Source organism: Ischnura elegans, chromosome 7 (assembly GCF_921293095.1).
Source record: "Ischnura elegans chromosome 7, ioIscEleg1.1, whole genome shotgun sequence".
Taxonomy (NCBI): domain Eukaryota; kingdom Metazoa; phylum Arthropoda; class Insecta; order Odonata; family Coenagrionidae; genus Ischnura; species Ischnura elegans.
The window spans coordinates 78,857,751-78,928,209 of NC_060252.1; the positions used below are offsets into that span (position 1 = coordinate 78,857,751).

Sequence of the window (70,459 nt, forward strand, 5' to 3'; positions counted from 1 at the left end):
CACTAGCCTCCGACATCCCGCAATGGTGGGATCGCTACAAAAGACCATCTCATCAACGGGATTGGCAAAGCACCAATGAAAGCACAAAAAATGCAAGCACCGGAATAGTGCGTACATAGCAACCGCAGCTTAGAGCCCGAAAGGGCGGAAAGCAGCAGAAATGCCCTCAGAGGCAAAACCAGCCAACCTTTGCGTCTAGGCGTTGTTAGCCGGTCAGCTCTGTCAAGTGGACTACCACCAGCCTCCTGAACCTGCCTACTCAGCCCAGCGTCGACATCGGAGCCGCCTGCGAGCGACACCGGCGACATCCCCCGGGCCGTCGAGGACGCCACGTCGCGTTCTCCGGCCACCGGTCCTTAAGAGGACCATTTGCGACCACATTCTTGAAAACGTCAAGATCACCGCCAGGGCACCCTGACCGCGTAAGACGTCGAGCGCCCTCAAGGAAATCGGCCTCTTAGGCCCTTAAGAGGACCATTTCCGAAATCGGCAGCATCAGCGGGTGAAAACCCGCCCCGTCAACGCCCTTCCCGTCGCCAATAGGGCACCCGGGGGGCCACGGCTGGCTAGGCTTGTTCCTAAATTCAAGCCTGGTCACCGTGGTTATCACCTTCGGGTCGGCGCCTTGCACACGGTGACAATTCCCAGGTCTTCTCGGTCGCTACCCCAGGCACGAGGTAAAACTCATTGCACGCCTGGGGGACACGACCGGGTCCCCTCGTTAGGGTGTTAGGCCCCAACCAGCCCTCCCTGCCCTCCACAACGAGCAGACTGGCCGCCATGGAATCCATGGCGGCCCATGCCTCCAACGACGACTTGTCCATTGCAAATGATGGACATCCAACGCTCTACAACAGCCGGATGGCAGCCAAGGAACCGCAGCAAGAATTGGTCACCAATGCGCCATCAGCAAACGAAGAAAACGCCAATGCCTTAACCGCTGAATCGGAAGAATCGGCAATGGCCTCATTAAGATCTTCCTTACCGGCCCTCTTTAGGCCCGTATCTACTGCAACTTCGTCTCCGGATGGCCAAATAGCACCTACTGCCTCCCGGCCTTCACTTGAAAGCCTGCAATCGCAGCCAAGTACCTCCAACGGCCCTCTTAAGGACCGTATGTACATGAACTGCGACCAAAATGGCCCTCTTTCGGACCTTATGGATACAAATGATGAATATGTTCCTACTGGAGCTTTCATTCCAGTAAAGAACAACCGGAAGAGAGGCCGCAAGTCTCCTACCATGCTGCAGCCCGCTAAACAAGTCGCCACAAGCAACAGATATGTTGCATTATCCCCAGAAGGAGAACCAACAGCTTCAAACGCTTCAAATGCATTAGCACCAGAAGCACCTATTCTCCAAGAAGAAATTGCTGCTCCAAAACGTCCACCAAGACGTCAGCGCCCGCCACCGTACCTTATCTTTGGAATTTCGGATTATAGAAAATCCATTGAGCTCATAAAAACGGTTGTCAAAGGAGAATTCCGATTAGATATCCGCCGAGACTTTACCAGAGTACACCTAGAAACTCTTGAGGACCATGTTGCACTGAAACAACTACTAGCTAAAGAGCAAGCACAAGCAGTATCATACGCCTTACCAGACGACCGCACAATGTCGTATCTAGTCCGCGGACTAGAAGCAGATTTCGACGTTGACTACTTGAAAGAATTATTTGAAGCTGAAGGAGTTCCGGTTGTTTCCGTCAGAACTCTACTCAACAGCAACAAAGAAAAACGTGATCTTCATCAAATCACGGTCCGCCCCACTGCTGAATGGACGCGAAAAGATGTTGCAGCGATCAAGAGAATCGGCCCAGTCCATCTTCGCTTGACTCCCTATAAACACGATAGGCCACAAATGTGCTATCGCTGTAATCGCTTTGGACATTCCAGCGTACACTGCACCTTAACACCACGCTGTTGGTCCTGTGCAGGCCCTCATCTCGGTTCCGACTGTACCGTGCCTAAATCAACACCCGCCACCTGCTGCAACTGTGAAGGCGACCATCCGGCTATGTCCCGGAAATGCCCTGTGTACAAAAAACAACTGGAAAAATTGAGAGCATCGCAGCAAAAAGCGCAACCAGTCATAACCAAGCCAACTCCTGCACCGATCCCGACCCTTGGGCGACAAAACCCCTGGGGAAGAAACGTAAACGCTCCAACCTGCGGGCCATCTGCCACTCCCCACCAACGCTCCGATGCGGAATTCCCGGGCATCAATGAGGGAAGATCAAAGACTGCACCTGCACCAGATACAAATCCAGGTGTACCGGATCTGACTGCGGCTATCCAGGCTCTCGTTGCAGAAACGCAGAGTATACAACAACAACTATTGCAGCAACAGGCTCTGATGTCTCAGGTTCTCGCGGCACTAAACCAGCGCGTTCCATAGACAAAAGAAGATGCAACCACGCCTCATCATCGCGACATGGAACGCGAATGGAGGGATCAAGAGGAAATCCCCGGAATTGCTGACATTTCTTCAAGAATTCAAAATAGACGCTGCACTAATCTGCGAGACCATGCTAACACCAACTCAAAAATGGACCATTCCTGGAGATAAGACTTTTCGCGAAGACCGAATTGGTCTAGACCCAGCAAGGAGATCAAGCGGTGGAACCGCGATCTTATTAAAAAACGGATTAAATGGACACCAACTTCCTGCCCAAACCAACTCCTCCGTTGAATCTACAATGGTGCAGGTACAGACTGATGCTGGATACTTCAACATAGTTGCGGCGTATCATAGACCTGGGAATGATTTCCGCGAAGCAGACTACGCTTAACTCATGAACAAAGGACCTACAACGGTACTCGGCGGAGACCTCAACGCTAAACACTCCTACTGGAACTCTACCTCTCAAAACGCGAGAGGCAACAGCCTAAGAAAGTGGCTAACCACAAATGCTGTTCGTGCACTAGGCCCTGACCAACCAACGCATTATGCATCCAACGGATCCTGCAGCGTTCTGGACATCTTTCTACTGGCCAACATCTATGTGTCTGTCTCATGTCGTACAATACCATCTCTGGAGAGCGATCACTATCCAGTGATATGCCACATTGGAATTAAGCCCACAAAACTACCACTACCGTCACAACGAAACCTTTCAAAAGCTGACTGGAATTTATTCAGGCAACACATAACCACAGCCCTGCCGGAAGTATACTCCGCAGACACGCCAGAACAAGTGGACAATCTGGTTGCAGAACTGACAATCAGCATACAGCAGGCAACAAATCATGCAATACCGCTGACGACACGCAGTCCGCCAGACTATTTAAATCTCCCCGACGGAATAAAGGAACTAATCCAAAGAAAAAACCTGGCCAGAAAGAAATTTCAGCGAACACATCAAGCTGGTGACAAAAGAAAATTTCAAGACCTCAAAAGGAAGGTGCACGCTGCAGTACTTGACTTTCGGCAGTACAACTGGGAGAAAAAACTGTCTTCCCTTAACACAGATGACGGCAGCCTTTGGCAGATGGCGTGGCACCTACGAGCACCCTTCATTACGGTCCCGCCCATTCGAACGGAGACTGGAACAGCCTGCAGCAAGTCCGAGAAGGCGACGTGTTTCGCAGACTACCTCGAAGACTGCTTCAGACCAAATGAAGCAACGGAAATTGCTGCAAACATAAAGCAGCTGGCAATCAGCGAAACACCTCTACCACCCGTTGTTGCTGATCCGCCGGTAGTATCTCTATCAGAAATCGCCGAAGAGCTCAAAAATTTAAAAAAGAAGAAAGCACCGGGGACCGGACAGCATAAAAAACGAAATCCTGCGACAACTACCGAGAGCTGCTGGCATTTTGCTAGCCTACATATTAACCAGCTGCATAAAAATTGGTTATTTTCCAAGCACTTGGAAGAAAGCCAAAATTATTGGTCGGCAGAAACCTGGCAAAACACCATCCGCAATATCCAGTTACCGCCCAATATCGCTGCTTGATGGCATGGGGAAAATGCTGGAAAGGCTAATCCAAAAATCTATGCTGTATCACACTGAAACATTCAATATTCTTCCAGCTTTTCAATATGGATTTCGAAGTCGGCACTCTACACTGCACGCGCTCCTCAGAGTAACCAATTACATCACGAACTCATTCAACATTAATGGCTGCTGTGCCGCTGCATTCCTTGATGTTAGCAAGGCGTTCGACAGAGTCTGGCATGAAGGCCTTATATGGAAAATGGAAAAATACCGATACCCTCAGTGGATAATCAAGATAATCCGGAACTACCTCCAACATAGAACATTCCGCGTCAGCTGGGATGGAGCAGAATCCACCGATCGCCCAATACTAGCTGGAGTTCCGCAGGGATCGGTACTCGGTCCTCAACTCTATTCCATATTTACTGCTGATTTCCCAAACGACTTTGGTTGGAATACTACAGTGAGCCTCTTCGCCGACGACGCTGCGATACTTTGCCGATCTACAAGACCAAGAAACGCTGCAAAGTACCTTCAAGCAGCCCTGGATAAGGTGGCAAACTGGTATGCACAATGGAGAATAAACCTAAATCCATCAAAAACCAAAACGGTTTTATTTCAGCGGAGAAAGAGAGAAAACCCTCGACCGGCAGCTCCAACAAACCTACGAGGAGTAACAATCCCATGGAGTGAACATGCAACATATCTGGGAATAGAACTAGACAAGAAGCTGCAATTCCGTCAACACGTATGTAAAACGCAACGACAGTTTGCCAAGAATAACTGGCTACTCAAGCCACTTCTCAGCACAGATCACATACCTCAGCATCTCCGACTGAGAATTTTCAAAGCAACACTTATTCCGGCAATTACATACGCATCACCTATCTGGTCTGGGCTTGCTCTCAAAGGTCCACTAAGAAAACTGGACAAGGCCATCAGGAAGGCGCTGAGATCGATAACCAAAATCTGCGCCCGGCCCTGATGAGATTAATAACCGTCTACTCAGAAATCTTCCCAATCAAATGATTACGATTTTAAGCCGATTTTTCAATTCACTCTTTCATATTTCCTATTTTCCGATTGCGTGGAAGCTAGCTAAAGTAATTATGCTCCCAAAACCGAACAAACCGCCGTCCGATCCCAAATCTTACCGCCCGATTAGTCTACTCAATACATTATCAAAGCTCTTGGAATCCGTCATTCACTTCCGGCTACGTACGTTCCTCGAGGAAAATGAAATCATCCGGCCCGAGCAGACTGGCTTTCGACAACACACCGCTACAACTCATCAGATCCTCCGATTGGTTGAGAATATTACATCTGGATTCAACAGCAAGCTGATCTCGCATGCCGTCTTCCTGGACTTAGAAGCCGCTTTCGACCGGGTCTGGACCTTGGGCCTAATCCATAAGCTTTCCTCCCTTGAAATTCCCTTATACCTCATCAAACCGATCCAATCCTTTTCCTCTGATAGAACCTTTTTCGTCCAAATTAACTCCTCAGCCTCCCGATTCCATCCCATTTCCTCCGGCGTTCCGCAAGGAGCAATCCTTTCCCCTACCTTATTTAACCTTTTTGTCAACGATACCCCAACCCATCCACAAACCCACCTTTATCAATACGCAGACGATACAACCATCCTGGCTCAAGGTTCAGATCCGCACCGGACTGCTGACACCATCCAAGATCATCTAGACGCGTATGAAGATTGGGCTAAAGACTGGAAGCTGAGCGTGAATGCTGGAAAATGTACACATGTCGTTTTTTCAAGAAGACCAAAAGCCGGCGAAGGCCATCAGCTATTCTACGGAAACGTACGAATCCCAAAGAGCCAAACAACAAAATACTTAGGCGTTCTTCTAGATAAAAGACTGACGTGGGCTAGCCACATTAAATCCCAAACGGATAAATCAACAGGAATTCATGCAGCTTTATTCCCGCTACTGAAGGCAAATTCCCCTCTGGCATTAAAAACAAAATTACTTCTTTACAATTCCACCATAAAACCTCTGCTTTCCTACGCGTCACCAGTGTGGCTTCACGCAAGTGCTACGCACTTGAAGAAAATCCAAACGTGCGAAAATAAAATAATTCGTAAAATTATAGGCGCTCCATGGTTTATTAGCAATAGGCAAATTCGCAATGATCTTAATTTAACTCCAATTTTAATATTCTTAAAATCTGCTCTTATGAAATTTCAACATTCTTTTGAAAAAACAAATAACAAATTATTATGCAACTTATGGGACTATGCAATTCCTAATACCTTTACCCACAGAACCCCTAAATGTGCCCTAATCCCTTCCCATATTCCTTTTCCCAATTAACCCCCGCAATGCCCGGATTGAAACTTCAACAAAAATGCAAGTTTAGTATATAAACCACCGCAACTCCAGAAAGCCGAAGAAGATAGCTGATTGGCTGGGAGCTTCGATCACCAGTATTAAAGAAATCTCCGCTCAGGACACCGCGCTGGACCGGAAACAACGTCCTTCACCAACTAATAGACGAGCCACTCCTCGAAGATCGCCTGAAACACGCAGCGAGGAACTTTTTCAATTCAACGGCGACGTGCTCGCTAGAGCACATCGCAACCTTAGCAGCAGACGTTCCTCGATGGTGGGATAGGTACAGACGTCCTATCTCCGCCACAGGACTGACAAAGCATCTCCCAAAGCAGTAAACCTGCCAGCACCGGAACGGTGCATATGATAAGAGCTGCAACGACTTAAAGCCCGCAAGGGCGAAAAGCCGACAAAATGTCCAAAGAGGCATTTAAAACGCCACCCCATGCGTATCTCGGCGTTTTCATAGACGCGTCAGAGGCGCACGCGCGCGACGATACGCGTCACGTATTCGCGTGAACCGTTCACATGCAAGCGAAAGCGAACCTGCGCGTAGGATGTGCTTGCGCGACATCTACGGCAAAGAAGAAATTATAAAAAAAGAAACGACACGACCGTGTGTGCTTGTTGCAAACTAACTATCAGATATAAGAGTTGAAGTGTATTTCTGCGAACATATTTGAAGGGAAGAAATGGATGCAGTACTGCCATTGAATCCTGTACAAATGGAATGGAGGTTCAATGCCTTATTGGGCCTTGTTTTACTAAGAAGACGGCGATATGCAAGAAATAGGTGGTGGGTTCGACCAATATTTGAGGAACGCAGAAGGCAGGGAGACTACCATCATCTCCTCCAAGAGATGAGACTTAACGACCGCGAGTCATTTTTTAATTACTTAAGAATGTCCCCAGAAATGTTCGATGCGTTTCTGGCAATAGTGGGACCTTCGATAACGAAAGCTTCTTTGGCTCGAGATGTGATCTCACCCGGAGAACGGCTAAGCATCACTTTAAGGTGAGTTTAAATGGAATTGAATACCGCTGAGGTCTTTTACTGCTGATGTTAGTTTTTAAATTTGCTACAGCAGTAGTAAATTAATTCTCTAAGCAGTTGTAACATTTGATTTCTGCGTTCTCTGTACCAACTTAGGTTCTTAGCAGCTGGGGATAGCTTGGGTAGCTTATCTTACCAATACCGTGTGGGAAAAACCACCATCTCTAATGTGGTAAGCGAAACCTGCGAAGCTCTTTGGACTTGTTTGAGAGGTAGAGTATTTTTAGTGCCTTCCGTTGCTAATTGGAGATGTGTAAGCCAATCTTTCTGGCAGAAGTGGAATTTCCCAAACTGCATTGGGGCGATTGATGGGAAGCACATCGTAATTCAGGTAGGTTAAAAAATTTCTTTCCTTCTCAATTTTCAATGCATCCATGTACATAAGTGATTCATAATTTCTCTCTTTGTGTATTTCAGGCTCCATCTAACTCTGGATCAGAGCTTTTCAATTACAAGGGCACGCAGTTTGGTCCTACTGGCTGTGTTCGATGCCAACTACACATTCACAGTAGTTGACATTGGTGCTGCTGGAAGTCAGAGTGATGGAGGCGTTTTTAAGAATTCTTTATTGGGCCAGTACCTAAATGAAGACAACTTAAGTGTTCCACCTCCTGCCGTCTTGCCTGGATCACAGGCATTGTTACCTCACGTATTGGTCGGAGATGAGACGTTTCCATTAAAAACATATTTAATGAGACCCTACCCTGGGAAAAATCTGACGCAGAGGAGGAGAATTTTTAATTACCGCCTGAGTCGAGCCAGGAGAGTAGTTGAAAATGCCTTTGGCATTATGGTGGCCCGATTTAGGCTACTTCGGAAGCCAGTTATTACAAAGTTAGAGAATACTCAGAAGTACATAGGAGCAATTGTTTGTCTGCATAATTGGATAATGAAGAATGAGGTTAGTATTACCATTACTGTTTAAGAAATCAATTATTTATTTCGGGATTCCCTTGGGCTTATGGTACCCAGTGTAGTCGATGGAGTTGCCTTCGAAGGATACCAAAGAAGACATTATTGCAGTCTCTTTAGAATTATAGCTACTAATGTTTACCTTATATTCTTCCAGGGACCTCGGAATCAGTGTTACTGCCCAGTGGGATATGTGGATGGCGAAAATGTTGAAGGGGAATTGGTGCCAGGTCGTTGGAGGGGAGATGCAGGGGAAGATGGTTGCCTTAGGGCCTTAGGTCGGGTGGGAGCGAATAACTCTAACAGAGATGTATAGAAGAATCGAGAAGATTTTGCTACATACTTTATGGTAGCTGGGCAGGTTCCTTGGCAATGGACTCTTTAAGATCCAAACATCATGGCTCATGATTGAAATAAAGAAATAATTTAACCATTCAACTTTTATTTCTTATTTTTAGAATAATTAAACAAAATTTCTTCCATTTTTAACCTCACTTCATACATGTCTCTGCGTGGCATATCTCGGAGTCGGGCTACCAGGGATGCACAATACAAATGAAATTCATCCATCTCCCTTGGCTGATTTTTCACTAGCGCAGCAAGAAGATCATCTTCTTTCCGTCTATTTTCACTCCCTGAAAAGAATAATTTTAGTTTCAATAGAATTATTTCGTCTAGTTTCAGCCACTAATCGGCGAGAAATCCTAGCCCGGTCGACGGGGTGAGAACGAGAGTGGTGACGTGCCTGATGGTCGTCATTTCTGGGGGTGACCAGAGAGTGCTGTTGGAGTACGAGATTTTTCTACGGAGATAGCCAATGGCGGAGCGAGATTGCAGACGAGCGACACACGGGACCAACGCCCAGAGGTCGGGAGGAAGACAGCCCTCGATCCCGCGGACACTTGGGTCCAACTCGTCGCATCATTGACGGCTCCTACTGCTCAGGCTCCGACGAAACCGTAAGAACGTCGCAGTTAGCGACCCGTCCTCGTGCTTGTTCGCCCAGACCCGAATTACTTCCCAAATTGTGTAGCCAGAATATTGGTTCTTTCTCTCTGTCCCGGTGCGCCGTATCTATCAACAAACTAAAGAGTTCTCGGGATCGCCACCGGGTCAGGAACTCCATATCTGCCAACGTTTCGATGTCCGACTCGGTCATCGTCCTCAGGGCTGTGAATGTCGAGTGAGAATTTGACTTGCTTATATACAGTCACTCTGGTGGTCAGGTGACTGCTGATTGGCTGTCGTCAGCGGCATGCTCTGATTGGTGGTTTTGCCTAGCCTTTTGTATAGTCTTGAGCACAGGTTTCCAGGTGCTGCTCAGAGCATATCCGGAGTCTCTATTGATGGTATTCTTAGACAGTCTAATTTCAATAGACTCTTTAATGAGTCGATCCCAAAAGCCATTGGATCGGCAGAGCATCTTGGTGTCGTCAAACTTAACAGTATTTTTGCATTCCATCCAATGCTCTTCGATGGCTGACTTTTCGGGCTGTCCTAGGCGGAGGTGGCGCTTATGTTCTTTGAGCCGCGTGTCTATAGTGCGGCCCGTCTCACCGATGTATATTTTCCCGCACCCACATGGCACTTGGTAAACGCCAGGTGTCTTCAATCCTACCGGATCTTTTGCTTTGACGAGCATGTCCCGGATCTTTTTTGGTGGTTTGTGGATGGCCTGGATGTTGAATCTCTTCAGAATCCTCGCTACTTTCCCCGACACTGAAGAGATGTATGGTAAACACGCCTTTGCAGTTCGATCGTCTCTTTCTCCATCTTCTCTCCTTGAGTTGGTCTTGGATATGGTCCTTTTTAGGGCCTTGGAAATCTGTCTCTCATCATATCCATTCTGCTGGAAGGTTTTCCGAAGGCGCTTTAGTTCAGGTGCTAGGCTATCTTTGTCCGAGATACATACGGCTCGATGAAACAGGCTTTTCATCACTGCCATTCTCTGCGAAGGATGGTGGTGACTACGTCCATGTAAGTACAGGTCCGTGTGGGTGGGTTTTCGGTAAACGCTGTGACCGAGAGTTCCGTCCGTTCTTCTGGAAACCAAAACGTCGAGAAACGGAAGTCTATTATTTTCTTCTATTTCCATGGTGAACTTGATGCTGCTGTGTTGACAGTTCATGTGATCGAAGAATTCATCCAGGCTGCGTCTCCCGTGGGGCCATACCACAAAAGTATCGTCCACGTATCGAAGAAAGAGCAAAGGTTTCAAAGGAGCCGAACTGAGGGCCTTTTCCTCGAAGTCCTCCATAAAAAAGTTAGCAATGGTAGGGGAAAGGGGGGAGCCCATGGCCACCCCATCAGATTGCTCGTAGAACTCTCCATGGTATTGGAAGTAAGTGGAATTGAGCACATGGCGGAACAGCTGCACCGTATCTCCATCAAACTTCTCAGCTAGAAGTCGCAGGGTGTCGTCTAGAGGTACGCGTGTAAAAAGAGACACCACGTCTAGGCTCACCAGCAGATCCGTCTCTTTAAGACGGATGCCAGCGAGTATTTTCACAAACTCAGTCGAGTTTTTGATGTGGTGCTCACAGTGGCCAACGTATGGTGATAAAACTCCGGTGAGGTATTTTGCCAGGTTGTAAGTTGGTGAGCCGATGGCGTTCACGATTGGTCGTAGAGGAATTCCGTCCTTGTGAATTTTTGGTAGGCCATAGAGTCTTGGTGGAGCTGGCGCTGGTTGTCGAAGATTCCTGATCGTCTCCTCCGGTAAGCCCATCTTTCTGATGATGGCGTTGGTCTTCCTTGTCACGGCATCTGTGGGATCTCGTTTCAGCTTGACGTAGGCCTGGTCATGTAGAATGTCCTGTATTTTAGTGTTGTAATCCTCGGTTCGTAAGAGGACAGTGGAATGAAATTCTACGCGTCCCACGCGTCGAAAGTTGAACATATTTCATCTCGGGTGACGCGAAGCTAGGCGAACGTACGCGATATCACACGAAGAAATCCGGGCTTCTGATTGGCTGAAAATCTCGCTTTCGCGTCGGTTCGCCTGAAACGCGTTCATGAAAACGTACCTTTAAGGGTCATACGTACGTCAAACGTACCTTTAATAAAAAAGGGCCACCGGAGTCCCCTCTGGAAGGTAGACACATATGGTCACCGACTGGGGACCGTGCAACGTTACCGCTACCGTCTGAAAAGGCGTGTTAAGTGCCACCCGGGAGGTATGTAGGGTCTCCCTTGTGGCGATCATAACACCACAGTGTGCCCGTTGCACAGTGGTTCCCAGACGATGCATTGTTGGACAAAAGTCTAGAAATGGTTGACATTTCATATTTGATTGTTTTCAGAGGGTTTTCTATGCTGGGTAATCCAATTTTATCAGTTTCAAATCCTTCAGAAGACGATTTTAAGAATTTTGTTAAAAATTATGAATGTTATGATTTTGAATAAATTTTAGAAAAGTCTTATACATGAGCGAGATTCCTTCCATCATATTCTGGTAAAATTGTGAAACGTGTTTTGTGACATTAATATTTTTGAAAAAAAAAATAACCATTGGATTTTATCATTTTTATATTTGAAATGCTCTATTTTTAATAAAGACATAATGATCACAGCTCGCTTTATATCATTATCATAAATTGATTTCACAACTTACACCGGGAAAATATTTCATTTTGAATTCAGTAAAATCTTTAGGTAGTTGCTAAAAGTATGAATTTACAAGTAGGTAAAACTATATAAAAACAATTTTTTTATTTTTGATATAATAAGTGTTATCTAAATTATTCCTTCGTCATCATCAATATTTAATTCATTTGGCGTTTCAAATACCTCCGAGTTAACTACAGGAGGCTGTAGTAGCATTAATACCTCCTGAGGTATGCTCCCAGTTTTCCTTCCAGGCGTTTCGTGTAAGCTGGATATTAAAGGATCGGATGATAACAGAAGCATATGCAGTAAATCTTCATTGCATGCTTTTCGAGATATTTTGCGTGTATTCAATTCTCTGTATCGTCTACAGTCCTTGTGTCGAGCCTCTATTGGTTCTTCTGAAAATTGTCCGACCGGGAGGGGTGCGGCTTTAATAATGTCCGATCCGTGAATGAGAATTTTGTGAAGGGACGCAGGCATGTTATACCATTTGTACAAGGAACAAAACATATTGGCCACTTCTAAAGAATACTCTCCGAATGATTTTATATTTACTTCATAAGGACTTGAGAGAGCCCTCAAAATGACGGACAGACGAAAAATCAGATCCGCATCAATTCCAGTAATGTTTGGGATTTTCAAAAAAACGACGGGCACAGTTCCCATCATTCGATGTACCGCTGCCTTGTTTTGGTTGGTCTACAACCAATCCCATCCTTTCCCTAAATGCTTTTTGAGTTTGAAGCTTCTTTAGAGCGACATTTTCCTTTTCTTTTTCTGATGTTACACGCCACTTTTTTACGTCTATCTTGTAAGCTACGTGTAAGATGCACTCAAATGCCCTTATCCAGCAATGCAATGGGGACAAACCGTATTTCAATGCTTCTTGATTTATTTTCCTTTGTCTAATTGATGACAGGTTGTTCATTTGAGACGGTCTTGCACTACAAATGTTACAACTTTGGCTGGAAGCTGTATTGGTCAGAATGTTACATATTTTACCATCGAGCATTGTCAAACACAGTTGATGTGACACACGCACAGGTACTTCAAGGCTGAGATGAAGTGGCACAAATGTTGTCGGCTCTAGGTTATCAATTTGTTCCTGCATGTGCTTTATGTGTTCTGTTACAAGTACATTAGATTCCCTGGCAAAACAAAATTGCAGGGGTCTACGAAACCTTGTTGATGACGGCCGAGGATTTTGCCAGATTATCAATTTCTTTTTTGACTCAGATTTTGTGAATAACTGCAGCGGCACTAATGAAGAACTGAACATCACACTCTCGTCAAATTCTTGGAACGGAACTTTTTGTTTGTATGAAGAAAATCCAGAGGCACCGTCACATCCCCACTTTGAAATCAAAGTCACGTTGGACATTTGGTTGGGTGATAATTTCGTTAAAACTGACTCTTGTACAGTCAACAAACGATTCGCTGTGTGATCCAAGAGTCCATGTAATTTAATAGCTGATCCTGTTTCGGTGATTGTAATATGATCTGGTGAAGGATAACATTTAGTTTTTGCTTGAAGCAATTGTTTATAACTGGGGAGTACATTTAAACTTTTAGCATTGAGTGCTTCTCGAAGCAGTTGGTACTGGGCTTTGCTAAGTTTCGCTCTAACATACAAGGAAAGTGCTTCATCTGGAGTGAATGTTTCTACTTTCCTCTCTTTTTTTGCGATGTCCATGCAGTCTTCATTTTGGAAGCTCTTGTTGGGGTGCGAAGGGCTTCTTCCAAAATTTCGGCGGCGTCTTCTTTCCCTTCATCATTAAGACTCCGTGAAGCAGCGTAAGAAAGCTCCATTGAACATATCGTTTCAGCTAACTCTTCCGTTCTTCTTTTTTTAGATCTTTCGCATAAATCACGAAACTCCTTCTTCGGACGCCCAAGCCCTGTTTATACGTAAAAATGCCATATTCTTTAGGTTAGCATACAAGTTAAAACTCATTTTACAAATGCAAGAAAAGTTGCGTGTACACTGTAAGTTCAACCTACCTGAAGGCGAGGGCGTGTTGCGTTCAGCTATTCCACCGAAGACGCTGATCTCATGGTCAAGCCAATCGTCATTTTTGAGTAAAAATCTCTTAAATTTTCTTTGACTCGATTGCCATCTCCTGTTTAGATCCGCTAAATAGAGACTTATTCGATTACAAACAGTTTTAATCTCCTCATTCGAGCAGTCCGTCAGATTATAATTCCTGCGAAAATATTGAAGTGGGAAATCATTACAAACATTTATAAAACGAACATTAATAAAGAAATAAAATTACTCTAAAAATATCTTTCTTACGATAAAACTTACCGGTTGATGTAATCAAATACTTGCTTTTTCTTCTTTTCATTACTGCTTGACCAGTTCTCGTACAACTGCAGAAATAGCTCCCTGCGTTTCAAGCTCATTCTTATCACAGTTCCTCGAGGACTTACAAAGGCCTTAGGGAGATCAGCCTGTCGATGTAGTCTTAGACCAATACAGAGTTACTACTCTGTGGCATTTGCCAGTGTACTTTTAGTTTTCCAATCAGTAATAATGAAAGACTAAGGGTGCGCGCGGCACACTAGCCTATTCGAAATGTGATGACTCTTTTTTCAAAGTATATGGTACCGAATGATGATTCTCTTGTTTGAACACGTAGTATTGTTGTCCGAACTTGTGGAGAGGTGCGATTGTCGTTTTAACTTCCCCTACAATGCACATGAATCAGTTGAACTTGGACGAGGGGCGTTGTCATAAAGTCTGGTCGCTAATAAACAGTTTTAAACAACAATGGTAGTGACTTAAAAGTGTCTTTCTCTTCTTCGTTTAATTTTTTAGGTATAATGTACAATTTTATAAGTCCACCATCATTTTCCTCTCCGTAAATTAGAATGGTAATTGAAATGAGAGTTAGCTATTTAGCCCAGTTTGGAGAACAGCCGTTATATTTTATCCCTGAACACCAAGGGGCGCAGGTAGGCGCAGCTAAACTTTTTACCATTTGCAAAAGGAAGTCATGAGAAGGATTTTCCATATAATCAGAGCAACATGTTCTGCACAGGATTTTTTATAGCTCTACTTTAAAAAATATTTTTCATTTTTAATGACAATGTAATTAAATGACGTATCTAGGGTAACAATTATTACAGAAAGATTACAAAAACCACTCCTAAAACGGATTAGGCTTCTTCCGACACAAAGACTTAGATGATTGTCTATGTAAAATCATCAAGAAATCATCCTGTTATAAGTCTCACAAAATTTAAAATTTCGTCCATTTCAATTTTTCGCACTTTCAGCTGTCATAGCATTGTTATAAACAAATATTTAAAAATAAATCTGTCAGTAAATAGTGCTTTGATATAATTACTACGAATTGGTATTAGGGTCACAGCTTAAATTTGTAAACGAAAAATTCCACTTTTGTCCATGAAAAGAGGGTCTAGGAACCACTGTGCGTTGGCCACTCGTGTCGTCAAATCTAAAAACGTTAAAACCACTTAAAACACCCTTGCCTGTTGTTTTAAAATGCGTTTCTTGCAGACAAATGCACGTTGGATTAAAATCACGCAGTAAAATGGCCATCTCCTCCTTGAGCCGATAAAAACCACTGCCTTTCCACTGCAGAATGTAAGCCATAAATATTTTTTAAATAAAATATAAATATAAACCTATAAATAAATAAATTATCGCCGCAGGCGATTGTTTTCCCCTTTTTTCTGGCCAGTAAAACTTCAGCCTCCGTGGGACAGCCGTCATATTCCATCTCCTCCAACTAACACTGGGCGTTACTGTTGGCTTGATGCCCGGGGAAAGAAGTATTGTCGCCTCTTTTGGGCGAGACACACTTTAATTTCTTTTGTCCTCCATTCGGAGGATTTTCAGGTACTTTGGTCTTCGAGAGGGAAGGATTTTCCTTCTGGTCGCTTTGTGATGTTTTCGATTCAACGTCAGTTTGTTTATTTGCGGTCCTTGTATGCCAGAGGTTTGCGGTCCTTGTATGCCAGAGGTTTGCGGTCCTTGTATGCCAGAGGTTTGCGGTCCTTGTATGCCAGAGGTTTGCGGTCCTTGTATGCCAGAGGTTTGCGGTCCTTGTATGCCAGAGGTTTGCGGTTCTTGTATGCCAGAGGTTTGCGGTCCTTGTATGCCAGAGGTTTGCGGTCCTTGTATGCCAGAGGTTTGCGGTCCTTGTATGCCAGAGGTTTGCGGTCCTTGTATGCCAGAGGTTTGCGGTCCTTGTATGCCAGAGGTTTGCGGTCCTTGTATGCCAGAGGTTTGCGGTCCTTGTATGCCAGAGGTTTGCGGTCCTTGTATGCCAGAGGTTTGCGGTCCTTGTATGCCAGAGGTTTGCGGTCCTTGTATGCCAGAGGTTTGCGGTCCTTGTATGCCAGAGGTTTGCGGTCCTTGTATGCCAGAGGTTTGCGGTCCTTGTATGCCAGAGGTTTGCGGTCCTTGTAGGCCAGAGGTTTGCGGTCCATGTAGGCCAGAGGTTTGCTGGTCGTGTTTCTCAGCAGGAATATATTGAACCTTTTGAAAAACGATTTGCGTTGAGACGCAACGGACGGAAACTGAAGCCACCGAAGCAAAAGAACGGGAGAAAATCGGAGCCTTTTGGGCGTTGAATATCTTTCTAGCTTCAAAGTAGGAGATCTTTTCTAGGGTTTTTATTTCCATGATTTTCTTTTCATCCTTAAGCTTCGGGCAGTCGCGAGAGTAAACTAGATGATCACCGTCGAAGTTCACGCAATGTGCTTTGGAGGAACAGTTTTCCTTGTCGTGCTTTCCCTTACCGTATCGTGCACAGGTGGCAATACCTCCGCATTTACTGGAGATGTGCCCGAAGTGATGACAGTGGAAACATCGCAATGGGTTTGGAATGAAGGAACGCACAGGGTAGGAAGTGTAGCCTACAGATATCTTATCAGGTAGGGAATCATTGGCAAATGTGAGTATTGCTGATGCAGTATTTTGTACTTGGCAATTCTGTTTTCTGGTAAGTCGGCGACATTCTATAACACCTTGGGAGGCCATTTCTGTTTTTGTTTCCGCGACATCTATTGTGGCATTTTTTTAGTGTTCCCCCCCTCCAAAATTTCTGGTACCCCCCCACCAGAAATTCCTCGAACTTCCTCTGAACTTATCCGCAGAACTTCTCCCGCCAAGAACTTTTCGCGCTAAGGTTTTTTCGCGCAAAGGATTTTTCGCGCAAAAGGCCCCTGTAGCAAAATGCCCTGTCTCGCAAAATCCTGTCTCTGCAAAATCCTGTCTCTGAAAAATCCTGTCTCTGGAAAATCCTGTCTCTGGAAACCCTGCCTCTGGAAACTCAGCCTCTGGAATCAGCCTCTGAAACAGCCCCGAACCAACCTACCTGCAATGCAAGACTTATATAGGACTACTGCGGAGAAATACTTACTCCTTGGCAAGCAAGGGGAAATCGGTGCTAAGGCCTTAGTATTGCACTTGGAGTGAGAAGTTTTACCATTGTCTAATCACAACTCTCTCTCCCTCCAACACCTCACCCCAGTATCTCCTTCCCCTCCATGTGTTCCAATGAATATCCCTCTGATTCGACTGATGTCTCCAACCCAGAAGTTGAGGGGAAAATTCTGGCTGGTATGCTGTTGTCTCAAAACCAGGGAATGATGTTGTGCGGAGCGGCCGTTCTACAGGGGCAGTGGCGCAGTAGTTGAATTCGCCTGGAGTACCCCCTCCGCCGCTTGGAAAGACCCCTCCCCTCAAATCCTGTCTCGCCTTGCATAGGCAAGCTCTCTTCTGCTCGTGGCCTGGTCGGGGACACATGTCTAGTGAGACATGGCAAATTTAGAGCAATTATTCTGCTGGTATTTAGCTGGTAATGTTTCCTTTGGGATCATGAATTACTATCATTGTTTTCTGTAATACTTCTGATTTTGAATACTCTACTTTGAATAGATATCGAACGATAATAACTCGTACATTATTTTTTGAAATTTTTTTCTCGTGAGCTGATTTTCTTGTTTGTGGAGTCTTTCCCTGATCCAGCATGTGACCGACGGTTGGAGTTTTTCCCTATGTGTGGGCTTACGTGAACAATCAACTAGATTTTACGACGTAACGTTACATTTTGGCAGCAGAGCGTGGTTCGATTTCCTGTCCTCTCGTCGAGGTCTCCGAGTGCTGGACAATGGTGACATTTCTCCACTATTTCTCCACTTTTTGCAGTTTCTGGTTGTTTCTCCTCTTAAAAGTGAGTTATTTTATGTTCCATTAAGGGGGTTGGTCGCGCCGCCTGAATACACCCCTGCAGAGGCTATATGTTATTGTCTTCATCCAAACAGAAAAACAGACTATACCGCCGATTTTTGATAAAATATTTGAAAAAGGTGAACCTGTGCTTCTGTCTAACGAATATTTTGTACATGGCTTACAATTATAACAATTAAATGTTAAACTTGATCAATATTAGGGTTTTTTGAACAGATATCTTGGCATCCCATGAACCGATTAGGTTTTTTTGTCCGACAATTTCAATCTATTACCCTTTATATACCATAATAAAGTACCATCATATACTCAGTTACTGACGAAAAGCTACAAATTCAATAATCATGAGGCCATGCACGGCATTTTTCGTTCTACGCTCGATAAGAATTTTGACTAGCCTTCCTCTCCCGTGTCTTTCCCCTCCACTCCCCATTCCACCTTATTCTCTCGCCTCCCAAGACAGAGCGCCCGAAGGCTGGGAGGTGGGGGAAAACCTCTCTCCCCAGGTATCAAGTATCGTCTGCGCCCACTGAACGTCAGCCTTTCACCAGCCTTCGCAAACATTATTAGCTTTGTATTTTGTTTCTCAAGCCAAGGGGGCCGTGTGCAACAGTCGGCGGAATCACTGGAACACTTTTTCAGAGGCGGGTCGCTTTTAGTTTTTCGGTGAGAGCTATCGAGGAACAGTGTTCGTGCCCGTGATCTCCAGCGTGTGGGAAGGACGGCAATATGGAGGAATGTAAGAAGCATTACAGAAAAACAAGATATCGTAGAGGATAAGTGAAAAAGAAAAGTCTACAATGTGCAGAATCTTACTCGGAGGAAAACATCGAAGCAAAGTACGTATCCAGTGTTATGTGTTCTTCTGATATGTACATTGCGTACGATGAAATGTCAAATCTCAACACGGATTCTAAGCGCGCTGTTTAAACGATTTAATCGGCGAGGCACATATATTTTATATTTTTACATTTGTTACAGAAGAGCTTGAAAAGGAGTTTCAAGCATCGAAAGCAGACTCAACGGGCAAAGAAAATACAGAAAAAGAAAGGTAAGGTGAAATAATTTTCTACTTTCTCGTGCCTTGTTTGTGCCATCGTCACAAATGTATATTTCATCTTCGTCACTCTGATTTTCCAGCATTTTGTTAAAAACTCACTATATTTAATAATTCACGCTAGGGATGCATATGCTGAGCCCGGATGCAATCATTTGCAGGAGAAATTCAATCAAGATGTGGCGGAAACCCCTTCGAATGATGAAGCCACAGGCGAGAAGGACGAAACTCAAAGTCCTGCAAGGTAGATGGCATTTATATTTTGCAAAGCATTTTCTTACTTATTTAAGCGAAGTTTTAGTTCTTTGTTCTCTCTCTTTCTACACTGAAAACTTGGTAGTTCATTCCACGTGATCATTACATTGCTTTTGAATGCAATTTTTCCACTGGATTCCAACTTCCGCTTCTTGATTTTGTAAAGGATTGCTCGGACTTGGTCGAACATCTTGTTTGCAACACATTTAAAATATATTACTTAGACGTTTCCATTTCTATTATTTTCCATTAAACTCATAATATTTAATTATTCACTCCAGGGATGCAAATGCTGAGCCCGGATGCAGCCATTGGCCGGAGAAATCCACACAAAATGAGGCGGAAACCCCTTCGAATGATGAAGTCACGGGCGAGAAGGACGAAACCCGAAGTCCTGCAAGGTAGATGGCAACTTTTATTTTGCAAAGCATTTTCTTGCCGATTGAAGCGAAGTTCTCTCTCTCTTTCTATGCTGCAAACTCGGCAGTGCATTCCATCCGGTTTTGGCATTGATTTTTAATTCCATTTTTGCACCGGATTTCCTTTAAACTTCCGTTCCTCCATTGTTTCTGCAAATCATTAATTTTCTTGATTAGTCCATAAACCTTGGATGAAAATAAATGAGCTGTTACCTTCGTAAACTATTGGCATCAACTGATAACTCTAAATACCCATGCTCTCGTCTTTTCAGAACCACTTTTTTATCGCCCAATGCCGACAAGTCTTGTTACCAGCCCAAAGGAAGAAGAATTTTCGACATCGAGTATCTATTTCAATCTCTAAAAGAAATGGGAAATCATAAACCATTTGGTTGCACCGTGTCAGACATGGAGATCCTGGACGAAAGACGAAATGGATATTTTAGCTCATTTCGTTTTAAATGCAAAATGTGTGGGATAGAAAAGACTATCCAATGAAAATCCAAACAGAGAGAAACTGCCGATCAATCAAGCCATGGTAAGTGGTAATCCATAGCATTGATTTAAATATGGGGGGGTGAAGAATAGAAAGGGCAGGGTGAAAGAAAGGCCGCATGTCCTAGAACATGGAACTTGAATATAGAACATTTAACCCTATTATAGAATATATTCTTGAAATTGTTAATATCTTTACCTAAATTTTAGGTCACCAGCACGATATGTATTGGGCAAGGCTACTCTCAAATGGCAGAAATGAGTGCCGTGCTTGATATGCCATGTATGTCCAACTCAACGTACCAAAAGACTCAACAAATAATTTCATCCGCAGTCCATGATGTTGCATGGGACTTGATGAAAAAGGCCTCGGAGCAAGAGGCAGAGCTTGCTATTCAGGCTGGAGAGATTGATAAAAATGGTGTCCCGCTAATTACAGTAGTAGCAGATGGTTCATGGGGGAGAAGATCCTACAAGACCAACTATAATTCCTTGTCTGGCGTGGTTAGTAAAACGCTATACCATCATTTAATTATTTTCATGTATATTCATTTAAAAACACGCAGACTTTTACTCATATGCATTGTTAAACTGTTTAGAGTATCGGGAACTTTATTAGAAAATATATAATTGACAGAGTATGTTTTAGTGCAAAATTATGGTTGAACGGGAGGAAGAGTTTTTATGATGCCCCAAGTGACTAGTTTAAGCTTTAAAATGCAGTGGCATATCACGGTAGAGTGAAAATATATATATTTTTTAACTTTTCCAGGCATGCATTGTTGGTTACAGGACAAAGAAAGTATTATTCATTGGTGTAAGGAACAAATATTGTTCTATATGTGCCAAGGCAGCCTCCAGTGGCAGGAGCAACCAGCCAAAAGAGCACCTTTGTTTCAAAAACTGGGCATCGTCATCTACGGCAATGGAGTCAGATATTATAGTGGAGGGATTTAAAAAAAGCATCGAGATGCATAATTTGAAGTACCACCGACTCATAGGTAATAATAATCCCTATTTCAATTTGACAAATAACGAGTTATGCCTTATAAGCGGCGTTATTGCATTTTTAATCAAACATTGAATCCACGAGCTCTACCTATATGCTTCGTATCCATTTCGCTTACTTTATTTCCCAAAGATTCCTATGCCCATTTTATTAATGATCATGGTTTTTCATTCCTTTATTTTCGTTTTCCTTCCCGAATTTGTACTTATGTTTTTATAAATTACTAGCTCTTCTTCCTTATCCCTAAATTAATTGGTATTTTCCTTTCAGGCGATGGAGACAGCAGCATTACGAAGAAGTTAGCAATCAATCTTCCTTATGGAATTGATTTCCCCATTCAGAAAATTGAATGTGTAAATCCTTTGCTGAGAAACTACTACAATAGGATTCGTGTTATCATAAAAAAGACCAAAAATGAATTTGGGCGTATACCACCATTACTACGGAAGAGAGTAGGCGATAGGTTAATGCGCCTAAGGACCGCTGTAACTTCAGCTATTTTTTTCGTTCCAATGAAAAATCACCAGAATCAGTAAAAAACTTGGAAAAAGATTTAAAAAATGGCCCATGCCATGTTTTTGGCGACCATTCCGGATGCGCAGAATACTTCTGCAAGGGTGCAAAGGAAGGGGAAATGAACTTAGTTCCCGAGCTGAAGGAAAAAAGAATTTGGGATGAATTAATGGCAGCAAATACCCTCCTCGTTCGCCATTCTCCTAGCCTTATTATGAACGTAACAAATAATTATGCAGAAACTTACAACGCCTATGTGGCAAAGTACATAGGAGGAAAAAGGGTCAATTTCGCCCTAAGAGGAGCATATCAGTTACGGTGTGAGGTTGCGGCTACGGCTTGCAACGTTGGGCCTAATATTCATTCCGTGATACACAAGAAAATTACGGAGAAGAGTCCGGGTTATTTTACAAAAAGATTTGCCGTAAGTCGAAGCAGAGGATCGGAAATTAGGTGTAAGCGGCGATTGGAAATGCCACCTAACAGGAGTAAAAGATTCAGAGTTGCAGGTCCAGATGAACATTACGGCCTAGTGGACAAAAGTTCTCCAATTGAAGATGACGAGAATTTAGAGGTAGACCAGGAGAAGAGAGAAGAGTTTCTTAAGTCGTTGAGCCTAAACAACGCCGCAAGAAAGACATTAGAGGAAAGTACCCGCGAGCAGCGACGATGCGATATTTGGGTTGCGGAACGGTTGAAGAGGCTAACTGCCTCAAATTTCGGACGTGTGTGTAAATTACGCCCCAAAACGCCTCGCGCAAATACAGTGAAAAGTTTGCTTTACCCAGCCTTTAAAGGAAACAAAGTGACCGAGTACGGGGAGGTAAGCGAAGCAAAGGCTGTGGCTGACTTCGCACGCAAGAATGGTGAAAGAGTTAATCCATCAGGCCTCATTGTAGACGAGAAACTTCCTTTCCTCGCCGCATCACCTGATGGAATATTGCAGAATGGAGAAGGAATATTAGAGGTGAAATGCCCTTATTCTTGTAGAAATATTTCCCCGAGAGAAGCTTTCGAGAAGAAAATAATCCAATATTGTGAATTGATTGAAGGAGAGCTCTCACTATAAAGAAATAGCTGCTATTATTATCAAGTGCAAGGTCAGTTGCACATAGTAAAAAAAAAATATTGCATTTTCCTGATCTGGAGCCCTCACGGAATGCTTTTTGAGAAAATTAATAAAGATGATGCTTTCTGGACTCACAATATGGAAGAAAAATTGAAAGATTTCTACATGGACCACCTACTTAGAGAAATAATACATCCTAGGTATCCTAAAAGATTAATGATTAAGTAATGTAATGATGTACGAGCAGATTTTTATGATTTCCGCTAAATAAAAGGAGACACCATGTACTAAAATTTTCTCGTGTTTAATTACATTGCAGCTATGTATCCACATTAACAACCCCAATAGAATTTTATGTGCTTTGATGTAACTCAATCCAGTGATTTCCCCATTTCAGTATGCTATTAGCAATAAAAGATTGATTTTACGGAGTTAGCGTAATTTTTTTCGATGCATCTTCATAGTACTAAACAAAAAATGGCTCGGGGACCTATATTCAATTGGCTGTAAATGAGAAAAAGAGAAAATGTTTCTAAGTGAGCTATTCCCGTTACTACAGCACATTAGTCTTCAAGTGCTGTAAAAACGCAGCCAAATACATATCGTCTTCAATCACTTTAGAGTTTCAACTTTAGGAATGATTCAATACGTAAAGGTACGGCGAAAGCGACGGTCTTCTTATTAAAACGCCTTACTTCTTTAAATATGGTCAAAAATACGTCGTGTTTGGACTCATTCTTTTTTAGATTTTGTGCATTTATTTGATCTTCTACATTTATTGAGGTACAACAATAACTGCGATAAGTTATTGTTTATCGCCCTTATGCCCACTAGGTGACTCATATTAGCAGCCTGACTTTTGATAAGGGGGGACATCGAAGCGAGCAGTCACTGAATGTCTTCTACTGGGGAGTGGTGGGAGGAAATTTGATGCTCCAAAAGACATCTAATCCTATTGCTCTCATGTTACCTCATATTTTTTTCTCGTGGCGGGAGGGCCTTCTCACTGCTCCCATCCTCCAAATTCATCCTTCCCCTCCAGCTCCAAAACCCCCTTCCACTTTCGACAGAGGCGACACAAGCGGTGGCTCCTTGCGTTATAAAAACCGTTAAAAACGTAATTTCAAATCGCGGTCAACCCCCTTAAGGCGTTATGGTAGTGACGGCTGGGAGCCGCTCTGGGCGACCGATGCCGATCGTTTTTTCCTCTGCCGGAGTTCACATACCACTCAATTGCGGAAAAACTGGAAGATATAGAGACTTGCTGTTTTCTTTATTGTATTTAGGAGACGTGTATTCACATACAGGGAGGAAATAAATACTAATATGTCCTCAGGTGATCGAGAAAATCAAGTTGGACTTTGGCTAATTATAACTGGACTCCAAGCTAAAACATGAAATTTCTAAAACGAGTATTCTGTGGCTGCACCTTTCTTCCACAATCACCTTGAGACCCACAGTTCTATGTCAATTCGCGTGGCCTAAAATGGGTACACCGTGGAGTACTGCAGGCCCAAAACGGTGACGAAGGACGTGATTCGGGCCAATTCGAATTTCTTACCTCCCCTCGCCCCGCTCCGCCCTCCCAACAACGGCAACGTCGCAGAAAGTGGAATGGGGAGTGATACCCTCAGACTAAGGCCTCGCTTCCGCCCGTCTCGCCGACGCGTGGAGACGAAGTAAGTATCAGGTTACCTATCGTTTTAAGGTGAGGTGGTGAGGTCGAAGAGAAGCGAATGAAATTCGCTTGGCCTATCTCGATTTGTGGGGTGTAATGGATCCTGCATGAGAGGCTGTCTGGCCTCCCACCCATGTTTGATGTCCGACTGCCGTGACTCCTCAGCTTCTTCGCTTTTCTCCACCTATCGTGAGGACCCGGTAAGAGAGAGCAGTCGCGTCTGTCAGTTGAATATCTGCTGTTTCAGAGGTTGTGTGTGTCTGAAAGTGAGCTGAAGATATGGCGAAAGGAAAGGATAAGCGTCGCAGGAAAAAGAAAAGGAATATCGGAATACGGAAGTAAGTCACCGTATTATTCTGCATCCTCATTCCCTGCACAATTTTCCCCTTAACAAAAATGAAGCTTAGAGACGGTAACATTTTTTGGTGGAAAATGTTGCTAATTAATTGCTGAATTTGTTCAAATAGGCAATAATCCTATCTATATACAGCCCTTGAGGTAACTGACTCACTCATGGATACAAATTCCCGACCACTTCTAGGAGTGCTGGAGAGCTGAAATTTGGCAGGCATGCGGGGATCCCGAAATGATCCGGAGGAAAAATCCGAAAACCGGAAGTTTCCGCCACGTGTCGTCGCTAGGATGACAAAATGGCCGAAATCGGGCTTTTTCCGGTGACCGTCTTTCGGTTTTTATTTTACTGCGCGCGAACCGTGCGTGCCACACGAGTCGTTAATGCATTTTTTGAAGGCTGATGAAGAAAGGCACGTAATTAAGTAAATTTAGTAGTTTCCATTTGAGAAAATTACAGCCAAAATGGCGTCCACAAATTGATTTTTCGAAAAAAATTTCATTCCTTCCGCTCCCCTCGACTTAATTTCGGGTGTAGGATAACGAAAATGATTATTATATATGCTCATAATATCGTCTACGAAATGTTGGCAACAATTTTCTTTCGTCGTCCTTGGTTACTCAGAAAAAAATTAAAATATACCGAAAATCACAGAAAATTACGAAATCAAAAAGATTAACACAGGATTTTGTAAATTTTAACCTGATCGATTTCTTTCAAACTTAGTATTTGCATACACTAATGCATTGACTTTCAGAAAAAATAAACATTTAATAAATTATTTAATCGATATAACGGCGAAAAAATGAAAATGGCGGGCACTACTAATTTTTTTCGGGGAGAAATTTATTTTTTATTGTATTACTCTCGAAATATGGATGCCATAGGGACAACTTCTCTTAGATATGATAGTAAATGGATGTGATCATATAACATCATCAATTTAAACCCCCTTAAACCCCCTACAAAATTAAAATTTGCGTATAAGTAGCCTTTTCGGGTACTTTTCGCCACAATTCCGCCGCTTTTCCAACCCTTACCACTCATCGCTACGGAATTGATATGGGCGATTGATGAACATTGGCAGTACAAACCCATAAACCCCCAGTAAACCCACCTACACCCCACAAAAAATAAAATTTTGCACATAAGTCTACTTTTTGGGTACATTTCGTGACTACTCCACCGCTGGTTCTTACCCCAACGACTCATCCCTACGGAAATTCTGTGAACGGATGGTGACCGCATGGAGTACACACACAAACCCCCGGTATCCCCCTGAAATCCCCCCAAATGTAAAATGTGCCATTAAGTCTCCTATTTGGGAACTTCTCGCAAACATTACGCCGCACTACCCGTCCCCTCTGAGCTCTAGATCCGGAATATTTGGTGAGGCTGAACCACCGTAAACCATACGGGAAAAAATATCAGAAAACCCCCGATCACCTCTTGGAACCTCGCAGAAAAAAAAATTTTTAAGTCGCATTTCCGAGTACTTTGTTACAATTTAGCCGGTGCCCCTTCTACTTATTAAAACCCCCGATAACCCCGTGAAACATCCCAAAACAATTCTCTAATAAGTAGCCTCTCCGGGTAAAGGAATCGTCAGAACTCCGCCACTGTTGCGGACCCCTAGGACTTATCGGCACGGAATTTATAAGGACGATTTCTTTGGTTCAACACAAGTATAAAGCCCCCGGTATTCCGTTGGAACCCCCCGCAAAAAAATGAAAAACTTGCCATTAAGTGTTCTTTTATGGGTACTTGTCGCCACTACTACGCCGCATTACACTACCCTTTACAATCATCGCTACGTGATCACTGTGGACGATCGGTGACCGCATGTATAACACATTAATACCCCCCAATCCCCCTGGGCACCCCTCTCGGTGGAGAAGAGCATTAATGAGGACTAAGCGGAGCAGCCGCGGGGGGCTCCTCAACCCCAAGGCGGCGAAGCCGCCCCACAGCGAGGAACGGCGGAGCCGTTCCGAGGAGTAACTGGCGTAGGCGAGGAGGAGCTTCAGTAACCCTCGGGCGGCGAAGCCGCCCCGGTGTTCAAGCGGCGCAGCCGCTGTAGACTCACCCATCTCAACTCACATTCAACCCCTGGGCGGCGAAGCCGCCCTACAGCGAGGAACGGCGAAGCCGTTTCGAGGAATGAGTGGGGCGTCTCCCTTCCCCTTGGCCGGCGAAGCCGGCCCCTAGCTGAGGTGAGATTATTCGAACTTCGAAAGTCCTCGAACGACCACAAATGTTGACGGCGAAGCCGGAACCGGGGTTTTAAGGGGCGGAGCCCCTTAACGAGCGCGCGGAGCGTGCGAGTTTATCATTATACAATCCAGGGCCGGCCTTAGGGCGGGGCGACCGCCCTGGGGCCCGCGTTCGTGAAAAAATTAAAATATACTATAGTTTTGAAAACGCAATTTCAACTATTACTGTATTGTATTGTAAGGGCCCCGCATGAAGGTTCGCCCCTAGCCCCGCACCTGCTAGGGGCGGCCCTGATACAATCTTATCAACCTAATAGTTAGCTGTTTAGCAGGTCAGGTTTCGTTGAATAACCTCCTGATAATCCTGTCTTGTGCATTCCCTTCATCCCCACTTACCATTGTCTCCTCTTCTAAATCAACCGTCCTTTTCTTTCGTTTTCTATCTCAGTTATTTCTACATGCTCCAGCCAGCTTTACTTCCTTGTTTTGGTTGTATTCATCAGTCATCTGTTTTACCCCTGCAGTATCGCTTAATATATCTCTCGTCTTCCCAACTGAAATATAATTATCTGCTCCACACCTACAAAACCCACAAATGCCTTCTTAATTTTTTATCTATTAGGGCTAAACAATACTCAGGTGATTTGTAACCATCCCGGCTATTTTTTAAATTTATAGAATACTAAGTCATCTTTTCCTACGTTTTAATCAATCGATTTTTTACATTCCCTCATGCCATTATTTCCTGGTCTTATACGTTTCTCTTCAAAATTCAATGTTTAGTTTATTATATGTCTTTTTACCTCTCTCTCTTTTATTTTTTTACATTTTCTTCTTCATCGCATTTTAGCCATCATGTCTAGTTAAATCCGTGGTTGCTTCTCTCGTCTTCCACTTCGATACCCAGCGTCTCCCTTTGTTTTTTTTTCCAGTGCCCGTTCACATTGATGCGGTAAATACATCTTTCATTTCCTGTCTCCATTTATTTACAACTTCTACTTACTGTTAGTCAAACCTTTAGCTTAAAAGCTCATCTTCACCATAGTATGGCTCTTAATTCTCCTTAATCTTCAAATAATAACACATAATCACTAAATCTTTCATCGTTCGGAAGCCGCCGAAAACTAATTCTGCTCACTTATTTCAATGACTCATCCCAAAATGGCCACATCCCTATCTTTTGTTCTTTGATAAACTTTCTATTTATCGAACATTTCCTCCACTTCTTCTCCTCTACTGACACTACCTGGCGTGTTCATGCATCTGGATGGCAAGTAGATTTTTAGTAAGTAAGTCTATTGAAATGTCTATCACTATCTATTTCCTAAAATACTTTATCAAATACAAAACTTCGTTTTTTATCATGATTCGCACTCACTGTCTTACTCTTTTATTCACATTGCCGTAATATTCATTACCTCTACATTCCTCTTCCTTCTGTCCCAGCCTGTTTCATTTATTCCAGTAGTATCCAAATTGATTTTTGGAAACTCTCTTCTCACTGCATTGCAACTCTGTTCCTATCGTAAATCATATGGTGGGACAATTCCGGACAATTTTTGTATTCAAATAATTCCTGTTCCATCGCTGTTTTTCTAAAGCTACTTTTGTCTTAGATCTTCACTGCGGGGTTTTTCCGTTGCCTGTATCGCATCCCCATGCTGCTGATCAGTGTACAGCTCATCTACGTCGAGGAGAGACTCAATGATCACCGCAGCTCTAAGACATCAGAGCACCATGACACTTCCACTCGCTTATTGTTAGCTAGAAGGATTCTACGTCTCTGCATCGTGTTGAAAACAAATGACGCACGACACACGGTTTTTCACGGAGTTTATTAGGATGTGAATGTTCACTCGCAAGTAATTAATGCAAGGACTTAGCCAGCTGAAAACCCATTTCAATTCCGCATTAAAAATTATATTCAAATGAAATTGTGGCCATCTTGCGAGGCATTTCTTTCATTCATCTACGTTTTTATCGTTCTTTGCTGTCAGCGTCACCCGGATTGTAAAGCTAAAATAGTCGTCCAACATCGCTTTGCAAAAATTTGGTGTAAATATTTTCGCAGCAGTAACTGTTCGCTTCTTGAATGTACAACCCTGATATTGATTACCGTCGTCAATAAAAACTTGTATTGAGGAGAGGAGGCGAGGTAATCAGCAAAAAGAATCAAGTACCCAGTCCTCCAACCTCTCGCTCCCCTCCCCCCACCACCTGAGGCGGATACCTATATATATGAATTTAAATTACCATCTCTTCATAATCCCTCGAGAAAGCGACCAGCATCATTCGGGAAACGTTGGGGCCACCTAAGAATTGACGCGGCGATTAGCCCAAAAGCTTTTATTCAACATGACGAGTACCCGCGAAAGTTTTAACGAAGAATTACATAGGCACGTGTCCTATATTCTCCTCATACTATTTTAGAGGATGATTTCGCTGTCGCCATCAGATCTAAAACTGAATGCGTCATCTTCTGATGAAGGGTCTTTCAATCTTTTTGTTCCTTTGTCGGATTTTGGTCTAGGTTTTTTCATGGCGCCTTCACTTTCGCACCTTTTTCCTGACGGGTGCTGATTTCCACAGAGGCATTGGAAGAGAAGAAGTCGGGCACTCTTACACTTTATCCAGGTGACACTTGGAGTTCTTTTCTTCTAAGTAGGGTGAGGTGGAACAAACTCACCTCTCTTCTCTTGCAGTCATTGAAGAAATGCATTCTCAGTCATAGAAAATTCTGCATTTTCTCTAGATTTTTATTGATTTGGCAAATGGCTCGTAATCTGAATTTCGTCTATAGGCACTACTCCAGCTTTCTTTAGGCCTGCCTATGGGTTGCTTTATATATTTGCACCAATTTGATCTAAAACAAAGGGAAACAGCGTCGGGAACTGATTCTTTGGAAGCACCGATCCTTTTACCAGCACCTTATTCTTTCCATCGGTCAAGAACGCCCTTCCACTTCATTTTGAGTGGCGAAAAATACACTACTTCCAGTAGTTGAGTGAGGTAGGATGACTTAGGGGAGACAAACGAAGTATGCATCACAAAAATGAATAAAATTGATACTGAGGTGTGAAGTAAGATTGTATCCTGTTACCACCTTCTTCCCTTCCTGTTTCTTAAAGAAGCTGGTAATTGGTGGCACAGTCCTTAAACATTAAAAGAGTGACTAAATTGTTGTGGGGAACTTGAGCCCAAACTCTGTATACACTCAAGAGCAAGAAAAGTAGCAGTGGGTTAGCAGGCTGGGCTCAAGTAGCCCGAATTTTTCGAACATGTGTACTAGTTGTACTTAACAACATACTGTACAGTTAATAGCTATTCAGGATATAAAAAGGTCTCGATTTGCTTTAACAATACACCTGGTATGAAATATACGCACTTATCTCCAGTTTTAGTTATTCCTAATGTCTATACAGACGAAAGTTTGCAGAGTGAAATAATTAAAAACACGAGTGTAAGTTATATAACCAGTACTGCTCTCGGTGGTGACTTCCCTAACCTCCTAGACTCGATGTATTGTCTACCTACTGCCTAAACCTACCAGCAAATCACTGAATTGCGGTGCTATACTGATGTTGAGAGCACGCAAAGAACCAAACTTCATTTTTCAGTTTTGGGCTCAAGTTAGCCCGCAGGGCTCAAGTAGCCCGTTTTTACAGCATGCAAAGTTGCTTTCCACATCAATTCAATGCATGTAACAAAAATTTATCGATGACAAATTTTCGTATTATCAATAAATCAATGTAAAATTAACTATGCCCACCCAATCATCTGGTGTAAACAAAAACCGCTATATTTGTTCCGCGAAGGGGTCCCTCCGGGTTTTCACCCCACTTCATCTAACAAATATCTAAGGTCTTCACTGACAGACTGACTTTTTGCTGGCCAAATGATCTTAATGATAGAAAAGCAATAAGAACATTGAAGAAATTCTGTGTTCCGAAAGGAGGATGAAAGAGCAATTTAAAATGCAAAGAATAAAGGAAGACTATTTTTATGTATTCAGTGTGAGACTGACACCATTTCAAATGTTATTTATTGATTCTAGCTAGTGGCATGCTAATCATCGTAAAGTACAGCATATCCACATAAAAGGGGAATTTGAGAAAAAAATTAGATTTAATACGAGAAATAAATAATTTATGTTCAACTGTAAAGTATAAGTTTAATTTAATGAATCAAAAAAGTAAATTTTAATATTTTTATTTTTTCCCACTTTTTTGAATGATTTGAAGTTGCATCATTCAAGGTCCGGATTCCTCTGTGTAAAAATGTTTAAGTTTTGAGCTCTGTGGTGGAGGCACAATTCACTAGTTCACTAAACTGTGATTAGATTGAAGAAGAGGTTATGTTCAAGTGACATCACAAAAATGAAAGATCAGGTAAGATTCTTAATGCATTTTTTAAATGTTATACAAAAGAAGGTTGCATGTAACATCCGTTACACAAAAACATGAAAAAGTTATTTATTTATATGAATGGTTTTAAGGAAAACAATGAAAGTTTCCAAAAGTAAGGTTAAGTAATGCATCTGTTGGTATATCCCTTTAAATTTACATATTAATGTCAAATTACACTTTTATAACAGTTTTACATCTTGTAACATCCGTTACGTAACGGATGTTACAAGCATCAACCTATTAGTTATAACCTTATTTACAACATTTACCACACATATTTTTATCTTTACTATCACTATTTTCACTGTTTAGGATTTGAACAAGTTACCAAATACTTCTGAATGGTATTTAATCATTAATACCTATTAATTAATATAAATAGCTTTATTTTAGCCTACATCCCGACCGTTTTTATTTATACAAATTTCAAAAGAAATGTTGGCCTAAATTGTTTGTGCCTACTATTTTAATTAGGCCTAGGCCTGATTAACAAATAAAAGTAAAGATTTAAGTTGATACAAAATTGCCATTAATTTGTATAACTTTGTACAACCAATTTGAGTCTTAGTTTGTTTGGCTACAAAGAGTGGTTTTGTTACAGGACCTGTCAATGGCAAGTCACGAAGATGCTTCTGAAAACCCACCTGTGTTTAAGAATAGGATGGCAAAATATTGGTATAACAAGAAAAAAAATGAACAGAAATGGAAAGAACATCTCGAAAAGGACGCAAAAAGGAACAAAGATAACCGGAATAAAGCAAAAGAAGAAATGACTGATGAACAAAAATTAAAGAAAAAAGAAGAGACCCGCTTAAGAGTAAAAGCTTGGCGGGCAAAGCAAAGACCTGCTCAAACGCACCATAGTGAGTCTACTCCTACTAAAGTTTTAGGCTCTTACAAGAAAGAAAGCACTCTTAAGAAGGCGGTGTTTAAAGTGCGGAAGTCGCTGCCTTTCAGCCCTAAAAAGAAAAAAGCTGTCATCCGGCAATTATTGAAAGTTGAGAAGTTAACTGATTCAGACTTAGTCCAACTAAAACAAAACACCATACCTAGAAAAAAGTTTTGTGAGGAAATGAACGAACAAGTTATAAAATGGTACGAAACCGATGATATCAGCTGGCAAGCCCCGGGGAAAAGGGACTGTGTAAAAATATATGATCCTGAAACACAGAAGAAAATTCAAAAACAAAAAAGATTTTTAGTCATGACTATAGACGAAGCAAGAGAATTGTTTCAGGAAAAATACAATGTTTCTGTATCCAGATCCAAGTTTTTTGATTTGAGACCTAAACATGTTCTACCAGTGGCTAACACACCACACAATGTTTGTGTGTGTGTGAAACATGCAAATTTTGCTTTCTTGGTAGAGGGGTTAAAGACTGCTGCTGGTTTAGGATCAAATTTTAACCATCGCAGCTTGTTGGACTTAGTGTGCTGCAACACTATGAGCGAAAGTTGCATGACTAATAAATGCAAAACTTGTACTCAAGATATCAAAACTGTGTTGAAGGAAAACATTGATTTGTCAGCAATTACAAAGTGGAAAACTTGGCAGAAAATTGAAGGTAAATACCAAGTAGTTGAAAAAACAACTGCATTACAAACAGTTGTTAAAGAAATTAATGAAATGCTACCAAGTTTTAAATTCCATTGTTTTGTCCAGAAGGTGCAATCAGCATACTTTGATCATGTTAAGAGTAAGATCAACAAGGGTACAGCTATCATACAAATCGACTATGCTGAAAACGTTTCTCTTACGCCTCAAGATGAGATACAGAGTGGACACTGGGGCCACAGACAAGTAACTTTATTTACAGCTTGTATTTGGTATGAGAATGGAGTTAAGTCCTATGTTGTAGGAAGTGATGATTTAACTCATTCTAAAGAATCAAGCTGGGTTTTCTTGAAAACTATTATCAGCCATTTCAAGGCATTTTGTTATGAGGATTTGACAAACCTGCTAATATTCTCAGACAACTGTTCTGCTCAATTTAAGAGCAAATTCACTACTTCAAATATCTGTTTCCTTGCTAACGATTTGAATGTAGAGAATGTTGAATGGAGCTCATTTGCACCTGGTCATGGGAAAGGTGCTGTCGATGCAATCGGAGGCCAACTCAAGCGACAGATCTGGATTAAGATCAAATCCCGCTCTGTGATAATAAACACAGCACAGGAGTTTTTTGATGTCTGTGAGAAAACCTGTGAATCTGTCCAAGTATTGTTCGTTCCAAAACAAGATGTAGTCGAGACTGGAAAAATGCTACAACAACGATGGGAGAACGCAGCAGAAGTTATAGGAATCCAAAAGTATCATCACTTTAAAAAGTTTGATGAAAAGCATATTCTTGCTGCTTTCACCAACCGATCTTCGATGAATAAACATCAAGTTGTTGTCAGTCCTGGGGAGAAAAAAAAGAAGAAGACGAAGCAAACCCCCCTTCGATATTCCGATGTATATTCCGGTGACTCGGAATCCAGCGAATCAGTCAGTTCTTGTATCAGCGGAGTTGGGGCTCTTTGGCAACTGGAGAATGAACTTGATAGAGATGAGTGTGCAGAACTTGTTGGAGATGAGTGTGCAGAAGAACAAGTAATTGAAGAAAGTCAAATCGTCCCTGACACACATGTGCTGGTGAAGTACAATACGAGTAGAAACAGTTTTACATATGCGGCAGTGTGTCAAACTCCGGTTTGTGATGATGGAGAAGTTGGTGTTTTGTTTCTTACTGCAGTTGGTAACGAAGGCTGTCTTTTTAAAATCAATGAAGATGGTGAAAAGTATGTTGATTTTGAACAAATAGTAAAAATTCTACCAAACCCTGATATAACGTGTGCAGGACAGGACAGGGTACATTATAAGTATCCATACCCAATCCTTGTATATAAGTAACTTATCGTAGGTATGTTAAAACATGAGCTAGAACGATAATTCTTTAGAGGAACAGTTTTAAATGGAGTTGCATTATAGTATTGCTTTGATATTTTGATTTAAGTTTGTCAATTAACTAATGAAATTTCAGGAGAGGAATTATAGGCTATATACCTAACTTATACAATTTGTATAAGAAGACTATAAATAAATAGCGTAAAGGCTAAAGAAAAATAATTTAAGTCTAGATTTCATTGATGTTATTTTATAATATTGCTTTGATATTTTGGTTTAATGTTTGTAAAAGTAAGTAATTTAAGTTTATGAGATGTTATATAGGCTATACTTGAGTTATTCAGTTTGTATAAAAAAATAATAAGCCTAATGTGGTTCAACGTATGATTTAACTTTATTTATGTAAGAGTAAGTGAATTTTATATGATGACAAATCAATAAATAAATAATTTATTTCATAAAAATCATCTGCATTCTTTATTATATACCTTAATTTGTGTTTTAAATCTGAAAATTTTCAAAGGGGTTCATTTTATAGGCTATTTTACCAAGGGGGAAAATTGTGTAACATCCGTTACAAAATCGATGTAACATCCGTTACAAAGGAAAATAATTTTTATTAGTTATTTCTAATATTTTAAGAGTTGTAATTTGTAGCTCAAAGTAAAGTATATACATTATATAAAGCTAACAAATATTTAATATTTCCACTGGTATCTTAGGTGGGCTGAATTTTAGTTAGATATCCATGAACTAAAGTAGGCTGTTCCCCTTTGTGTAACATCCGTTACACGCCAAAACAATTTATAACTCGTTTATTAATTTATGAATTGTGACCAAACTTGCACTGATAATCAAAGTGAATCTTATTTACCTCCTGAAAGTCTTAAAATGTATTACTGATAATATTTGAAGACAATATTTGCAGTTTTATAGTGAAAATGTAACATCCGGCACATATGGATTGGCTGAGTACAACAAGACAGAAATATTCCAAGAAACTGTCCTGTTCTGGCAAAGGACAGTGATGCTTCTGCTTCGGATTGTATTGAAATATCCACAAGGTAGGTTGAGAATATATATAGCGGTGGCCGGATGCGGCATTTATATCTCCTGTGAAAAGAATACTACTAGTCATTGCCATGTTAGGGCAACATGTTCTTATTTATTGAATATCGTTACATTTTTAAGCGTATCCAAGGATGAGGGACGAATAGAAACAGGAGGCAAGGGGTTAATTCAAGCAGAAGATACCATCTTTCTTGCGAAGGCAAACTGCACCCCACGCCGCAAGACGTTTGAAATGGGAGAAGCTTCCACTCCTCGTCTAGGGAGACAATCCAACGTCGACGAATATGATATGGGCATGCCGATGGACGTATCTCCTATCAAACCGTTTGAATCGCACCAAAGGTGATTATACTAGTACCATGAATAGTTGTTGGATACCTGCGTGAAGGAGGCGTTTACATTTTTTGTTTAAAATGTTTCTGCAGGTCTCAAGCGTCAATCATTGAGAGTGAAGAATCAGGGCTGGATCCTCTTCATGACAGGAGCCGTAGTATAGTCCAGCATTTCTATATGTTTTCCCAGATATTTTCAGATAAACACCAGTTAGGATGCTCATTTATGGACTGTGAATACGTAGGCGAATGGATGACTGGTCTCCTCTGTCACTGGAAGTTTAAGTGTAAAATGTGCGGGAAGGAGACAGTGATCCACAGTCAGGATGATTCTGGCACTGTGATGGACGTGAACGATGCTGCAGTAACAGGGACAATTGATGGTGGCGGCGGCTACTCAAATCTAAGCCCCCTTTGTGCAGCACTCAACATGCATTGCATGACCGCCAAAACATATGCAAAATATGAAGATAAGCTGGGAGAAATAATATATAGTGTTGCATCGCAGGAGATGGCCACAGCAGGGCAGGAGGAAAGAAGAATTGCCTTAGAGGAGGGGTCATTTGACAAAGATGGTAGACCTGTAATCACGGTCATCGCTGATGGTATGTGGGGCAAGCGAAGTTATAAAACGAAGTATGACTCACTATCGGGGCAGGTAAGGAGTCAATATTAGGTACCTATAAATTATTTAATAAGTATGGGTTCTCAAATAGGCTAACCTATTTTTAATAAATTATAAGTAGTTACGCCTCGTGCAATTTTTAATCACTATGAAAAATATTTCCGAGGTTGGCTACATAGCCAGATGATTTTCATGTTGCTTATAAATTAGTGCACTTACATTTTATATATAACGCGCAGGCAAAAATTCCCTGCTGGAAAAAAAATTAATCAGTAGAAAAGAGTAATGGTATTAATATCATTTTAAGATGAATGTTTCATTTTAGGCAGCCATAGTTGGTGCACGAACAAAAAAGGTGTTATTTCTGGCAGTAAGGAATAAGTACTGCAGTTATTGCGCTTTGAGGGAGGCACGAAGCGAACCTATAGACCCAGCTCACAAGGTTAAATGTGCTAAAAATTGGGATGGAAGCTCGACCAGCATGGAAGCTGACATAATTGCAGAAGGTTTCGCAAAGAGTGAATCGATGCATAATCTTATATTCCACCAATTAATAGGTTCGCTCCCTGTATTTGAATTCAATTGCTCAAAGGGAACGAGAGAATATTCCAAACAGTTCAAACACTTATCTTGTTTATAATAGGTGACGGAGACAGTAGTGTCCACAGACGCTTACTGGAGACCAGCCCATACGGAATTGCAATGCCCGTGAAAAAAATTGAATGCATAAGCCACCTTCGACGAAACTTCTGCAACAATATGCGCAAAATTAAGGATGACACGCAATACCCAGCCCACCCTCGTCATAAACTGGATGCAAACGTCATGAAGATTCGCACAGCTATTTCCTGTGCTAGTATACACTGGAAAAATCAGAAAGGTATTAAAATTAGAGGTTATTCATGGCATATGAGACGAGAAAATACGTGTGATTAACCTTTATTTATTTTAACAGGTATCTCCATGCAAAACCGAATAATGGCACTTCGTAACGACATCATCAATTGTCCTAGCCATGTGTTCGGGCAGCATGATCGATGCGCCGATTACTTTTGTAAAGGGCCAGACGGGAAAGAGGATGAGGTTAACTTAGTGCCAGACTTCATAGCTGCTAATATGTGGACTCCAATACAGAAATTAGTTGAGAAGATGGCAAATAATTCAAGAAGTTTGATTTTTCGCGCTACTAATAGTATGTGCGAAACCTTGAACAGCGTAGCTGCGAAATATCTGAACGGAAAACGCATTAACTATGCTAAAAGTAAATCATTTGGAACCCGGTGTCATTCTGCAGTCGTATCCCTGAATTCCTCTTGCCATTTTCAAGGAAAGATTCACAAGGCAACAACGGGTGGTTACAGTCCTGGTAAGTAATTATCATAACCATCAAAATAATTTATGAATAGAGAGGAATGAAGGCATAGAAAAGTAGATTTAATTTTTTTGGAATGTTGACTGGGGATTCTTTGTGAAATAAGTGTCAAGACGTTTTTATCTCAGGAAAATACACCAAAACATTTGAAGATAACAATATGAGGCAGACCAAGAGAATGAGGGAACGAAGAGCGCAAGGGCTGCAAAGTAAAAAGAAATTGAAAACAGGAGCAAAAAGAGCTGGGCCTGACAAAGATTACGGGATGGTGGATGATGATGCACCAGAGTCACTAGAATTATTGGAACGCATGAAAGCCGATTTCATTGAAAAATTAAGCAGAATGACCGCAGAGGATAGATTTCAACTGCAGAAGTCTACAACGCTTCAAGTAGACAGAAGTATTTGGATGACAGAGCGTCGGAAAAGATTGTCCGCTTCCAATCACGGGGAGGTTTGCCATATGCGACCATACACCTCCTGTAAAAGGCTTGTGCATTCCATTTTATACGGATCCGTATGCACTCCGGACATGGTGAATGGAAAAAACATGGAGGAGATAGCGAAAGATCACTTGCGAAGCATGGGATACAAGGTTGAACCCAGCGGCTTATATGTTGATGAGGAGTTTCCATATCTTTCGGCTAGTCCAGGTAATATCAATGCTGTCTGTAAATCATTCAGATAAACCTCTTATATTAAAATTTACCTAATGTAAACTCATTCTATCAATTTAATTTTTCCTATTAGACGGTCTGATTGGAAGCGATACTGTCTTAGAAGTGAAGTGTCCTGGTGTCACCGCTGCCTCCTTTCCAACATTTGAAGAAGCTTTTAATGCAAAAAAGGTTATAAATAGTAGCATATGCAGCTAAATATATAAAATTTGGTCGTTTTTTCATTTATTAATTTAACTCATTTATGCATTTAACTAATTTCCATTTATAGATTTGTAATTTAACTCATATTTTTTTATTTAATACTAGTCTACTTGCTTACCTAAAACTTATTTCGAAGGCCCCTTAATTTTTGATTTTCTGCTGTTGATACTGCCAAATTTATCGAGCAAATATCATAACACGACACAGCGTTTTGAATACAACCATGTCATATATGCAGTGAACAGATTCGCCCTAATTATTTATCATTATCATTACAGCTTCCCTATGTGCAGCTAAAAGATGGAAAATATATCCTTAAAGAGACGCACAATTATTTTTATCAGGTGCAAAGTCAACTAAGGATGACTAAAAGGGCCAGATGTTTATTTTTTGTGTATACGAAAGGTTGGAGCCACGAATTAGAAATAATTCCGCCCAACAATGAATGGTGGATGAAGGAAGTGGAGCCAAAGCTCACAAAGTAATTTTTTTAAACTTTTACTGAATATCCAATAGAATTGAAATGTGGAACAATTACCTCTAATTTTCTGTTATAGATTCTTCATGGAATGCTTGTTGCCGGAAATAGTCCTACCTAGGTACGGCAAAAGGCTTTGCATTGAAGATATAAGAGAAGCTGCTCATATCAGCAAGGCAATAGTGGAAAAGAGAGCGAAGATATAATTTCTCCAAAATGTAATTTAATAAAATATTTCACGCAGCTATTTACGTCGTAATATGTCTAATCATTTGGATTTCTGCTTCTCAATTTAAGATGTTTTATCCTATAGTATGTAAGAAAATATTTTTGAAAAGTTCCTCTTCTCAACTGTATTTCCTCACTTCACTCTTTCTAATCGTATATCAACTTCCAAAATTAGTAAAAAAGTATTACTTAAATATGTTCACTTTAGCTGCCAGAAATGTTTTTGTAACTGTATTTTTATATCTTGATTGTTTATTAAAAAGTCTATTCATCGTTTACACCGATAATATCTCTTCCCAAGCTAATGTTGTCCAACTAAACCGTCCAAAATTCCTTCTCCTACACTCGCAATCAATTCAAACATCACAATATAGCAAAACCCCTGTACTTCATTCTTTAAAAATCCCAATATTTTATCAAAAACTTCCTCAACTTAATATGGAAGACTTAATTTTGTGTTTTGAAAAGAATTGAAGAAGCTATTTTTGAAGCTGCCACAATTAAACGAGTTCAAGGGTTGAGGCTATTGCTTTTACTATTGCCGATTCTCCCAACGAAGTGAAACTTCAGAGGCACAAGATTTTACTCCGTGACACTTGGAAGTTTCCATGCTCCTACTCAGCGAAGTCGAAAATAATTTCTTTCTCTCCCTCTCCATGGCTTCAAAGCTGGGTTTACACGTCGGAGTTGACTACTATAGCATTTAACTATTACGCGCGACTCGTAAGGGTAGGCAGAGAGTGAAAAGCATCGGGAAGAAGGTAAGAATCGATTGAGGTCTTCATTCAACATGTTAGTGAAGTTGAAGCAGTTAAACTAGGAACGCAGTAGGAGCCGATGGCTGTGTACATATCGCAAGCGGAAAATGCTGATTTATCTAGGAGGGCAAAAAATATAATGACAGATTACTATTTCAAGTTACTTCTTGTGAGGGATCATTGGTTAGCCAAAAATTCATTTAATTTTCTCATAATAAAGAAAGATGAAATTATATCTATTTCGCAACTGTCAATTCTTTTGTTTTTCTATATGAAGCGTATTGGCACTCTTGAGACTCTTATTTGTTGAAATTTGTCGCGAGTAATCCTTTTGGAGCTACTGCTATATCAGCCTGCTTCAACTTTTGAACCCAGCTAAGAGTACTAATCTGATACTCGCTAGTCAATCTCCCTGTGTTGACTGCGACACGGGAGAGCTGGAAAGGTGGGCCTTCGTATGAGGGGCTGAGGGGAGCGGTCCCCATTCCACTTTCTGCGACGTTGCCGTTGTTGGGAGGGCGGAGCGGGGCGAGGGGAGGTAAGAAATTCGAATTGGCCCGAATCACGTCCTTCGTCACCGTTTTGGGCCTGCAGTACTCCACGGTGTACCCATTTTAGGCCACGCGAATTGACATAGAACTGTGGGTCTCAAGGTGATTGTGGAAGAAAGGTGCAGCCACAGAATACTCGTTTTAGAAATTTCATGTTTTAGCTTGGAGTCCAGTTATAATTAGCCAAAGTCCAACTTGATTTTCTCGATCACCTGAGGACATATTACTATTTCTTTCCTCCCTGTATGTGAATACACGTCTCCTAAATACAATAAAGAAAACAGCAAGTCTCTATATCTTCTAGTTTTTCCGCAATTGAGTGGTATGTGAACTCCGGCAGAGGAAAAAACGATCGGCATCGGTCGCCCAGAGCGGCTCCCAGCCGTCACTACCATAACGCCGTAAGTGCTTTTTGGTTCGTGTGGGATTACGTGACTAGTGTTGCCGACTTTTCCTCGTGGTCATATGCCATTTGACATTTTTTTCGTAATGTTCTTGATAGTTTGGATAGCAGCTAGTCATTCTCGCACTATTTTTGGTCGATTGGATTCTTCTAATAATGAGAGATAGTTTTATTTCTCGCTCTTTCTCTCTCTTTTTCTCGTTGTCGTCACTTCACTTTTCAAAATGCCTGGAGGTACTGACAACCCGTACGATAAAACTTATTTAACCACGGGCGAGGATCGTAAGGCTAGGAATAAGGCTAATTTGTCCGATGGAAGTGAAGTTTCTAATAATGAACGAGAATCCTCTTGAGAAGTGGTTCCACCTCGTCTAACGCACGAGGAAAGTAGTGAGATTCACGTCTCTCACGAAATGTCTGCTTCTCAGACATTGCCAGTTTCTGAAGGGTTAGTAATGGGCCAGTTGCATGATTTTTTTTTACTTTGGTATATGAAAATATGATCAAATTGAGATGTGACAAAATAGTCCAGGTATTTTTTCAATGCGCCGTTATTAAGTAATCAGCGCTCAAAAATTCGATTTTTGAAAGTCATTTCAAACGGGCCACTTCTGCCGCCAACCGGATGTGACGAAACACCACTCGACGGAGGACAGCAATACGTTGGAGTTCTGGTGTAACGTTGGAAATGTTGGAAATTCATCCATTCTACATAGTTTTTTGGTGCCTACGAGAAGTATGGCTCCATCTAGCAAGTCTTATAGATACTGTTTCGTCCCGCACTGCCAGAGTACGACTAATAGGAACCCAGAAAAATTATTTTTTAATGGTCCTACGGATCCCGAACTGCGTAAGAAGTGGTTCACGGCGGCACGAAGAGATAAAATGCTCGGACCGAAAACCACTTTCTCTTGCTGCGAAGACCACTTCAATGTGAGTACCAGTGTTAAGATAAGTATGCTATATCGCAATTGTCTTTTGCGTCTTTTCTTATAAGACATTCGCCGGCAGAAATGGGAGGTGCATTTTTCTTGATAACATAGATGTTGCTTTCTGTTAATGTGCATTTCATTTACGAAAAATTTCTTTTAAATAGGTCACTGATGACGTCGAAAATATACTTGAGTATAGAATGGGAATGGTCTCAAAACTCTATCTGAAAAAGGGAGTCATTCCGCACATTTTCAGTTGTCAGAAAGATAGAGAGAGTAGCCATATCAGGCCCCAGCGAGCTGCAACTGTGAAGAGGCAGCGAATAAGTTTAGTGGCCGATGCCATGGAAGAGTGTCAGGAAATGGAACGGGTCAATGAATGCCTGAATGAAAGCCTTGGATCGACGGAATATCCTCTTCCATTGCCAAATACTCCTGAGGATACACCTGGAATAAGCTGTGGCGAGAACAGTAAAGAAGAGAACTGCTCAAAAAATATTTCCGTGCAGGTACTTAGATTAATAATTATTATTATTTACGAGCTGGCACTTTTGCATGTTCATTTACAAGAACCAGAATAAGCTGTCATATTTAAATACATAAATTACATAATCACTGTTTTTGTAATGATAAATTAGGATTTTGTAAGTAGCTAAATCAACATCCTTGGAGGGTTTAATGTTTATGTTTTTGGGGGAATGGTCAGGGTCACAGTCCAACAAAGTATCTGAGGAAATACAGCAGGAGACTTTAATAATAATATACTTACTCTATGCTTGAAGGGAGTCTAAAAAAGCTTAATCCAAGCGTGATCCAACGGTATGAAAACTAGTATTAAATTGAGTGAGGCCTTGAAAGGTAAAGCAATAATAGCCCTTGCTTTGGCTAAGAGTGGTGCTGCATTTAATAGTTGTTCATCAGTAGAAAAAAACTCTGAACAGTATTGAAATAAGATTGTACCCATTATTAATAACAGAATTTGTAAATTGAGAGAGGTGATAATATTTTCAGTGGAATTCATAAATTGCAGTGGGATTCATAAATTTCAAGAATCCTCCCTTCAATTTTTTTATTTTCTCAGGAACAATTTGCCATCAATAGTTAATGTATAAGGTGAATATGTAGAGAAATAATTGTAAATATTGAATGATAGACAAACTCTGGTGTAGGAATGATGAGAAGATTTCCTTAGCTTCCGAAATCATATCACAGTGCATGATATGGTTTTGACTAGTTCCGCTAGAAATTGTTCCTTGGGTTTTTGACTTGCAGTAAAGTTTGCAGCATCATCCTATTAGTTCTCTTATCCACTGTTTGCTTTTAGGGAATTTTTATACATGACTATTCATAACCACCATTGTATGTGAAAGATGGAAGATTTTAATTTGGGGATTTAGTGACGGATGTCATCAATTTGGGAATAAATAAATGGATGCATGTTATATTCTTTAAATTAGACTATATCAAGTACTAATCCATCTTTGAATTTTCATTTACTTTAGGTTAACACAATGTTAAAAAATGTGAGAAGCAAGGGTGTTCAATGTTCTCCGAGAACAGTATCTAACAGTACGTCACCTCTGAAGTTGCCTAAGCAACCAAAGAAGGCAGTGGAAGACATGGAGCTCAGTGCTGAGGCATCATCATCTTCTGAAGAAGAAATGCAAGCCCCTTCAGATGACTCGTATGAATTTGGGGAAGAAGATATCCTTGATTCATTTCCATTGGGTGGTGTGATGGATGTATCATCAGCCATCATCAAAAGGATTAAAGTTTATCCTAGACTTTATATAGGTCTACCAGTGGATTCATACACAGTAATTGAAAAGTTGTGTGAATTCACTAAATGTAAAGAGGGAGAAATCGTGTTGACTCTAAAGAAAATAAGACTAAATGAACAATTTGAAGTCCTCGGGCATGACTTTGGCATTAGCAAGAGTCAGGCCAGTCGCATATTTGCAAAGATTCTGCCCCTAATGTATAGTTACTTGAGAGGACTTATTATTTGGCCTTCCTCATTTGATATAAAAATGAATCTCCCCATTCCATTTCGGGCTAGATATGCCAAGGTGGAATCAATAATTGATTGTTTTGAAGTAGAGATTGAAAAGCCATCGAATCCTTTGTCTCAGGCCCTTACATGGTCCGAGTACAAAAAGTGTAATACACTAAAGTACTTAGTTTCATGTACTCCAGATGGCCTAGTTAATTTTGTATCAAAAGGTTATGGAGGTCGTGCCAGTGATGCAGCCATAGTTGAGGATTGTGGGTTCCTTGAAGTTCTCCCATCAGGGGTATCAGTCATGGCAGAAGCACAAGCACAGTTAAAGCACATAGATGGATTACTGACAAAGAAAGGTTGCCAGCTGGTAAGACCCCCTATTGTTGCCTCAGGTGAGGTGCTAAACTCCATGCAGGTGAGGGAGACAAAGCAAATTGCTGCTTTGAGAATACATGTGGAGCGAGTTATTAGCAGATTAAGGGAATTCAGGTATCTTGTGCTCCATGCTTGCATATCTCACAATGCCATCAGCAAAAAAGATATGGTTGTTGCTGTGACATGTGGCATCATAAACTGTCAAGGAAGAATTGTGTAATGTCATTGAAATGTGCTCTGATCATCATAATACTTCTGTCTTTGGCTACCTTCACTGATAGCGCATTATCCTTACAGATACCTTTGATATGTCTTTTTTCAATTTATTCTTATTGTATATTTTTGTATCTTGTAGCATTGTTACAAAGTTCAGTTGTTATACCTTATGATGTCTTGCCTAAAACATACAAAATGCTTCCCACTGCAGCTGCATATTTGACTATTTCCTTCCTTCAACTAAACAAATCAATGGCGTGAAGTAAGCAGCAGCACCATGACTGCTATTATTCTATGAAATATTTTATGAATAATTCAGATTCATATCCATATTATACACATTATGATGCATTTTTAAGGTGTCACCGTAAGCTTTGAATTCTTTAGTGACAATGAAGATATATATGGCCTTAACCCCTATGGTATTATCTACATCGTGTGACCATTCTGGATTGTCGTTAAGATGAAAGTCTCAGAATTTTATGTTAGTTGAGGGTTTCTCGAATTGCTGTCTTTTCCTTGTAATAGGCTTGATGAAGGAGAACAATTTTTGATAATAATTTTTGTATTAACTACTTCAACTGTATTTGGAGTCAGTTAGTTGCACACCACATGAACATCCCTATGACATATATGATGTACCCTCTTATTCCAATGATATTCACCAATACCAAAGGCATGAATTATCTCCTGAAAACAGTATGGGTTGGCAGGTTGAGGTATACTTTGCTTGATAATTAAATGAGTAGTAAATTGTTACGGATTGTACCAAGATTAAGACCTTGAGGGTCAGCACTTTTAATTTTCAGTGGTGGGGGAAAAAGAGTTACCAACAAATGGAGAATATTTTACAATTCTTACTTAATAGAGAGAAGACATATAATACAGTCTAGAGACTTTCATTTGAAACCATACTCTTGAGCTTAAGAAATAAAATTTCATAGTAAGTGTAATCGAAAGCTTTAGATAGGTCAAAGGAAAATCAAAATTATCTTTTGAAACCCGTTTGAAAATGCCTCTGACTAGGCCCAACAATTATTGCAGTCACATTGGCAACCTATTTTAGGAGTAGAAGAAAAATTATAGATTTAAAGTACTCATAAAATATCTTTCTAATGTAAATGAACTGATTTAGTTGGCAGACAGTGGGGCAATGTATTGAATGTAATTCTTGATGGCAGTAATATGATATCAAATATCAAAGTTCAATATAGATAGGGAGACATAATAGAAAATGCATATATGTTCTCTTCCACTTCATTGCTTTAGGCAGTAAGATTAGGATTTCCGTTTGTCCTACTCCATAATCACTACTTCACTGTCATAGCTCTCTTCCAAGCATTGGTATAGACAAATAATACAAGGAAACATAAGAAATTTGTTAATATTACTCTTTATAAAACCAACAGTAACACAAGTATCAAGTATGTAAGTAATCAAAATAAAGAATTGTACATTACAGGAAATATATTTTCCTTCCAAAACTTCATTGCATTATTAATCAATGCCATGCATTTATGCTGATCAAAGTCAACAGACACTATTTTGACCTCCTGGCTATCCTCGAAGTCAGGTCTAGCAACACAAAAATACCCCTTCCTCCTACCAGTCATCAGCATTTGTAGCTGCATTTGGGCAAAATGCTGTTTTGCAGGGAAGAATGAACCATTGCATTGAACAATATATTTTGCATAGCTACTCAAGCTAATAGGGCACTTGAACTCAAATACATTGTTTTCATCAATGCCATCAGGTGATGCGCCCAAAACAGGATAATCTCCCCTTAAAAAGAGCCCACAGTCAGAGATTTTCACGCCTAATTTGCTCTCCACAACATTTTTTATAGCAACTTCTAAGTTCCTGCCTCGAGACATGGCCAAATTATCATCTATTCTATATGCCCCTAAAATGGTTTCAACCAGCACACCATCCTTGGTGTGGCAGTGGGCAGCTTCATGTAACTTAGAAGCAGTTATTCTCCCATATCTTAATGAGTGCCACATTTCTGAACTACCTTGCTGTTCAGTGTCCTTCTCTGCTGCAATAATATCTCTGTCTGTGACATTGTGACTGCAGTAGTCCACAAAATCATCTGCCCTTCGTGAGTTCACACTATAATGAAACCCTATCAACAACGAGTGCAGGGAGAGGCTCTCACCATGACTCTCATGAGACCTCACTATTTGTGAGCTTGGGTGGCTCAATTTGAGAGAGTCTACAATAGATTTCACAAATAACTCTCTGTCTTCCTCTGAAACATTCAAAGCTACCGGCGCTCTCCCCATCTCATCTGCAGTTATAAACTTTTTTCCAGTTCCAATGGAGGAGAGGCCCATTGGGCCAGTTGCATAAAATTTGTTATGTATCAGATTTACATCGTTTCCCTTCATTTTTTTCCTTAGAATACGAAAATGTTGATATTAAAGTCGAAAAATTAATATTAAAGCTAAATATTAGCCTTAAAATATGTAAAAAAAGAATTAAGGCGTCTGATTGGCTGATGGCCCTGATGACGTAGAACCACTTGAAAATATCGTGAAAAACCCCCGTAACACTCGATCTCCGCTATCTTTATAATATATCTGCTCGCTGTGGTCAGTTGCGTTGTTTAGTAGTCGATTACTAATAAACACATATTATCCGAGGTGTTTATTCTCCTACCAAGAAATGATTCCAGGATTTTCCAAAGGACAATCAGACAATCTACCAGCTATTGACGCTGTAATGGTAGCGGAGTTCATGAGCCAGAACTCGAATTTTGTGGGAGCAGAAATACGTGGCATGAAAACGGCAAGGTTGGTTTTTTTCTCATAATCATACGAAGCTAATACGTGATGTGGTGAAATAACCATCATTTACACGTATATTTAAACTGTACATTGGCTTACACTATCTGCGTGTTGCACTTATTTAGAAGCAGGATTCATGTTGCATTTTTAATCTTTTACTTGCTTAATTTTATTTGTGTCAATTGAAAATGTGAAATTAACTTATTTTATAGAGCCGGAAGAGAATCTTACGGCGATAATGCCCTGGGCTATGTCCAAGTAAGAAGAGAAGGAGCTATGTGCACAGTCAAGGCAAAGGTAACACGTGAGCACAAAATCAGGGGCAGCGGTTACAAAGTTAAAGCTGTAATTAATGAGGACGAGGATAAGGTTTTAGCCGTAGAATGTGAAGACTGTGCAGCATCTACTGGTGAGCATTCATGTGATATAGTAACAATCGTTATTCAAATATACAGCTCAAATTACTTTTTAACACAACGAAATATTATGAACGTTTAATCATGATGCCCCGTTGAAATTGGGTATCACAGACGAAATACATCATAGCATTTTATATTTTTAGGAGGATGTAAACATGCTGTGGCCTTGTTATTTTGGTTACATCGAAGGAGTGAGGAACCTGCGAAAACATCCACAGAATGTTATTGGAAGAAGTCTAGGCTCTCCTCCATTGGAACTGGAAAAAAGTTTATAACTGCAGATGAGATGGGGAGAGCGCCGGTAGCTTTGAATGTTTCAGAGGAAGACAGAGAGTTATTTGTGAAATCTATTGTAGACTCTCTCAAATTGAGCCACCCAAGCTCACAAATAGTGAGGTCTCATGAGAGTCATGGTGAGAGCCTCTCCCTGCACTCGTTGTTGATAGGGTTTCATTATAGTGTGAACTCACGAAGGGCAGATGATTTTGTGGACTACTGCAGTCACAATGTCACAGACAGAGATATTATTGCAGCAGAGAAGGACACTGAACAGCAAGGTAGTTCAGAAATGTGGCACTCATTAAGATATGGGAGAATAACTGCTTCTAAGTTACATGAAGCTGCCCACTGCCACACCAAGGATGGTGTGCTGGTTGAAACCATTTTAGGGGCATATAGAATAGATGATAATTTGGCCATGTCTCGAGGCAGGAACTTAGAAGTTGCTATAAAAAATGTTGTGGAGAGCAAATTAGGCGTGAAAATCTCTGACTGTGGGCTCTTTTTAAGGGGAGATTATCCTGTTTTGGGCGCATCACCTGATGGCATTGATGAAAACAATGTATTTGAGTTCAAGTGCCCTATTAGCTTGAGTAGCTATGCAAAATATATTGTTCAATGCAATGGTTCATTCTTCCCTGCAAAACAGCATTTTGCCCAAATGCAGCTACAAATGCTGATGACTGGTAGGAGGAAGGGGTATTTTTGTGTTGCTAGACCTGACTTCGAGGATAGCCAGGAGGTCAAAATAGTGTCTGTTGACTTTGATCAGCATAAATGCATGGCATTGATTAATAAAATATTGGCAATCGAGTCGAACACTTGTCACGGACACTCATCAAACTCACGGCAGGCTGAGTAAATCGTCGTCTTTTGCGACACTCGTTCATTTTGTGGCCAGGTTTATGACAGTAAGAACAATTAATAGGAAAAGAAACTTCCCTTGACGCACTGGAAGATGCAACAGAAGACGTGTTCCTAGAGATACGATGGAAAGTGTTGGAATATTCAGCACAGTCCATTAAGTGTTTAGAAGCCTGCGTTATAACAGAGTCCAATTCTTCAAAAGTGTTGGGCTGATTTGAGAACATAATTGCAGATTTTGTTAAAGGATTTAACCCTTGAATAATGAGTCGCACAATAGAAGACTCGGAATACTGCAAACCCAGCACCTGAGTGGCATTACGCACAGAACACACGAAATCGTGGGGAGTTTCACGAGGGAACTGAAATCTCTTTACTTTCGTAGTGATCAAGCGATCAAACTCTGTCACTAACAATTCTAGCCCAAACTTTTTCTGTGATTTGAGACCATGCGAAATTCAAGTTTAACATAGACAACCAAAAATGACGAGAGCTGGCAGGAAGTTTAGATACTACAAGGTACAATAACGTTGACAGAGGAACCAAAGACAAAGAAACAATTTCATTAACTTTTAACATGAAATTAAACCAATTCTCACTGTTTGACACTTCAAATGGCGGAAAATCACTGAGTAATTGCTTGACCGTTTCCCGTGTTACTGGGTGTGGATTTCATTTGTAATTCAAAGATGATCATTCGTCCGACGAACGTCAGTTTTGAAAATGCCCCGAATTCTCTTTTTTCTTTTACGGACAATTGCGAAGCGTTAAAATCGGCGCCAGTTAGTAACTTGTCCGAATCACATGTTCTGTCCTCCACCGAAATTACGTTGTGTGATAAGTTGTAGGGTTTATTGTCAAAGTTTCCTGATGTGATTTCTCAAGAATTGGGGGTCACATCTGTTATGACGTACGAAATTGAACTGCTAGATTCAACTCCGATTCGATCCCATCCTTATTCGTTGTCACCTCCAAAGGCAAATTTAATGAAGAAACACATCCAATCTTTACTTGATAAGAAAGTGATTGAGGTTTCCAATTCAAACTGGTGTTCCCCAGCTTTTCCAGTGCCTAAAAAGGATGGATCCGAAAGACTAGTGGTCGATTACCGTAAGTTAAACAAAGTGGTTAAATCAGATGGTTATCCAACACCTTCCGTTGAACATGCATTCCAATATCTTGCTGATGCAAAATATTTCACTGTTCTTGATCTCAATTCTGCCTTTCATAAAATACCATTATCTGAGAATTCTAAGAAATTAACTGCTTTTGTGACGCCGTTCGGAGTGTATCAGTATAATAGATTGCCATTTGGTTTTGTTAATTCTCCTCAAATATTCACTCGTCTCATTAATGAAGTATTGGGCGATTTGAAATATTCCTGTGTCTATCCATATATTGATGAATTGTGTATCTATTCCAAGTCTGCTGAAGACCATGTATCTCATGTTAATGCTGTCCTCAACAAACTACGCAGTGCCGGTTTGACGGTGTGCGAGGACAAGGTTAAGCTTGGTGTGGAATCACTCACTTTTCTGGGCCATCTCATCACAAATGGAACCTTGCAAGTTGATCCTGAGAAGGAGAGACCAATTGAACAATTCCCAGTTCCCAGAAATGTGAAGGAAGTGGCCAGATTCATTGGACTTTGTGGGTTTTACTGCAAGTTTATTCCAAGGTATTCTGATATTTCTATGCCACTGAATCGCTTGAAACGTAAAAATGTTCCTTTTCAATGGACAGCCGTTGAAAATGAGGCTTTATGCCAGTTGAGAAGCTCTCACCAATCCACCAGTATTATCTTTCCCTCGATTTGACGAGGAATTTCATTTATTTGTCGATGCCAGTAATTTGGCGGTTGGTGCCGTTCTGAATCACAAAGTAAATGGTGATTTTGTCCCTGTGGCTTTCGCTAGTAAGGCACTCTTGGAACATGAACGTAAATTTACTTCTTATGAATTGGAGTGTCACGCAATTCATTTTGGAATTCAAAAATTCAGTGTTTACTTACAAGTAAAACCATTTCACTTGTACACTGATAATGGTGCCTTGACATGGCTTTTCTCTCATCCTAAGCAGTTGGGCAAATTAGGCAGGATGGTGCTTAAATTATCCTCTTATAAATTCACTGTGCATCATGTTCGAGGATCATCTAATTCTGTCGCAGATTGTCTTTCTCGCATTGAGCCATCCTCATCTACAAATAGTCAATCAGATGTGGAATCAAACACTCATAAGGAGTCAGCTGTTCCTTATTCTTGTGTGTTACATAAATTGCCTTTGTCATTTGTTGACATTCGAAAACACCAAGAAACTGATCTCGTTCTAAAGGATATTTTCAATCAGATCAATAATAATTCCTTGAACGACAAAAACTATTTTCTGAAGGGACAGCTATTATGTTATGGGAATTCTAAAATTAAGCGAGGAAGAGCTGTTTTGCCTACGGTCTTGAGGCCTATGATTTTTCAATATTTTCACTGCTCTAGTCTGTCTGCTCACTTGGGCATGGCTAAAACTTATGATAAGATTAGCAGACACTTTTGGTGGAAGGACATGAAAAGAGAGGTTTATGACATGGTCAGAAAATGCCATCTGTGTCAAACTTGTAAACCCAGAAATGCTCCACCTCCTGGCATGCTATCCTCACACAATCCTTCTGAAGTTTGGGAAAGACTTTATATTGACTTTGTGGGACCTTTACCATTGACGAAAGGTGGACACCAATATGTACTTTCTCTTATTGATGGTTTTTCTAAATTCTGTTTTCTTGAGCCAGTTCGTAAGGCTACGGGTGGTTCGGTTGTTTCAATACTCACTCAAAGAGTGTTCCCAAAATTCGGTTTCCCTAAATATTTGGTTTCTGATAATGCACAAGTTTTTAAATCTCATGCCGTAAAGGAGATGTGTTTGCAACTGGGGGTTAAGCAAATTTTTGTTTCTCCATACTATCCCTGTTCTAATCAGGTAGAGAGATTGCATAGAAATCTAAAATCTGCACTTGCTATTTTGTGCAATAATGTCCACCATACGTGGGACACTATGTTGGCTGACTTAAATTTTGCCCTGAACACTGCCTCTCATGAGAGCAGTGGTTATTCTCCTGCCAAAATAATTTTCGGCAGAGAACTTAAGCATCCTTTAATTAATCAGTGGGACATTCCAAAATCTTTATTCGAGAATGATCTCAGCGATAATGACAGACAAGCCTGCCTGAATCATGTTATTGCTAATTTAAAAAAGGCCAGAAATAGGCATAAAGAATCCTATGGTAAATCTCACTCCCAAATCACTTTCTGTGTGGGATATCTTGTTCTCTGCAAAAACCATCCTGTCAGTTCTAAAGGTGAACAGAAAATTGCAAAACTGGAACCTCTGTGGAACGGACCTTTTGTCCTTAAAAAGTATTTCTCTCCTGTAACAGTTATTCTGGAAGTTTCTCCTGGGAAAGAGAAAATCTGTCATGTTTCTCATTTAAAGGCATATCATGGTGGCATTGCTAATTCCAGTAATTAAAAGGAGAGAAATATCATTGATTTTTTTTTCTCAATGAATGCTAATGTTTGCTTTCTCAAATATTATTTGATGCTTGATTCGGTGTTGTATTTCTATTGATTCCTAATAATATTGTTTTGAATAATGAATAATAAGTCTATTTCTATGCTTGTAATTGAAATTTTGTTCTGAAATATTGTATTGTACATGCTTATTCTCACTGCTTTATTTACACTGCTATTTAGTGTTGGTCTACTGTGGTTGTGAGATGGGGTAAGGTGGAGGATTTATGGGTGTTTGGAGGGAGAGGACGGGAGAATAACTTGGGGAAAAATCCCCGAGATGGCTCGTTTCCAGATAAGCTGTGGAGGTGGCCCCAGTTATTAAGATTCAATTGTGTTTTGTGTCACCTTTCCTCCACCAAGACTTTATGAACATTCTCACAATTAGTGATTCTTGACAGTGATAAGTGTCATGATTTTGCAGTGTTCGATATTCTATCGATGGGTGAGTGATTGAATTGATCAGCTGATCTTAAGACTGCCTACTGTGTTTTAGTGTGGCTTTTGGCGTTGAGTTGCGACCTTCATCGCCCGACAAGTATGAACTTTCATATTGTCGAAAACAGCACGTAGCTCTTCAAGCTATTTCTATTGTTAATTGAAGAGTGAAATTTAGAGTGATTTTTTTTTGTTGATGCAATATGCAGTTCTCATTTTGTTAGCATCGCCTATGATTCTTTTTTGACTTGTTTAATTAATACTGAGAGATATATATATATACACATCTTGATTACATTTAGTCAGTACTTGATCAATATCTGACATGAATACCATATGCCTTGTAAATTGTTAATAATTATTAAAAAATTTAGGAAATTAGTGCAATCTATTGTTATTTATGTAAATCTTGTTGAATTTTGGAGGATTCTTTATTGATAATTAATTATGGACTGATAATTTTCGCAAACATGGAGGGTTTAAAGGGAGAATTAATAATGCCAATGTATATCAATTAAGTGAGACACATCTTATGCTGAATATTTTTGCTGCTATTTTGATAACTAATAATTATTTAGTGAATAACCGTATATTTGAATAAACTTGTACTTAATGATTATATAAATTGGGGAATATATTTTGTTGTTCGACCCTAACTTCTCTTGGGTTGCAATATGAATATGGGTAGAAGTTAAAAACCCATTTTTGTCAATCGTTGTTTTTTGATTAGGTGGTTGAACCCAACTCGATGGTCAACCCAGGGTTCTTATGAACCCAACCGTTTTGCCAACCCAATGTTGCCCATTTTTTAAGTGGTTGGTTTAAAAAAAACAGATTATATCTCTGATGAGAGAAGGAACAATTGAGTTTGGTAAAGATTTCTTGGTGTTGTACCAATGAAAAGTCCTCCCAGTTCCTTCCTGTCGCTGATGGTAATTATTTGTAATTTTGATTCACTGTACACCGAAACAAGCATCACATTATGAGATATTGATTATTAATTTATTTTCTTGCTATGTAATACTAAATAATTTACTCTATATCAATCAGCAATATTTGTTGTCTCACTCTTGTAATTATGCCACGTTACTCACTTAAGAATTCTGTTGAATTCCAAACTTCACCCTTGAAGTTATCATTTATAGAGTGATAAAAATGTATATTCTTCTCAAAACTATTTTTTGAGTGATATTTCTTGAAAACTGTTGTCTCAATCAATAAACTTTTTTAATATTCAGTTCAATTCTAACCACTGAATAATGGTTTTTTGCAAATTTCATGGGGGGTTAAACAGTGGGGGTTCATCCAGTGAAAACCAGTGGACCTGTGATGCCTCGATAAGTTTTCTAGGCATTAATCAGTTCTTGGTGGACGTGTCTTGGTCCACAAGTTCAAGCAATTTTTGTGGTCATTTTCCCACAGAGGATGTGGCATTTTTTTAGTGTTTCCCCCCCCCCCCCCAAATTTCTGGTACCCCCCCCACGCAGAAATTCCTCGAACTTCCTCCGAACTTATCCGCAGAACTTCTCCCGCCAAGAACTTTTCGCGCTAAGGTTTTTTCGCGCAAAGGATTTTTCGCGCAAAAGGCCCCTGTAGCAAAATGCCCTGTCTCGCAAAATCCTGTCTCTGCAAAATCCTGTCTCTGCAAAATCCTGTCTCTGCAAAATCCTGTCTCTGAAAAATCCTGTCTCTGGAAAATCCTGTCTCTGGAAACCCTGCCTCTGGAAACTCAGCCTCTGGAATCAGCCTCTGAATCAGCCCCGAACCAACCTACCTGCAATGCAAGACTTATATAGGACTACTGCGGAGAAATACTTACTCCTTGGCAAGCAAGGGGAAATCGGTGCTAAGGCCTTAGTATTGCACTTGGAGTGAGAAGTTTTACCATTGTCCTATCACAACTCTCTCTCCCTCCAACACCTCACCCCAGTATCTCCTTCCCCTCCATGTGTTCCAATGAATATCCCTCTGATTCGACTGATGTCTCCAACCCAGAAGTTGAGGGGAAAATTCTGGCTGGTATGCTGTTGTCTCAAAACCAGGGAATGATGTTGTGCGGAGCGGCCGTTCTACAGGGGCAGTGGCGCAGTAGTTGAATTCGCCTGGAGTACCCCCTCCGCCGCTTGGAAAAACCCCTCCCCTCAAATCCTGTCTCGCCTTGCATAGGCAAGCTCTCTTCTGCTCGTGGCCTGGTCGGGGACACATGTCTAGTGAGACATGGCAAATTTAGAGCAATTATTCTGCTGGTATTTAGCTGGTAATGTTTCCTTTGGGATCATGAATTACTATCATTGTTTTCTGTAATACTTCTGATTTTGAATACTCTACTTTGAATAGATATCGAACGATAATAACTCGTACATTATTTTTTGAAATTTTTTTCTCGTGAGCTGATTTTCTTGTTTGTGGAGTCTTTCCCTGATCCAGCATGTGACCGACGGTTGGAGTTTTTCCCTATGTCTGGGCTTACGTGAACAATCAACTAGATTTTACGACGTAACGTTACACTATGCACAGGAGATCGTAGCAGGTGACTACTCCACGACAAGTAGTAAGTGTTTTGTGTACTTCCACTTTCACCGGGATGTCGTGTAATTTTTCTAACTGCAGTAGTTTGCGGCTCTGTATTTCACTTTCTGTTTCGATTAATTGGGTCCCCTCGCGTAGCTTCTTCACGGATACTTAATCTCCGGGTATGGCGGCCGAAAGAACTCTACGAATCAGAAACGGAGATAATTTGGATAGTTTCACCTTCTGCTGCGCATTTCATGACCAAATATTTGTTTCCTTTTCTATACTCGATTTTTCCCCCGTCCACATCTGGGCGGGATCTTTTGGGTGGAGGATGAACTGTCAACTCCATACAAACAGAAACTTCATCCCCTGGGCTCCCCACGCACCACGGAGCCACATTCGGGATACTACACCGACAACCGGTGTGGTCGCCAGGGCTACCCAAGGCACATAGGAACCTTCGATAGGGGGTCTCCTTCGGGTTAGAACCTTCGGCTCGGGGGCCCTCCTAACCCACATGCCTCCGGCCGGCCTTCAAAGACCCCCGTATCTCCAGCACTAACCCGTCCTGGCGTACGTTCGAAAGGAGCCGCCAAGCTCCCCAGCCGACAGGAGCCGATTGACTGAACTGGGCTCTTCTCGGTCTCACCTTTTCGGGGAATCCAGGACCGAAGTGGGGTATTGAACTCCGGCCCATATCACTCTCTTCCCCCCCTTGCGGGGGGTTTCCTCGAGTTGTCCTGGCAGACAACATGCAATAAGGGTCCAATGAGTGTCGGCAGTATTATAGAAGTAATTAAATAGAGCTGTAGATAGTGAGAACAAGTAGTCCTCACTATCCACGCTCCAATTGTCTTGCAGAAATGGGGGTGAAGCGTAATAAAAATGACCATAAAAAAGTCAGGAGGAAAAAACCGATATCAGAAATCTTCTACGTGAATATCGTAACACTCCTCTGCCTGGACTAGAGTGGTCCCCATCTCAGTTACTGATTAATCGATTACTTCGCACAAAGATGCCTGTTACTTACAACACACTTAAGCCCAAAGTTATCAGACCACGGGATGTGATAAAAGCGTTGCAATCAAAGTCAACCCTAATGAAATGCAATTATGATAAAACATCTACACGAAAGGAAATTACCTTTCAGATAGGTGAAAAGGTTCTTATTAAAGCAAGTAAGTGTGACAATTGGGAGCCTGGTATCATTGTGAATACACATACTAGTCCTCGTTCTTATTGGTTGAGAAATTCACTGCGTCATCGTCAGGCCTGGGCTTGAGGTTAACGCAGTACGTCGAACCGCGGTCGTGATCGAATAAAGATTCATTTGGAAAAAAAGTTTAATTTCCATTCAATATGAACAAATTCCACTAAGTAACGCCTCAAACCATCAACTTCTGATTTTTATTAAGAAAATGATCATGATTACTTTTTAGGTTGAATCTTTGGCATTAGGTATCCTGTATTGCTATAATTAGAAAAGCTTAAGGTAATTTCTTTCTTACTTAAATTATAGTTTTGCTATGAGATTACGTTAACATTGTCATATTTGCAGGAAGAAAAATGTCCGAGTAGGGCGCGCCAACGAATGGCAGTTGAAGCTGCTTGTGGATTACATGTCCACCCACAGCAGCTTCTCTGCCGGCAGGTTCACTGGACCTCTCGCCACGAAGACACAGCGCCAGTGGCAGACCCTCTCAGCGATGCTTAATGAGCAGGGGGTTTAAAGAAATTGAGCGGTGGAAAAAGGTTAGTAATTCAAAGATATTAAAGATAAATGTTTTTGTAATTTACCTCTTGGATTAATCAGCCAATGTCATAAGTGGACTTGGCGAGATTTAAAAAGAAATGTCCGGGCCAAAGCTGCAATAGTGAATGCTGCCTGTCGAGAAACAGGCAGCATTCACAAACAAGCCTGTGGCAGAGGTACTGTCAGAGATATAGGAGAAGTGCCTTGCAGTTATTGGCACGGAATCAGCAGTTGGCTGGCCAATTCCGCAATTCTGTGAGAGTATTCCAGTGAGTATCAAATTATATATTATTAAGCTAAGCTAAATAATGATAGCAGTAATACGTAAACATGCTATGGTCTTACTAATGCTCTCTTTCCTACTGACCCTCCCCATCATTTCCTTCTTCACAGACTGCCTCAACGTCTGCAACACCTGCCTCATCCACCTCAGCCAATTTGTCCAGTACATTTGCAGAGGAGTTGGAGACATCCAGGGTGAGTACGAAAGCAGCGTGAAATATTGCCTATCATTGTGAAATATTGCCTATCATTGTGAAATATTGCCTATCATTGTGAAATATTGCCTATCATTGTGAAATATTGCATATAATTGTAAAATATTGCAGGCGTGGAAATCACACAATGTATCGCTATTGTCTATCCTAGGAGCAAAGTGATGATATACATACATATATTCAAGAATGTATACATTTAATCGATTCTTGCTTTGGTGAATTGAATAAGACAGCACTGCTTGGTAATTGTGACATAAGAGGTCAAAAATGGGGTACAATAGTAAATTAAAATTTTATCTCCTCAGAAAAGAATGAAGGTGGCCTTCAGAGGGTTATGGCAATGTTTTTGACACCATGAAGGCATTTGAGGTAATGGGTCATTAACCTGTTCAATCAATCGAATTCTCTTTCCTCAAATATGATACTCGTAGATAATCATACTTTTTCCACTATAATATGCCTCAGAAAAAGAAGGAGAATCTCATTTTGAGGAATGTAAATGCCCTGGAGATCATTGCCAAATCTTCAGAGCGCCAGGCAGTAACTGCAGCGAGGGGGGCTGCAGCAGACGAAAGAAAAGCTGCTGCTGAAGAACGACGGGCGTCTGCAGCAGAGCAAGAGGCTTATGCAGCAGGAAAGAAGGCAGGTTACTTAAGTTATAAGTCAAGTGAGGCAGCGTGAACTTCGTAATTTAATAATATGTTTAATTTCTTTGTTGTTAGTCGTATTTATATTTTTGTTTATACTGTATGTTTATTTCCATAACAAATTGTGTTTATGTGAAAGGGTACTGATATATATATATCCCTATTGAAAATGCCCCATTGATCCGCGCAGGGAATTGAAATCCCCTGTAGTTCCCCCAGGGGATTCTTAGTACCCCATAGGGATCTATTTTTCCTTGTAGGGAATTGAGGTTCCCTCTGGGGAATTGTGATTCCCCGCAGGGAATATTGATTCCCTGTATGCTACAGTGGAATCCCTACAGGGGATTAGAATTCCCTACAGGGGATAAGAATTCCCTACGGGGAATTAGAATCGCCCCACTGGGAATTAGAATGCCTTACAGTGATCCATATTCCTATCAAGAATATGCTTGCATGGAATCCTTGCAGGTAATTATTATTGTGGAAATTCCATTGATGGTTATATTTTTAAATATCTAAGTATGAAGTATATGTAAGAGTGGATCATTGTTTAATTGTACGTGTATAGTATTGTAGTTTCATTGGACATGGAATTGGAGGTGGAAAATGTGGCAGTTGACTTCAATGGGATAGAAGGGGTCGTTGGTCATGAGGAAAATGCAGGAAGTGAAGAAGCTGGTGGTTTGCTGCAAACTGCTGGAGGAATAGAGGAACTAATTTGGGCTGAGATCAATGGGAAGGTATTGGTCTTAATTGTTTAGTTTACCCAGTCTAATTCAGGGCTTGAAGTGTGTGCTAAATCCAATGCTCTCTCATAGTTTATTATTCTCACCTGTAGCAAGTTTTCACAATTGGTTGTTGTCATGTTCATATTTATTATGGTGTTATTTTTGCTTCTAAATGTGGCAACATGCAGTAGTAATATTCTTGTGCACTCCGAAAATTTTCAATGTGTGGAAGAATGAACTTATATATGTGTAATACTGCTGACCAGCCTATGACTTTAGTTCCTCTCTTTCCTCCTGTACTTTCCTTTCCCGTCTACGAGACATGCCTCTGCCTGCGTAGGCAATCCTTCTTCCACCCACTCCCGCCCTCTTTCCTCTTGCACCTCCTTCTTACCTAGAGTCAGAAGCGTACTTTGCACCTAGACGCGGTATGCACTGACGACATCGGGAGCCAATGAGGGCTTCGGACCACGTCACGAGGGGGACGCCGAGAGACCGAGGTACTGTTGGCGCGCGGCAGTCGCGTGCGAGATGTAATCAAGAGTGAACGCAATAAACGCTATCCACCGTTTGTGTGACTGTCATTGCCCTTGGTTTCCTTCCTTCCTGCAGCCGAATCCGTTGATCGTCGCCCCTGGCGTTACAACTGGTGTCACGCAGTGGGATTTTGGCTAAGGGAGTCGAATATCTTCGGGTGATAAATAGTCGGGCATAATGGCCGGTCGCGTGAGTTTGGGTGGGCGCGAAGTAGACGTGGCCGAAGCGGTGGAATTTTTTGTGGAAAAGTTCGAGGCTGGCACTAGTGAGTCCGCGCGTCCAAGTTTTTCTCTGCTTTCGAATATTGGATCGTTTACGAGACGGGCGGGAGAGGATATTACCGCGTTCCTCGACAAAATCGAGAGGGCCGCCGAACTGAGCAAGAGGTCGGACGCGGAGCGGCTCAATATATTGGCGCTTCGTCTCGATGGCGACGCCGCCGAGTATTTCAGGAGCCGGGAAGAGTGTCGCGGCGCACGCACGTACGCGGAGCTCAAAAGGGTTCTGTTGGAGCGATACACGTGCAAAAAGAGCACGCGTTTTTTCCGAGAGCAGTTGTCGCTTATTCGGATGGACTCGCTGGAGGACGTTGAGTCTTTCGCGGACAGGGTGCGGAAGGTTAAGGACCGCACCTACGACTTCTCCGGAAGCGCGGAGTACGTGGCAGCTATTCGGTTCGAAGCCGACCAGCGAGCCCTCGACGCCTTCCTCAACGGCCTCCCGTTCGAATTGGGGCGTCAATGTCGGTTGGCGGCGCCCGGGTCCTTCGAAGAGGCCATCCGAGCAGCCATCCGGGTGAGAGAGGCGGAGAGGAGACCAGGGGAAGCTCCTGCGGCGCTGAGGGTATTCCGGACGCCGAATGGTCGCGCCTGTTTCAACTGCGGCCAGACCGGGCACTTCATGAGGGAGTGCAGGCGAGGGTGTCGTTGCCACAGCTGCGGTCAGGAGGGCCATCTCCAGAGAGATTGCAGGAGCCGCCGAGGACCGGGAGGAGACCAGAATTTAAACGGCGCGGGGGTCGGCGAGGCCGCCGAATCCGACCCCTGGTGAGGATGACTCTGTTGACGAAACCATGCTGTGACGGTGTAGAGGGGTGTGCTGTGACCCGAGGGGTATGTAGAGTAGAGGAAAACAATGGAGTAGTCTTGCAGATGGCAAGAATTTTGGGGGGGAAGAATTGACACTTCAAAAGGGGACAGTGTTGGCCACGTTAAGTGATTTTTACAAAAATGAGCGAGTGAAAAAGGAAAATAAGGCGGTGAGGAGTATGAGAGCGGAGGGCATTCTTAGTGAGATGAATATCGTAGAAAAGTTACGTCACCTGAGGGACGTGGAAATAAAAGCTCTTGAACCGGTGCTTGAGGAATATGTGGGGTTGTTTTGCCCTAACGAGACTCCCCCAGCCACAGACATTATACAGCATCACATTCCCACGGGCGACGCGAAACCCATTTATCAAAGACCTTATCGGACCCCTCACCACCAAAAACCGCTAATAGAGAATAGGAAGGGGGTATAATTAAGCCAAGCGAAAGCCCTTGGTCTTCCCCTATTGTTATTGTCCAAAAAAAAATCAAGTGATGGAAAACCAAAATACAGGTTCTGTGTTGATTTCCGGAGATTAAATGCCGTAACTGTTCCTGATGTGTCGCCAACCCCAACATTTCTGGCACTCTTGATCACCTTGGAGGATGCACTTATTTTACGACGCTAGATCTCACCAGTGGATACTACCAAATAGCTATGCATCCGGAATCGCAAGCGAAAACGGGTTTCATAGTGGAGAGCGGGCATTATGAATATACGCGCATGCCTTTTGGATTACGAAACGCCCCCGCAACCTTTCAAAAAATGACGGACGGCGTGTTGCGTGGGTTAAAACCAACAATGTATGGTGTATTTAGATGACGTGATTGTTTGTTCTAATGGGATCGAGGAACATGCGGAGAGGTTACGGCGGGTTTTTGAAAAAAACTGAGAGATGCCAAGTTATCCCTAAAATTTGAAAAATGCAATTTTGCTCTCGCGGAAGTGAAATATTTGGGTCATATAATTTCTAGAGAAGGTGTGCATCCTGACCCGGAGAAAATTGAGGCTGTGCAAAATTTCCTCGCTCCCGCAAATGTAAAGGAATTGCAGTCGTTTCTGGGCCTTTCAAATTATTACAGACGATTTGTGGATGGCTATGCTAAGATTGCGAGACCCTTGACACGGCTCTTAAAGAAAGGGACCGCCTTCACGTGGTCCCCGGATTGCCAAGAGGCGATGCAAAATTTGAAGTGCGCATTGACTCGAAGTCCTGTTTTGGTAGGTAGGTAGGTAGAATTGAGCGAAAGGGTGCGTCGACGGGAGGGTCATTTTGCACCACTACTCAATCGTTTGATTCAAGACGCATTATAAATGGATCTTTACTACGCAATTTGTTGACATAAAATAGAGGGGAACTCTTAAATTTTATTAAAAAGACCTATTTCCTTGAGAAACAAAATTGTACTACTTAAATTGGTGGGGTGGTCTCCTAGAATAGATTCTAGGTCCCCATCTAGATTGAACCGCGTCCGCGCGTCACGGTATTTGTCGCACTCTGTCAAGATATGTCTGATACTTAAAGGGCACCAACACTCATCACATTGAGGAGCTTGCTTCTCTTCGGTAAAAAGAAAGGCATGAGTCACAGGGCAGTGCCCTATCCTCAAACGAGTGATAACTACTTCCTCCCTTCGATTGATCCTGGTAGAGGAAGGCCAAGCTGACGTTGTATGTTTGATGCTTCGCAGTTTATTGCTGTTCAAAGTCCTCCACGACTCCCTCCACTGTTCAAATACAACATTTTTAGTGACACTCTTAGGTCTTCGTACGGAACTAGCGTTGATGTAATCTCTTCAATCGATTCGAGGAATCTTTTATCTAGCAGTTTAACTAAAAAATTCTCATCACGTGTTCACGACGATCTCTGCGGGAGTGATCATTTCCCCATTTTTATCTCTAAGGACCGATATCTCTAAGGATTTTATCAGACCGGGCAGCTGATTATCCAAAAAGCCGACTGGCATAATTTTAAAGAAAATTTTAAATATACATGCGACGAAAATTGCGACAGCGTTTCTAATACGAAACGTCAGATGCGGCAGATGACGGAAGAACTGCAATTGGTGGAAGGCAAGGAGCAAGTCGGAGATGCATTTCAGGGATTGTTGGGAGACCACTATCGGATACGCATATTCCGCCAGAGCATTACTATCCCAAGCCGAGGTAAGAAAATGCGACAAGAACAATCTCGTGGTGCTGGCTCTCACCACGGGGAGCGTTAGTCATGACCTCATGTTCGACGTAAGACTGAGGAGGCGAAGGAGGCCTGGAGCATACTAGACAAAGTGTGCGACGAAAACTCGTCATATGCTGCCACGTTGAAATTGCGTGAATTGGCGAGTTTTGATAAAAAGGGATGACATGAGTGGGAAGGAATACTGCAATAATATTGTAAATATGAATAGGCACCTCAGTAAAAATAGCATGGGGTACAATAATAGACAGCCACGATATGTTTAACTGTCATTCCGAAAGAGAAGTACGACTAAACACCATCAAGACCCTCACGGCTCAGCCCAAGAACATGGAGTTGGCTATCGTAAAACAGAACCTTCGGGAGGAGTAGCATAGGAATGTTAACAAGATGGAGCATCTTGCTTCAAAAACATTTCTTTATTTCAAATGTGTGCAGCCAAGCCAAGCAAGGTATTTCCCTGACAGCAGCACCGAAGAGGGAAAATGGAGGGGGATAAAAAGACGATGGAGGCCAATGCATCAGTTACTGAAACGGAGCATGTGACGCTATATATACGAAGGAACGTGTGGAAGAACGACGGTGCGTGGACACTTGATTCCGCAGCATCAGACCACATGTCCCTCCGGAGACCTCTTCCAAGACTTCCAAAGTTATGGTGGCATTGTGAAGGTTGGGAATGCAGCACCCCATAATATTGCTGGAGTAGGTCAAGTGACTATTTATCTCAAGAATACGGTGGGAAGTATACTACCTCATCGCATGTCCTGTTTGTCCGAGAACTAGAAGATAATCTCCTTTCTCAGGAATTGAGGAGAAAGGACTGAAGTTACTATCGTTCGATGGGGCGACGGCAATTTTCCAGAATGAGAAAATGTTGTTTCAAGCCCAACGAGTGGCAAAATTGTATTATATCACTACCGTTAATGGCGTCACGTTGAAGGAAATCAAGGTGGAAAACGAACATCCTGCGATGAATGAGATGATGACGGTGAACCTGACAATCATAACTAGGAGACATAAAAGGCTCGGTTACCCAAGCAAAGAGATATTGAAGAAATCGAAGTTACTTAAAGACTTAATTAACTGATCATTCAGTGGAAATGGACGAAAGTCAATGTGTAACATGCATTAAAGGGAAGATGAAGAGGGAAAAATTTCCGCATCGTGAAGACCAGGTAGTGAAAGCTCTTCAACGTATCCACTGTGATGTAATGGGTCCAATAACACTCCAATGAATAGGAGGTAAGAGGTACTACATGGTCACAATGGTGGACGAGGCGTCAAGGTTTGTGACTTCCGTAGCCATAAAAAGTAAGAGCGACGCATTTGAAGAATTCAAGACCTTCCGAGCTTTGGCTCAAATTTTTCATGGCAGGAGTATAATGCAGTTGCCAAGTATCAATGGGGGGGGGGGGGGAATACATTGGAGACAAATTCAAGACATGCCTCAAGAAGAAAGGAATTATGCATCTGATATCTGTACAAGAAACGCTCCAACAAAATGGCCTAGCTTAACTTCTCATATCCACGGCTGGGAAAGGCAATCCAGAGAAGTTACATGGAAAACCAGCGAGTTTTTGGATGCCCGGCATAGGCTTGAATACCGAAGACCCAGCAAAAGGACAAGTTAAGGGAAAGGGCAATGGAGTGCTTAGTGTTAGGGTACCCTGAGGGGCTACCGACTTTGGGATAAGAATGATAATTGAAAATAAAAAACTTTGTGCATGCCCATAGCATTTATTATCGTACGACGCGTTTCCGCGAATCATCTTCGCCATCATCAGGTACTTTGTTGTGTGTTGGCCGAATCGGATATGGTGTACGAGCTCCACTTTCCCCAGTGTGACGTCATTCGCTTCTTTGATACGGCTATTTGATGGGAGTGTGAACAGGATAGCAATGGAAAGGCCCAATCCGAAGCCAGAGGCCATTCCGACTGTTTTCCCAAAACTCCCAATATACCTCTCTAAGATGCATACTCCTAGAAAGCATCCAAAAGATAGGAGTCACCCTATGGCAACTTGCTCTCGAGCCATGGAGATAGAGCTTCCTCCCGATTTCAATGGTTCTCAGCCCCAAGCAAATTTGTCCCTGCTAGGTGATCTCGCAATATCTCTTGCACTAGCTGAGGTTACGGAGGATGTGCCCGTTCCCTCACAACCTGTTGAACGGTTTGAGGTGCCAGAGCCAACCCTCAGTTTTAGCTGCATCCTGGAGATCTACACTTCTATTGCTCTGCCGCGCAAGAATTGGGCGACTGCCATGGTCAATGACACCGTCCTCTTCCTGTAAGTGGGAGTAAACTTAAGAGCGCGGAAAACATCAGTTATTGACAAAGAACTCCATGTAAAGGTAAGTTTTTACATTTATGACTCTGAGTTAGTATTGTGTTGGCCACTACATTTTTTAAACGGTGATGGGAGGTCTAGAATACATGGTTGATAACTTGCTGTCTATTCTTAGTAACCTTTTTATAATCTCTGGCTACCGAAAGGGCGAATTTTAAGGTCAGAAATTATTCTATCATCACTGATTAATCCTAGATATTAAATTCGGTCATAATAGTTTTCCTTGGGCAAGGTGAAATTTTGAATTTTGCTCCTTGATGCTTAGCCTGTCTTACCTTTATTTTCCCATCGGAGTGCCTTCTATTCGAAGCCAAAGTTTAATGCATTTTCAGTGAACAGTGTGATGATAATAAGCTGCTGTATGCTCCTCAAAATTTTCGCTCGTTCATTATGGATTATTCAAAACAATCCTTTAGCCTAATTTCCCAATGCCTTTTTTAAAAGTGCGCCGTCGAAAGAAAATGGTGACCTCACATCCTGAATATTTTGTTCTATTTTCATCTGCTGTTGGAGGGTAACTCAAGATTTGAGTTGATATTAAATTTAAAATGTTCTGCTTGGAGACAGATTAATCGAAAACATTGTATTTTGCATGTTATAGCATTGGGAAAACCTCATTCAAAAATTCAGGTGCATATTCATTGGTGAGTAATTTGTTCAGTTCTTTTCCCAGGAAAATGTTTAAAACTGTTCCCAGAAGTATGAATTGCATGCCCGGGTTTTGGATAGAGAAGCCCTTGTATTTATGCTGGTTTGCATACATTCTAATTGGAAATTTCCCATGATATGCATGTAAATTGATGGGCGGAATGGTGAGCAGCGTTGCTCATTAATGACTGATTTTCTTCGCTGGCTTCACCATGATAAAGTTAGTGTCCCTAACTTTTTGATGGAGCATATGCCAACATTTAAATGGCAAACCAATTAGGATGTTAATCTTGATGGAGAGAGAGAAAATACTAGAATGGCATGTGAAATAATTGGTGAGCTATGTGAAAATGTTGGGAAAGTAGAGCGTAGCGATTTGGAGTCGGACGGGAATGCCAATCAGTTCATGGAAGGAGAAGATTGCAGACCTATCCAAAGTGATTTCGACGGTTGTATATCCTCGAGCACTACTCCAAGTGTCCCTGAGTCGGATGAAGATTCTATTTATGGAGGTCATGATTCTTCAGATCCAGTGTACCAAACTGAAGAGAATAATGGCGGCAATCTTCGCTCTTAGTTAGCTTAGTTGAGTGTGGAGTACGGGATAGCTTTGGAGACAACCTCTGCTTTACTAAAAATTCTGAAGCCTCTTCACCCTCACCTACCGAAAACAGCAGAATCCCTACGTTTGACTAAGAAGCGCTAAGTCCCCATGAAAAAGCTTGATAATGGCAACAATGCTCATTTGAGGCTAATAAATGGCATCAAGAAATTTAGTAAGGTCCGGGAATTACAAGACGCGACAGTTTTGCTTGGTATTAGCTTTGACGGTTTCCCCATTTACAAAAGTGCTTCCACTGAATGCTGGCCAATATTAGCCAGGTGTAATCAACTGGGTATTCGTGAGCCATTTCCTGTGGGAATATTTTATGGGGAAGGCAAGCCTAAGCCTTTAACGGAGTACCCCTCTGAATTTCTGAAAGAGGTGAGAGACCTAAAGAACGATAATACCTTTGCATTTAGAAGACAGTGTGAATTAAATTCAGATATATACCCGCACGTGCATATATCAAGTGTATTGTGGGGCATAATTCTACTGAAGGATGTGAAAGGTGGGAGCAGGAGGGCGAAAGTGTAGGGCATTTCAAAATATACAGCAGTGTAGTTGGACCATTAATGACCAACAATTCCTTCATAAATGGAGAAGACTTTTCTCATCACGAGGGAGACTGTCCTCTGTAAGAAATTGGTACCAATTTCATTACTGAGATACCTCTTGATCCCATGCATTTAGTGGACCTTGGAACTCAGAGGAAGTTTTTGAAATATATTCTATTCGAAGGTAACGTTGTGGCCAGACTGTCAGCAGCCAACAGGCGCACTTTGGATGCCAACATTGCCGTTTCTTCTTTGTTAATTCACCAGAAAATTAAGGTCACTGCACTATTTTTCAAAATGGAAAGCAAGCGAATGTCGACAGTTCCTGTTGCATGTCGGCCCAGTTGTTTTCAGCAGTGTATCAAAGGCCAATGTCTTTAAATGCTTCTTTTTACTACATTCTGGAATTTTTATTGTGAGCAATGAGAAATTGATCGTATCCTTGGTAGATGACGCAGACGAATTTTTAGAACAATTTGTGCCCTACAGTGCAAATATTTTAGGGAGCAAATTCTTGTCTTACAATATTTACAGTCTGCTGCATCTATGTGGTGATGTGAAAAATCATGGGCCTCTCGCAAGATTTAGTGCATACCCTTTTGAGAGTAAGTTAGGGCGCATTAAAACACTGGTGCGGTCTTGTCATCTGCCACTCCAGCAAATATTAAAAAGACTTTGTGAGAAGCAAATATTTGGAAATAAAAGTAACGAGTCTAGGAGACGAGGAGGAGTTGGTGAACATGAAGAAGGTCCGGTACCTGATGGCATGGATGTGACAGGCCCGTTTCACTCGTATGAAGATGTAAATTATATTCTAAAAGATCGTCATCCTGACAACTGTTTAATTGGACAGTGGGCGTTATGGATTAATTCGAAATATCGTAACTTGCAATGGTGGTCTCTCAACTGGTGTCAGGATTGTTGCTCAGGAGTTACAATCATTTTCAGACTATATGTGTATCCTATTTCATCTGGGAAACTAGGAATATCTAAAGTATGGGATTTCTTACGTGAAGCCAAAGTGTATGAACTAAGTGACGTACTATATAAAGCAATTCTAACGCCCTATGGGGAAGAAGATGTGACTTTCCCTCTACTTCATTCCTTCTAGGTGAGATAACTACCGTATTTTATCATCGTTATAACTTTCAGGTGACATAGGGAAAGAAAGTGCCCCCATAACCTTCATGCATGTATTTTACTAAAAATGGCTTATTTTAGAGTGAGAGTGAGTTTTTTTAGTGCATGGTATTATTTATAGCGAATTTTATTTGTCTGTAAATGCATTATAATCATTGCTATTCTCTTCCAGGGAAAATTTTGCGTTATCAACTTTTTACTTTTGTTCGATTATGCTGACCGAACAGCAAAAGTAAAACCTATGAGGGAGACTGCGGTTGTGCCGGAAAGGTGGCTTCTCCCAAATCATGAAAAATGCCACTGGCCACATGATTTCAGTGAGACTATGCTGAGAGGGCCAGCTGACGTGTCATGGCCTACTACTAATGATGTAGAAGTGAGAGGCACATACATAATTTATGAGTAATTTATCATGTGTTTAATTTTCACAGGTTTCTTCTGTGTACTTATTCAACATTTTATTGCAGATTCGTATCCTAAAGCTAGGCTAAGATTGCCAAAAGCCGGCGATACTTTGAGTCTGCTGCGGAGAATGAGGCAGCACTTCTGAGGAAAAGGAGGAAACCAGCACGGTTTAGCCCTGAATCTCCTTCATCAACGGAGAGTGAAGGAGATGGCATTGCCTCCTAAAGCTACAAAGAAAACTGGAGATTTGAGGATGGGATTTAAAAAAAGCACCTGAAAATTAGGGAATACCTTCTCCCCCTGAAATTCCTGTGCGAGTACCTGTTCCCACAAGTATGAATGGTCACAGCCAAAGTATCAATCATTTTGACTATAGTGGTCTCTTCATAAAACTTATCGAACTAGGATTTATACACCTGTATGTCATGCTAAGAGTACTTTTCCATCAATAGCTCTACCTTAGTGAAATGAAAATTTCAAACGATCGTTTAGCAGATGGAGAAAGGGGCAGTGATGAACCTACAACACCTGGACCGTCTTATAGAGGTCACCAGCATCATCCATCGGCGAAGTCACCTCGGGAAAGTATTAAATGGCTAGGTAATTTTTAAGATTTAGAAATTTTATTACTTAAATACCATTTTTCTAGTCTTACAGTGTAAATTTCTTTTTTTCCCTTTTTTAGATCTACCATCTCTAAGAAGCTCAGAGAATGTGCGCCAAGAGAGCACAGTGCAGTCCTCAGGGGCATCAGAAGGTGAGTAGCTAGACATCTGGACCCAATTTATCAAATTCAATACTCAATTTCCTTCTCGTTAACTTTTGGTATTTATCTTGGTTTACGGGAATGAAAAGATGTCTTCAGAAAATCTTGAAAAATCAGGAGGAGATAAAGGTGAAATTGACCCTCCAGCTGAGCATCCCGCTATTTTACCGTGCAGTGTTTTCCTGTACATAGGAGGTATTCGTAAGCACGTCGTTATTTTATTTCGGCACTAGGTGGCATTTGTCGTCACTTTTTCTCAATTTGATTCATGGCAGTTTTCCGCACCGCCTACTCGCAATTGGACTCGCTGTGTTTTGATAACTTTTTCCTAAAATTTATATTTTACGCAAATTTTTATTCGTTTTCTAACTTTACCAATCCATCGTATTTTTCAGCGTGAGTATAATTTACGTAATAGCTTGTAATGGCTCAAATCAAATTTTATTTATAAAATTCGAGGAATCAAGCGAGATGGAGTGGAATTGATTCATAATGAAACACTGACTTGCAATTTTCCACAAAAATAAAATTTACTTCGACTCGAGTTTCAATGTTACTACATCATTTTCAAGGTACAGTGTTTCATTACAAATTTTATTTGTTGAAAATTATGCTTTCCACGTGTGCTTTAGACAGTTCCTATTGTTGTTTCTATTTTGCCTAGTTTCTGTATTCCAATTTGAATAATGCCTTCGGAATCTGAAGATGAAAGCTACTCTCCAGGAATGCAGATAGTGGATTCAGATGAGGAATCACTTGATCTGGATAGCGGAAGTGAAGACGATTTCACTAGTTTGGACGAAGACAGTGACGACGAAGATGTTCCTTGCAGGGAGTGGTGTAAATTGGATATGAAAAGGATTCCGCCAGCACCTCCAAGGTTTCCTTTCTGTTAAAAATCATGAATTACTGCAAATATTGCCCTTGATGCCTTTGCAGTACTTTGAGTTATTCTTTGATGATGTTTTACTAGAGATAGTTGTTAGGGAGACCAATTCAAATGCTAATCAGTGCATCAAG

General features: G+C 41.4%; 8 protein-coding genes across 9 annotated transcripts; 6 read left to right on the forward strand and 2 right to left on the reverse strand.

Moving 5' to 3' along the window:
* Positions 1–8,844: 8,844 nt before the first annotated feature.
* Positions 8,845–10,982, reverse strand: LOC124163008. The gene is made up of 2 exons (XM_046539790.1): positions 9,873–10,982; positions 8,845–8,889 (listed from the first exon to the last, which is right to left on the reverse strand). Exons 1-2 carry the CDS (start codon positions 10,980–10,982, stop codon positions 8,845–8,847), a joined length of 1,155 nt encoding a protein of 384 aa, XP_046395746.1.
* An 8,168-nt stretch (positions 10,983–19,150) lies between these two features.
* Positions 19,151–21,860, forward strand: LOC124162886. Its single transcript, XM_046539580.1, has 6 exons — positions 19,151–19,390; positions 19,683–19,802; positions 20,093–20,358; positions 20,526–20,819; positions 21,088–21,316; positions 21,595–21,860. The coding sequence occupies exons 3-6, from the start codon at positions 20,356–20,358 to the stop codon at positions 21,858–21,860; spliced, it is 792 nt and encodes a 263-aa protein (XP_046395536.1). The 5' UTR covers positions 19,151–19,390; positions 19,683–19,802; positions 20,093–20,355.
* A 9,561-nt stretch (positions 21,861–31,421) lies between these two features.
* LOC124163009 lies at positions 31,422–34,448 on the forward strand. The gene is made up of 2 exons (XM_046539792.1): positions 31,422–31,537; positions 32,157–34,448. The coding sequence occupies exons 1-2, from the start codon at positions 31,526–31,528 to the stop codon at positions 34,446–34,448; spliced, it is 2,304 nt and encodes a 767-aa protein (XP_046395748.1). The 5' UTR covers positions 31,422–31,525.
* Positions 34,449–34,668: 220 nt separating this feature from the next.
* LOC124163010 lies at positions 34,669–37,844 on the forward strand. Its single transcript, XM_046539793.1, has 6 exons — positions 34,669–35,855; positions 35,939–36,503; positions 36,796–37,027; positions 37,114–37,350; positions 37,426–37,638; positions 37,798–37,844. The coding sequence occupies exons 1-6, from the start codon at positions 35,470–35,472 to the stop codon at positions 37,842–37,844; spliced, it is 1,680 nt and encodes a 559-aa protein (XP_046395749.1). The 5' UTR covers positions 34,669–35,469.
* A 259-nt stretch (positions 37,845–38,103) lies between these two features.
* On the forward strand, positions 38,104–40,647 carry LOC124162727. Of its 2 annotated transcripts, XM_046539345.1 has the most exons (4): positions 38,104–38,495; positions 38,593–38,690; positions 39,002–39,204; positions 39,281–40,647. In XM_046539345.1, exons 1-4 carry the CDS (start codon positions 38,108–38,110, stop codon positions 39,405–39,407), a joined length of 816 nt encoding a protein of 271 aa, XP_046395301.1. In that variant the 5' UTR covers positions 38,104–38,107; the 3' UTR covers positions 39,408–40,647. The 2 variants fall into 2 exon arrangements, with proteins under 2 accessions (XP_046395301.1, XP_046395302.1); XM_046539346.1 differs by lacking the exon at positions 39,002–39,204.
* A 1,626-nt stretch (positions 40,648–42,273) lies between these two features.
* Positions 42,274–44,670, forward strand: LOC124163011. The gene is made up of 2 exons (XM_046539794.1): positions 42,274–42,582; positions 43,576–44,670. The coding sequence occupies exons 1-2, from the start codon at positions 42,274–42,276 to the stop codon at positions 44,668–44,670; spliced, it is 1,404 nt and encodes a 467-aa protein (XP_046395750.1).
* A 1,432-nt stretch (positions 44,671–46,102) lies between these two features.
* LOC124163012 lies at positions 46,103–47,002 on the reverse strand. The gene has a single exon (XM_046539795.1). The coding sequence runs from the start codon at positions 47,000–47,002 to the stop codon at positions 46,103–46,105; it is 900 nt and encodes a 299-aa protein (XP_046395751.1).
* Positions 47,003–47,390: 388 nt separating this feature from the next.
* On the forward strand, positions 47,391–59,826 carry LOC124163013. The gene is made up of 8 exons (XM_046539796.1): positions 47,391–47,461; positions 47,668–47,864; positions 48,018–48,906; positions 57,085–57,250; positions 57,673–57,756; positions 58,242–58,443; positions 59,000–59,163; positions 59,764–59,826. The coding sequence occupies exons 1-8, from the start codon at positions 47,391–47,393 to the stop codon at positions 59,824–59,826; spliced, it is 1,836 nt and encodes a 611-aa protein (XP_046395752.1).
* Positions 59,827–70,459: the final 10,633 nt, after the last annotated feature.

Excerpts from the sequence above, each read along its gene's own strand:
- LOC124163008 (XM_046539790.1), bottom strand. The coding sequence starts at position 10,982 with ATGGGCTTACCGGAGGAGACGATCAGGAATCTTCGACAACCAGCGCCA. Across the intron at positions 8,890-9,872 it reads TCGTCAAAGCAAAAGATCCG|GGAGTGAAAATAGACGGAAA; the intron begins GTAGGATTGAAG and ends TATTCTTTTCAG.
- LOC124162886 (XM_046539580.1), top strand. Across the intron at positions 20,820-21,087 it reads ATAATTCCTTGTCTGGCGTG|GCATGCATTGTTGGTTACAG; the intron begins GTTAGTAAAACG and ends TAACTTTTCCAG. Across the intron at positions 21,317-21,594 it reads GAAGTACCACCGACTCATAG|GCGATGGAGACAGCAGCATT; the intron begins GTAATAATAATC and ends TTTTCCTTTCAG.
- LOC124163010 (XM_046539793.1), top strand. The coding sequence starts at position 35,470 with ATGCTTCTGCTTCGGATTGTATTGAAATATCCACAAGGTAGGTTGAGA. Across the intron at positions 35,856-35,938 it reads CCGTTTGAATCGCACCAAAG|GTCTCAAGCGTCAATCATTG; the intron begins GTGATTATACTA and ends ATGTTTCTGCAG. Across the intron at positions 37,351-37,425 it reads ACACTGGAAAAATCAGAAAG|GTATCTCCATGCAAAACCGA; the intron begins GTATTAAAATTA and ends TTATTTTAACAG.
- LOC124162727 (XM_046539345.1), top strand. The coding sequence starts at position 38,108 with ATGGTGGATGATGATGCACCAGAGTCACTAGAATTATTGGAACGCATG. Across the intron at positions 38,496-38,592 it reads ATATCTTTCGGCTAGTCCAG|ACGGTCTGATTGGAAGCGAT; the intron begins GTAATATCAATG and ends TTTTCCTATTAG. Across the intron at positions 38,691-39,001 it reads AAGCTTTTAATGCAAAAAAG|CTTCCCTATGTGCAGCTAAA; the intron begins GTTATAAATAGT and ends TTATCATTACAG.
- LOC124163011 (XM_046539794.1), top strand. The coding sequence starts at position 42,274 with ATGGGAATGGTCTCAAAACTCTATCTGAAAAAGGGAGTCATTCCGCAC. Across the intron at positions 42,583-43,575 it reads CAAAAAATATTTCCGTGCAG|GTTAACACAATGTTAAAAAA; the intron begins GTACTTAGATTA and ends CATTTACTTTAG.
- LOC124163012 (XM_046539795.1), bottom strand. The coding sequence starts at position 47,002 with ATGGGCCTCTCCTCCATTGGAACTGGAAAAAAGTTTATAACTGCAGAT.
- LOC124163013 (XM_046539796.1), top strand. The coding sequence starts at position 47,391 with ATGGTAGCGGAGTTCATGAGCCAGAACTCGAATTTTGTGGGAGCAGAA. Across the intron at positions 47,462-47,667 it reads CGTGGCATGAAAACGGCAAG|AGCCGGAAGAGAATCTTACG; the intron begins GTTGGTTTTTTT and ends CTTATTTTATAG. Across the intron at positions 47,865-48,017 it reads AGACTGTGCAGCATCTACTG|GAGGATGTAAACATGCTGTG; the intron begins GTGAGCATTCAT and ends TTATATTTTTAG.